A 72089-nucleotide genomic window follows, 5' to 3' on the forward strand; every position below is an offset into this window, starting at 1 on the left:
TCAATCTCTAAATCAAAACGAAGGGCTAGCTCAGTTTCAAAGGAAGAGGAACTAGACTCTCTTTTGATGGGGCACAGCAAGGTCACCTTACAAAAGAGCATGTAGAATGGAAGACACTTCTGCAGCCATCTTTGGAACATCTACTCTATATCAAAGAACCTTGGTTTTTTTTAGGTATGCTAAACACATGATCATGGTAATAATTCAGTAAGCCCACACTGTATTTAGAGATTTAAAACATATTTAGTTACTAAGTTGATACTATAATAAAGCAAGCTGACAAAAACTTCTCTGGGTTATAATTTGGAGACACATTTCTCCAATAAAATGCAAATTCATCAACAGAAGGTATATGCTTTGTGCGTAGCTCTAAGAATAATCATATGCCTAGAGACATGCATATATGCAAAATTTATCTAAAACTGAGAATCACAAGATTTTAGAACAGGAAGACATTGCAGAGGGAACATACTTCAGTTCCTCATTGACAGATGAATAAACCAGAGACTCAAGGGCATAAAGGCTGTACCGACATCACATCAGTAGTTGTAGAACGGAGATGGGGGACCTTGCTCAGATCCTCCGGTTTTTCCACCACAATACACTTCATCCCTGAATAATCAGGAGAGACATACAAACACAGAGATGTGGACACACGAAAGGACATATGGAGCTTATTTCTCTTAGATCCTAGAAATATTCTTACTTTATATGGTTACTTGTGAGGAACAAAGCAACCACCGGAGAATCTCGAGACTGCAGTTTTTCCCCCAGATTTATCATGAGATGGAATTTTTGTTTGCACGGTTCATGGTGGTTGGTTTGTTTGATTAGTAGTCATTGCATTTGCCAGTGCTAACCAGGAAATAAAACTACTTGTGATTTTGCAACTGAGGGAGTTGAATGTAGAGGCATGGTTAAATGGGCAGCCGGAGGGGTTGGAAGTTAACCTTCAAGGTTAGCAACAGCAGGAAGCCGCTGTCACCTCCAGGCTATCAGGACAAGGAGAGGAAACTGTTACTGGAGCCCAGGGGCCAGAATCACCTGGTAGATGCTGTAGTCACTGGGGTACTGTTTTATAGGAGCAAGAGCCAGAAGACATTGCCTCATGCTTGTTAGGATGACTACGATCAAGAACGCTAAGACACCAACAATGTTGGTGAGGATGTAGAGAAAAGGGAGGCTTTGTGCCCTGTTGGTGGGAATGTAAATTAGTGCAGCTACTGTGGAAGACAGTATGGAGACTCCTCAAAAAATTAAAATTACGATACCATATGATCTAACAATGCCACTTCTGGGTATTTCTCTGAAGAAAATGAAAACACAAACTTGAAAAGGTATATGCACCCCCATGTACATTGCAGCCAGTGTTTGCAGTAGCCAAGGCATGGAAACAACTAAGTGTTCATTGATGGATGAATGCATAAGAAAGTTGTGGTGTGTAGATATACAGTGGAATATTACTCAGCCATAAAAAAGAATGGAATCTTGCTTTTTGTGATAATATGGATGGACCTTAAAGGCATTATACTAAGTGAAAGACGTCAAATAATAAGACAAATACTGTATGATCTCACTTGTATGTGGAATCTAAAAAGCTTCCCAACCAAAAAAAAAAACAAAAATAAAAACTGAATGTATACAGAGAACAGACTGATGGTTGCCAGAGGCAGGGGTGGGGGTATGGGCGGAATGGGTGAAGGGGTCAAAAGGTACAAACTTTAAGTTATGAACTAAGTAAGTAATGAGGGATGTAATATACAGCATGGTGAGTGTAATTAATAATATCTTATTGCATATTTGCAAGTTGCTTAGAGAGTAGATCTTGAAAGTTCTCATTACAAGAAAACAAATGTATAACTATGTATGGTGATGGATGTTAATTAGATTTGTGATCCTTTCACAATATATAGAAATAGTGAATTGTTATGTTGTACACCGAAAACGAATACAGTATTGTTTGTCAGTTATACCTCTGCTAAAAGAGAGAGAGACACACATACAGAGGAGACGTAGACATCGCTTCTGCTAAAGAAGCCACTTGAGGGGAGAGAAAGAGGAGGAATACTCAGTCTCCCCCTTCTCCTGGGGTACCTGCCCTTGGCTGAGCCCGGCGGCAAGCCCGCTGACCTGGGAGCCTCGAAGCAGCCTGCAGACCTTGGCCCTCCTGAGAGAGAAAGCAGCGCAGGACAGGGGAGAATGACTCTGAGGGAGACTGGCCAGGACCGGCACAGCCGTTATTATATTTTAGCTGCATTGAAGACAATAATGAGTCGTTCTCATTAGCAGAAGTGGAAGTTTTTACTTGCTCTGGGAGTAGAACTTCCAGCTAAATGGGATAATACAGTTAAGATGAATCTCAGGGAAAAGTGTGAATTTTATCTGGAATGCATCTTCCCAAATTGAGACCTGGTAGACCAAGAAAGAACTCTGCCTCTCCGGCAAGCTGTCCTTTGTTCTTGCTCCTGGGCTTGAATGAATGGAACTGAATTTATGAAACTCCTTATTGAGAAATTACGGGACAACTAACCTGTTAACCAGTCACTTGTGTTTTTCTCTTAGTCCCTGTTCTTGGCACAAGGAGTTCCCTAAATCTCATTTTTGTAGAATAAAGAACTATTTATCCTTCACTTTAGGATGGTAAGATTTTATTGAACCTTAGATAAATTTTGATTGAAATATTAATCTTTCCAGAAAGTTACAGGATGCTGTGTGGACCCTTAAGTTGTCAATAACCTCAGTTTTCCTGTGCCCGCTGTCCTTTAATTACTCCACTGGTGCCTCAGATAGTATCGTCTGTAGGTGTTAAGGAGCAGAGCCTCCTCTTTCATCGAGGGCAGAATAAAGAGAATGTGGTTTAGTCAAACCATGTGGTGTGGCCAGTTGTAGAAATCAGTCCCCCTCCTTCTGGTGAGCCTGCAATCTCAGTGGTGTTAGCTGGACGCAGCCAGTCTAGTTCTGACCCATCTTTTCTGGCTGATGTTGTAGCATTATCCAGTCTCCTCATCTCCCTCCCAGTCTGGCCATTTCTAGGTCTCATTTCTGCAGCTCAGGCTACTAACCAGGGCGAGCATGCTTGCATTTCGCTCAGATTCCCTGAAGACCCTAGGAAATATGTGAAGGCATGCGCCCAGAGGGGTGCTCGGGCCCCATTCTGCTCTCTGTGTTCGGCATCCGCATGCTGTTTTCAAGGCAACATCTTGGAGCAGAATGTTTCCTAGAACAGCGCTGCGTTCTGCGCCACTCACACCTCTGCCGGGAGCTTCCTTCCCAGCAGGAGTGTGTGCACCGGGAGTGGGTTACAGACCTCAGACACACTGATCCTCTGAGTTTGTCCTTCCGCACAGTGTGCCTGACAGAGGCGCAGAGCACCTGGATCCTCTTCACTCCCTTTGGATCCATGGCGTTGCGCCGACACTGCCTCTGTGGAATGGTGTAGAGCGCTTCCGTAACCATCCCAGTCACACACTCTCTTTATAATCCCTCTCTGGGTGAGAATACAGCCAATGAGGAGAAATCTCAAGAGCAGCTCCTCTGTTATACACAATGGACCCCTATAAAACCACATTCTGATTTGAGCGGCTGAGCATTGCCCTGCTTTCACAGAGTTACATGCTCTTGTTCTTTGTGAACCAAGAAAACGTTGAGGTGGAATACAACACTCTGTCTTCTAGAAGAGTAAGTTATGAACTTGACTACAGAACAATACATCAGGAATTGTATGTGGATTTAACCATGTAAACTGGGGCAGGGAATGGAGGTAGGACTAGAGATATAAGCTGAAATTAATGAAAAGGCTAAATTATTCCATTTTAAGGGAATAGTTTTATGGCTTTCGGGTAACGATAATGACAAGCGGTGTGCGATGGCAGCCTGCGTTCAGAAATTGGTAAGGCTTGGGGCGCCGCGGGGCTCAGTCGGTTAAGCATCTGACTATTGATTTCAGCTCAGGTCATGATTCACAGTTCGTGAGTTCGAGCCCACCATCAGGCTGAAAGTGCAGAACCTGCTTGGGATTCTGTCTCTCCCGCACTCTCTGCCGCTCCCCCGCCAAATAAATAAATAAACATTAAAGAACAAAAAAGAAATAATAAAGGCTGGTGTTTTATCAACACCCAGCTTGAATATACAGCTGGCTTTTAAATTCTTTGAAGACAGTTCTCATTTTAACTGGAGTAAATGTGCCCATCTACAAACTTTCTTATTTTCTTGAATGTGTCCTTTCTTATTACCACATACACAGAGCAGAGGTGATTACTTGATTCTGAAGGATGATGTCCAGCATTTGTACTTTATGCACTGAAAGCCTTAATTTGATAGGGGCTGTACAGCTTATGCGACAATTACTGAATCTGTCTGATCCTTTCATTGTAATCATTTGGATGACAAACAGGGCCTATGTTATTTCTCGTTTTATGTTCTTTGTTGGTGCAGGTATCTTTCTTGAGGGCTGTAATTTAATAGCTGGAGCAATAGTCTTAGTTTGGAGAGGAAATATTTTGTAAATATAAACTTGAAAAGAATCTGCATTTTTCTGGGTTGTCAGAATCACTGGAAATGGTGAATTTTTGTAGTGCTCACTGTGTCCAAATAGTATAATACTATTTTTAAACTCCTTAGGAGAAATTTGTTTGCAATTTCTTTTTTAGTACTGGAAAGACCGGCAGTAATGGAAATTCATAGTAGCTTATGTAGATGAATTTATCGTAGCCTTCTACTTTCTTCTCGAATGGCCCAGTGCCAGTGTCAGCAGCTCATGCTGATAATGTTTCCAAATCAAACAGGTGGGTAAAACAATCATTGTTGTTAGAATGCTCTGAAGGCATGATTTCTTAGCTGGCCTCAGTGTGTATGTGTGGAACAGAGAGGGGGAAGTGATTCTTACAGGAATTCAGAGGCTGTCTTCTGTTATCAACATAATCTAACTTTAGGGCATTTTCATCACCCCCAAAAGAAACCTTATCAGTCATTTTCCATGTTACTCCCCACGCCTAGGCAATGACTGATCTGTTAGTCTCTATGTCAATAGATTTACCAATTCTGAATATTTCATATAATTGGAATCATTTAAGAAAATGTGGTATTTTGTGATTGGCTTTTTTTTTTAAATTAACATATTCTCTACACCAGCCTGAGGGTTTCTGGTTACAGCCCCTGGTCTAAATGTGCAGATGTTGGCTCACATGTGTAAAGGGACCTGCCTTTCCTTAAGTTTATGTTCCAGAGAGCTTTTCAAGTCATGATGTTGAATGGGGATATTCATATTTATATTTATTGTGAAGCTACGGTCTCAGATCATAGAGCTGAATTTGTCTGGGGCAAAACTATTTGACCTGCGTGGAAATCAAATCCCTGACCTTGGCCTCCTTGTCATCAGGATTTAACAAAACTGAGTGACTGTCATCTATAGAAGGGGATTTACATAATAGGACGAGATCACTGGGATTAAAAAAGTGAGCAATATAAGTAGTTATTGCCATCATTTTCAATAATTTTTTGTAATAGAAATGTCTTGGATACTTAGAATCCAAAATGCTTTCAAAATTTATCTAGATGTTCATAATAACTCAGCTCTGGTAATTATAATATTTATGCCTTGTGAGATACAATTAAGGAAAAAGCAGAGTGCTCCAGTCCTGAGCTAAGTACAATATTTATGGGAATTATTGGGTACATAAAACTGTACCCTTTCTGTGGCAGGTGCTGCTCAATTATATTTGAGCACTTCCCTGGGGGACCAAAGTCAATTATCAACACAGTTGTGTGGGAGAGAAATAGGTCAGTTGCAAATATTCTCTGCTAATTTCAGAAAGCTTGAGGGGTGATTTAGTTTGGGGACTATTTTTTTTTTTATTCTTTTGGTCTCCGTACTATAGGGAGACCTTCTGGTAGGGAAGGCTCAGTTTTTCATTTGGCATTGGTTGTCATAGTCATGTACTTTATTTAAAAATTTTTTTCTTAATGTTTATTTATTCTTGAGAGAGAGACAGGCAGAGTGTGAGTGGGGGAGGGGCAGAGAGAAAGGGAGACACAGAATCCAAAGCAGGCTCAGGCTCTGAGCTGTCAGCATACACCCTGATGCGGGGCTCAAACACATGAACAGTGAGATCATGACCTGAGCCAAAGTCGGTTGCTTAACCTACTAAACCACCCAGGTGCCCCCATATTCATTTACTTTAATTATAATATAAATATTGCTTTTGATCCTATAAAATGAAAATTAAGCCAAATAATATCTTTGCAAAAATGATGTCAAAAATACATTCTAAGAGTAATTGTACTTTATAGGGGTGTTCTTATTACTATTGCTATTTTTACACTAACCCAATAAAATGCTAATTTCATATTCCAAGTATTTTGTTTACTATTTCTACATAAGAAGAGTAAAAAGTACTAGTTTAAAAAAAAAAGGACATTGAGTTTTTAAAAAATTATGTTTATTTTTTTATTGTGGTAAAATATACATAACAGGAAATTGTACCATTTTAGCTAATCTTAAATGTATAATTCAGTGGCATTAAGTGCATTCACTAGTTTTATTTTTTTTAGTGGATGTGCGGGTTATTTAAAAAGTGTAAGCAGGCAAAACCTAAATATATCCAACTTATAAATGAGTTAAAAACACCCACCTGGAGAGGCCTCCCACCATGTCTGTGGCCTTGCTTTTTATTTTTTATTTATTTCTGAGAGAGAGAGGCAGCATGAGCAGGAGAGGGTCAGAGAGAGAGAGATACAGAATCTGAAGCAGGCTCCAGGCTCTGAGCTAGCTGTCAGCACAGAGCCCGACGTGGGGCTTGAACCCACGAACCATACGATCATGACCTGAACCAAAGTCAGGTGCTTAACTGACTGAGCCACCCAGGCGCCCCTCTGTGGCCTTGTTAAAAGCACAGGTGGCAAGGAAAACAGACTTCTAAGTGCTTTGCGAAGCTGTGGCTCCTGCAGTTGAGAAGAACCAGGAAGCAACCGCCCAGAACGGGAAGTGCCCTGGAAACTGACTGCTGGAATTGGGAAGCGAGGGCTGGACGGGGGCCTGTGCGGGGTGGTGTCTGTTTTCACACGACTGAATGCTTTTCTTCTTCCTTCCTGACTGAAGTCCAAGCAGCTTCACTATGATTTGGCTTAACGAGCAGCCTGTTTGAAAAATATACTTGTTCCCAGGAGTCTTAAGCGGCTCCAGTCATTCATACAGTACTGTAGTTTGACTTACTGTTTGCAGGCACACTCATTTTACCGTCCTTAAAAAGTCCACCACAACAAAGCAGACCCGATGTAGAGCCCAGTCTCCCTGAGTCCGATTGTCCTTTCTCACAGTCTCCTCCCCTTCCTTTCCCGTCCAAACTTGCCCCCTCTGGCCCTGCTATAAGCACACGCAGCCAGACCTGGACTCAGCTCCTGCTCTCTCACCTCCACCCACTCAGTCATGCCATTCCTTCTCCTTGAGGAAAGTCTCATCATTTCCACCTTATGATGATCTTGGCATCTGTCAACCCCCTCTAGAACCTTCTCTTCCATTAAACTCTGTTAATATGGCTCCAGATCTTCTCTGGTATTCTGTTTTGACTCTTCACCTATTAAATTCTTGTGTAACCTGGATGTCCGCATGCCCCACCAGCCTTCGGGTCTCCATCCGTGGACATTGTCACTTACCAATCTTGTGGGAAAGAGGAAGGAGGAGCAGGAGAGGTTGTATGGTAGCAACATTAATAATCCACATTTTACTTGTTCACCTTTCCTACCTGGAGGCAGACACAGAACCTTAACACCTGCCTCCTACTATCTTGTCCATTTTTCCTGTGGGTCTCATACAGGGTGCTCACAACTCTGTCCCTCGTGATGTCTGCTGCCACAGCCTCTGAGGAAGGCTTCTTGTGCTGCAGTTGCTCTGCCTCAGTCTGTGGGAACATTGCTTTCTGCCAACTAGGATGCTACTTCTTAGGCAAAACCTAGAAGGTAACAAATGGCACCATGCTCTTCAGGCTCCCAGGACAAGCTGTGTTCCAGACGTCCTCAACTCTGGGTCACACTCTGTCCCCTGGGCACTCAAGCAGCGCTTCCTGTGCCCTGCATGTCAGAGATTCCCTTGTAAAGCCAGCTTTGTATTTTTGGCCTGCATCTCTCTGTAGGGTCACACTGGGGAACAGGCATTATTCTGCCTCTTCCCTGGGAAGGGACGTAAGACTTGTTCTTATCAGCAACTCTCATGCATGTTGACTTGTACAAATTGATGTGGATACAGACAAACTTTGAGTCCCTTTAAAAAATTTTTTTAAATGTTTATTAATTTTTTGAGAGACCGACAGAAACATTGTGAGCGTTGGAGGGGCAGAGAGAGAGGGAGTCACAGAATCCCAAGCAGATTCAGGCTCTGAGCTGCCAGCACAGAGCCCGACATGGGCTTGAACTCATGAACTGCGAGATCATGACCTGAGCTGAAGTGGGATGCTTACTCAACTGAGCCACTCAGTGCACCCCACCCCGTTCTTTTTTTAATGTTTATTTATTTTTGAAGGAGAGAGAGAGAGCCAGAGAATGAGCTGGGGAGGAGAAGAGAGAGAGGAAGGCACAGAATCCAGAGCCTGACGCATGGCTTGAACTCACAAACTGTGAGATCATGACTGAACCAAAGTCGGACGCTCAAACAGCTAAGCCACCCAGGTGCCCCTGAATCCCTTTTTAGCTTCTGCTACATCATACTCATAATTTATGTAGTTTTCTTTTTTTTTTTTTTTGTTTTATGAATTTATATTTTGGAAGTGAGAAAAAAAAGGAAGAGGAAAGGGAAGATGATATTGGAGGCTGACTTACTTTGTGAGCTAGTGCAGGCTTGGGTGGGGTATCAGAATGGAAACCTTTGGATAGCAGGAGGTCTGGGCGCTTGAGGAGAAGGACAGTGACCGGTGGGAGATAGTTTCAGAAAGGGAAGTGAATGAGGATCCAACGTGGTCCATTTTACACTTTGTTCTGGAACTCTGTCTGTTAGGAATTTTCAGTTGCAAATAAGCAGGAACTCCGCACAAATCGGCTAAGGCAAAATAGAGACTTATTGGCTTATGCAGGTTAAAAGTCCAGGGGTAGGTCTGACTGGCTTCATGTTTGTGGTTTGTTCTAGAAGTTCATGACTTCATCATGGCTTCTGCTCCTTTTCTGTGCAGTTCATTCAACACTGCATGCTCTTCTGTGCTCACTCTGTGTGCTGGCCTGGGCCTCGGTTTTGCCCCTGTCATGGCGGTAGCGATAGACCACAGTGGTTCAGGATCCCCCATTTGTCCACCGCCCTGTTCAGAGGAGCAGATAGCCTTTCTTATGATAGCTCCAGCATAAGTTTTTTGTTTGGTTGTTTTTTCAGAAGTACTACTCTCCCCTGAAACACACCACACCCCATACACACATCCGCGTCCACACACACATTTCTTGAATCTTATTGGCCTGAAACAGTGCATGTACCAACATTGGGGTAGGGGAGTACCTGACATCAGTAGTCAGGGCATGAGATTGGGGTCACCCCATCATGGCTGAGAATGGGAAGACCAGTTCCCTATGGGTATTTTGGGGGCTAGTGGCAGATGGAGAGGAAAATGGGTGTTACAAAAGCAATTAGCCAGATGTTTACTCAAGGAAGGACTTCCATGTGAACCCAGGAAAAGAATCAGAATTCCTTCCTTCTCCTGCTCCTCCTTCCTCTTCTTACCTCATGTTTTAACCATGTCATGGATTAAATTGGAATTTTTTTAAATTGTAGAATACAAATAAGATGAAATTTACATCTTAACCATTTTTCAGTGTACAGTCGAGTGACTTTATGTATATCTGCATTGTTGTGTTACCTTTACCAACAATTATCCTAAGTGTAGCTTTGTAGACTCATCTCTGAGTCTGACTTTCTGTTGTAACATTCTTTCTCCCTCCCTGCCTCCCTCCCTCCCTTCTTCCCTCCTTTTTGAGAGAGAGAGAGAGGGTGCAAGTGAGCAAGGGCAGAGAAAGAGGCAGAGAGAGAATCCCATGAGGGGCAGAGAGAGGGAGAGAAGCGGGGCTCAAGCTTACCTGATGCGGGGCTTGCACTCACGAGCCCTGAGATCATTACCTGAGCCCAAGTCAGATGCTTAACTGACTGAGCCACCCAGGAGCCCTGTAACATTGTTTCTTAATGAAAAAAAAAATGCACGTGTTTCACGGGTGTCTGGGTGGCTCAGTTTGTTAAGTGGCCGACTTTGGCTCAGGTCATGATCTCATGGTTCATGGGTTCAAACCCTGCATTGAGGTCTGTGATGACAGCTCAGAACCTGGAGCCTGCTTCATATTCTGTGTCTCCCTGTCTCTCTGACCCTCTCTTGCTAATGCTCTCTCTCAAAAATAAATAAACCTTAAAAAAATAAAAATAAACTGGCACCAAGATTCAATAACTGACTAAACAATGAATTTCTGGGATACCATATATATATACAGGAATGCCTTCTGCATTAATATTTCTCAGGACCTCCGTTTTTCTGTCTGCAAAATGGGGGTTTAAGTGGCCAGGGCTAGTGACCTCTGAGGTTCCTTCAAGCACTAGTATTATAGAATTTTATGTCTGTGTCTGCAGGTGTGTGTAGTCAACTCCTGTCTTGGTAGAAGACACTGTATTCTGTTGATTTTGGGGCAATTCTATGTCACTTAGCTGCTGAGTTGAGCTCATAAAACATGGGGTTGTTCAATATCAAGTATTATTGAAAGTATTAGATGAGGATATCCTATTTAGATTGTAACAAAGAGAAAATGTGGAGATGCTTACAAGAAGAAAGATAATTTGGGATAGAGCTGGATTTTCTAACTCTTTCCCACATATGCATACACTCTATGGCCAGAATAGAGTGGCTTGTCAAGAATGAAGTATTTGTGTAATGTGGTAAGATGGCTCTCAGATGTGCATCTTGGAGGCTATTAAGAGGAAATCGGCGGAGAAGTAGTGTAGCTCCTGCTGCTATGATTATTACAGCCATCAGGAAGAGCAAGTAGCTAATGGGGCTTTCAGTCTACAATAAAAAAATAACAAAAGTTGCCATATTGAAACTTCGCTGAAGGTGAGTGGAACCGCAAGATTGATTTATATCATTTGAGAACACTGCATTAGGGCCTTTCGATATTGACTTCCCTGCGTATCCCTAGATTCTCAGAGGTCTGATGTTTAGCATTCATCTTTCATCGTGGGTTCCCATTTTCCAATAAATAAGGCAGGTATTTCTGTTTTTAAGTGACATTAACTATTTAATAAGTAGACTTTGGTAGATACTTTTGTAACAGACCTCATGTGTTCAAGTTGCCTGGGTGAGCTGGTGCACTGGACTGTTTCCTTTCTCATCCTTCATCCAGTCAGTGACACACGCTCCTTATTTATTATTTAAAGATATATTTATATCCTGCCTCCTTCTTGAAATGACTTTAGTTAGCTTGTATGATATCACCAGTGAATAAAATGAACTAAGGTGAAAATAAAGGTAAGAATGTGTGCTGAATACGCAGCCCTGGTCACTTGGTAGTTGAGAGCCACAAGTTTGACTTTGAACTTTCTAGGACCTACGTAAAGAGGAAGGCAAGATCACTTACAGGATTCACAATGTCCAAAGGTAAAAGTAAAGTTGTTGTTTAGGAAAAGCACACTGAGAGTAGAGAGAAAGTTCTCCAGTGTTTTCATATTGTCGACACTGTGTAAGTCAGTAAGTTAAACCCCAAAGTGACACTTTATCATAATTCTGGAGTTGTTGCCTATAAAACCCTTCAGGAGATAATGTTCCTTGTCATGCTGGGGTACAGTTCAATAAAAGCAATTATGTGGGAGCCATTGATATACAGTTCACAAGTGTCTGTGATTCTCAACCTTGGCTACCTGTTAAGATCACCAGGTAAGAATATAAAAAATCTCTGGGCCCAAGCTGCATTCCAGCTTAATTAAATCAGGGTTTCTGAGGATGGGACCTGGGCGTCAATGTTTTTTAAAACTCCCCAGGTGATGAATGCTGCTCTCTGGTCTCATGGAATCCAGGGGAAGATTTTAGAGCAGCTGTTTTCAACCAGGATGCATTAGGATAAGTTAGGGGATATTGCAGTGTAAAAACTTCCTTGAGCCAACAACTACAATAACAAAAGCTTGTTGTGCACGCACACACCATATATCTCCTGCGTTAGCTAGGGGGGTCCTTGCTGTTGTTCTCACTCCAATACAGCAGCTGTTCTCTGGAACATTTCTTTTTGCTGCAGAAGAGGGAATGAGAGACAGAGTGGGTCATACACTGGCTCTTGAAGCTCTGCCTGGACATATACTAAGATGCTGTAGCACTGAAACAAAAAGATATTTCTTGGTCACTTAACAGGCCAGCGGTAGTCAGGCAGGTCGGAGTGGTAGATGGCTCTATTCTGAGATCAGTGGTCCAAGGACCCAGGCTGGTGGACAGGCTCTGTCATTCTCAACATTTCGATTCCATCTTTGGGTCCAATGTGACTGGTACAGTCATCGCTATTTCCTCGGCAGCTCAAAGGGGAAAGAAGAGAATAAGCAGTTTCATTTTTAAGGGAATGACCTAGAAGCTAAACATATTCTTGTGCTCAAAACCTATTGGCCTGAACTTTGTCGTGAGGCTACATCTACCTTCAAAGGAGGCTGAGAAATGTGGTCTGTAGCTGAGTAGCCACGTGAAGGCTAAAAATCGTGACAGCACTATTTCTGGTAAGAAAGAGAGAATTGGTATTGGGGCCGCTTAGGCAGGCACTGCCCTGTCACAGTTGTGATTTGCAAAGTTGGGCCTTAAAACAAAAATTTCTTCAAATGAAATCGCAGATGTCGTCATTGGTAATTGGCAGACTTGGCGATGCTCTGATGGGGAGGGACGGTATGGGGACCTCCCTCCTGGTTTCCTCCTCATGCTCCCGGCAGCAGTTCTAGAGGCGTCTTGAAGGACCCATGAACGTCAGTGATGTAGATGAACTGATGGTTCACATATGGTGTAGACTGTCTTCCCCAAATATTGTTCTTCATGGAAGCAAATAGGGATGGCGCTGAAATGATGGGTCTGAAGAATCCTTGCAGTCAGCTCTGTCTCCAAAAGCCGTCTCAAATCCATCCACTTCTCGCCATCTGTCTTCTTTCACCAGCCTCGTTCTCGTGTGAGCCACCTCCTCTCCCTTCTGGCCTACTGAAAGAGCCTCCCTGCTTCCATTCACCACCGGATCCATTCTTTACACGACTGGTGGAATCGTCTTTCTAAAAGGGAAATCAGATCATGTCATTCTCCTGTTTAAAACCCTCCAAATGGCTTTAAATTGTGTTAAAGTGTAATCTAAATTCCTTCTTGTCTACAATGCTCTATAATGCTCGACGCCTGCCAGCCTCTCTTATTTCATCTGCCACTTTCCTGTTTACTACCCTGCACTGCCCCCCACCCTCAACCCCTCTCCCCAGCCCAGGCTTTCTTGGAGTTCTTTGAATAAGCCAAGGTCAATCCTGTCTGCGGGCCTTTGCATCTCTGTCCTCTTGTCTGGGAACGCTCCTTCCCCAGCTCTGCCCATGGCTGCTTCCTTCTTATTGTTCCCATCTCAGCCCCAGCATTACCTTCTTAGATCTCCTCTGGCTACCCGTCTAAGGCAGACCCCCCTCCCGTGCTTCCTTGCTATCATACAACCTCAGTTATGTAGCCTTCTTTTTACTTATTCATTCCCATCAATCCTTACTGGAACATAAGCGCCAAAAAGGCAGAGAACTGGTAGGCATCTGGTGTCTGGCACATTGTATGTGTTTAACAAATATTGACTGGTAAGTGGCTAGGATGACCATAGTTGTGAGATTCAGCACCTGCTTAAGAACCTGGGTGGAGCCCTAGTCTTTGTTGTCCGTTAAGTGAGAGATTGTGCTAAGGACATACTTGGTGTTTTCTTCTAAGAGTTGAGGTATTTAAGAAGAACATGTTTCTGAAAAGAAGGTTTAGAGGTGATCCACGGGCTTCTCAGAAAACTTCTCAGAAAGTTTTCTCAAAAACACACAAACGGCTCTTTGTGGACCCATCGATTCAAGCCCAAAGACATAGCTGCTATGTTTTGGCTTGGAAAAAAAATTAAAGCAGTTGTGGTCCCATGGCACCTCTAGCTCTTACACTCGCCTTTCTAATCCCCTTTCCCAAATGACGTTATGGTGAAATGTATGCTCCAAGCCCTGGATTGCATGATTTGATGTCAGGGATGTTATTTACAGTTTGGTGACGTGCAGTTGAGCATCGACTTTATCCTCTTACTTGTTTCACTTGGATGCCCCATCCTGGATTTCCTTCAGGACAGTTTCTGCCTAAACAGAATGCATCTAAGAAGCCTGTTGGTCAGCACCGACTGACTAGCACTTGGCCTCCGCTCCTCATCTCCTTGTGACTGATGCTTTGGTCTGCAGTCAGGGACTGGATACCTGAGTCCTGCACACCAGATCCTTTCATGCTAGACTTCCACGGGAGGCAGCAGCATGTGCTGGGCTCTGGAGTCTGAGCCGGCGTCAGGAAAGGCTGAGACAGGCGTCTGTGTGTATGACAGAGGTGGGTACGGCTCAGTGCGTGTCAAGCGACAAGCTGGTAGTTTGACCAGAGCCAAGGGCAGGCTGTGAATTGAGCCTGAGGTCAGACTTGGGGAAACCGGCAGAGCCGGCCGGAGGGAGTCAGTAATCACTGTGGGTGTCCTGTGCATCCGCTAAGCGCTCCACCTGGATCACTCTCCCCTCTACTGCTTTTTCTGGTGAACTCCTACTCCTTTTCTTCACGATTGCATAAATGTCACATCCTCTCTACAGTCTTCTCCAACACCCCCGGGCAGACTCACTTTCTTCCTCCCTTAGTACGTTTAGAGCACTTCTCACATTGTTTTGAAATGATATGTTTACAGGTCTCTTCCACTACCAGTAATCCCCCTCAAGGACTGGCTCTATCTTCCTTTTCCTCAGAGAGGCAGCCCAGCAGAGCTGTTAACAGGATCGGCTGTGGAATCAGGTGGACTGGAATGTGAGCCCAGGCTCCATCACCTTCTATTTGTACGACCTTGGCAAGTAATACCCTGAGGCTTATTTTCCTCACCCATAAAATGGGGACAGCAATATCTGCCTCATAGGGTGTCATGAGAATTCTGAAAAATGAGATAATATATGTATATCTTATATACAAATTATTTTATTTTAAACAACCACCTAGTGTAGCTATTCTGCTTTAGAAGCAGGGTAGTGACCATAATTTGTGTTAGTGCTGTTGCCTTCCTTTTTCAAAGACTGGTGGGGAAGACTGAAATTTCAGAGCCTCTGCTAGCTCCTTTGTGCTTTTATTTTTTTATTTTTTTAAATTTTTTTTAAATGTTTTATTTATTTCTAGGAGAGAGAGAGACAGCGTGAGCAGGGGAGGGTCAGAGAGAGGGGGAGTTACAGACTCTGAAACAGGCTCCAGGCTCTGAGCTGTCAGTCAGCACAGAGCCCGACGCGGGGCTCGAACCCACGAACCGCGAGATCGTGACCTAAGTGAAAGTCGGACGCTTAACCGACTAAGCCACCCAGGCGCCCCTCCTTTGTGCTTTTAAAGAGAGCATGTTGGGGGCGCCTGGGTGGCTCAGTCCGTTATGCATCTGACTTTGGCTCAGGTCATGATCTCGTGGTTCGTGAGTTTGAGCCCTGTGTCGGGCTCTGTGCTGGCAGCTCAGAGCCTGGAGCCTGCTTCGGATTCTGTGTTGTCTTTCTCTCTGCCCCTCCCCGCTTGCGCGCATGCATGTGCTCTCTCTCCCTTTCTCTCTCTCAAAAATAAACATTAAAAAATTTAAGAGAGCATCTTAGACAGATGATAGTTGTGTCAATGACATGACTGGTGGTGGTGACAGTGGTTGTGGTGATGGCAGAGGTGGTGGTATTTGTGGTCATGGTGGTGGTTTTGGCGATGGTGGGGGTGGGGGCAGGCAGTGATGTTGGTAATGGTGGTGGTGATGGTGAGGATGGTGTGTGGTGGTAGTTGTGGTGAAGCTGACGGTGGTAAGTGTTGGTAGCTCTGAAGGCTTTGGGAACAAGCTTGTTTCTGGCACTTACTCTATTTCTGGCACTTACTCTATTTCCTCACCTCTACCGCTCAGCCTGCTGCTGGGATTCATGGTCCCCAGCTCCTGGAGTGATGACCCCACAGCTTTGTTTTCTGTTGTCTTGCCATTCTTCCTCTGCTCGCCTACTTTATTCTAGCTTGGTCCACATGGCTTCCTCCAGGTTCCTTACCTGACTCAGTTCTTGACCCCATCTGTACACTGGCTTTGGGGTGGTTTCCTTGATCTAGTGTGCAATCCCATCCCACTTGCCTGCATACAGTCTTGTCTCTTTGGTCCCAGATCCCTGCTCTTCACCCTGGAGCCCGTGACATGTCCCAGTAGATGAGTCCTTTGAGTTGCTGATCAGATGAGAGATTTTAATGCGAGGAGACTACATTTCTTGTTGAAGAGGTTTTCCCAAGTTTTGGGAGCCCCCTCTTGAAGAATACAGCTGGTAATGGAGAATGGACTCTCTTTTAAACAATGACAGCAGACTGGCAAATACCCCCACAATCATCTCCTTTATTCTGTTTTCAAAATGTTATCTTTAATTATTTTCAGAGTTTTTATGATCCTGCACTCTGTTTCAGTCTCGTTAACATTGTTTAACCTGTTTGGTTTTTTTATTTGTATATTTAGCAATTCATTTGTTTACATTTCTGTATCAGCTTGTTCAAAATTCGTAATAATTCCATTCTTCTGCCAACTTAACGCCAGACTTGGTGATGGCACTAGAATCTGGGGGCGGTGGCTACATTCTTGTGGAAGCGTAGTAAAAACACAATCACCAGCTTACTATACCAGACAAACCGCACTGAGCCAAGGCAGCCACTTCAATGAGAGGACGCTTTCAAGTGGGTTGGACCTGGTGCGGGAGTGGGGGGTGAAGAGTGGGGCGGGTGGATTTTTTGGATCTTTGATAACAAGAAGGAAGGTCACTTTGTTAAGGAAATTATTATGCTGACGTTGTGACATTTGTGTTTCCTGATGGCTGAGTATCCTCAGTTCTCCTGGCCTTAGTCTTTCTTTGCCAAGGGCACAGAGTACGTATGTATAGATTTCTTCCAAAGACCAATAGCATTTCTGTGATATATTGCTCTGTGAGAGCATGTCCCTGTTATTTTGTAAAAACCCTTAAATGGGCACAAAATTCTGGTCTTGTAGAAAGAGCGCAGTATTGACAGTGAAAACCGAAGTTCAAGGTCTACCTTAGCCATTTACCAGATCTAGAATATGTCACTTATCTTCTTTAAGTTGTAGTTACCACTTACAGAAAATGGAAGTAATAACTGCCGTGCCTCATTGCAAGGTTTTTGTAAGCCTTGACTGAGACATTATCTGTGAGAAAGGTTTATAACATTCAGAGGTTTCTATTGCTATTTTTATACTTGACTTGTGATACTTATCTTAAGGCATGAATGTTCTTTAACTAGGAATTTTGCTGTTTAGGAAAACTAATTCACTTATCACAGATATTTATGAAAATAATTATACTTTCAAATTATTGTGCATACAGACATTTCCCTAAAATTTAGTATTCATTGAGCCCCTCTAGCCCTGTTGAATTTCTCAAGCTGTTTTGGAGCCGTGAAATAAAATCCAGCTCAGTGACAGACAGTCTCCAGATTTTTGCCACCAGTCTGTGCTCTCTTGGTCTGGAATATTGTTCTACTCTTGCCTGGTGTGCTCCTGTTCCCTTCTGAAGCCCCAGCTCAAAAGTCCCCTCTTTGGAATCTTTATTCAATTGCTCCTGGTAGAAGGACTCATTTTTTTTTTTTTAAGTAGTCTCCATGCCCAGCTCATAGCCCAGCATGAGGCTTGAACTCCCAACCCTGAGATCGGGACCTGAGCTGAGATCCAGAGGCAGACACTTAACTGACCAAGCCACCCAGGCACCCCAGAAGGAGTCATTTCTGTCCTTTAACAGTGTCTTGTTCTTATCACTAAACTGCCCCTCTCAGACTGTCAGCTGATTGTATTATACTTGCGTGTAAGCTGCAGGAAGGCAAGGATTTGTGTTGCTCTTGATCCCTGTGTGACTCCCAGTGCCTAGAATTGTGTTTGGTACACGGTGGGTGCTCAGTGAACCTTTACTGAGTGAATGAATGGGTGAATGAATGACAATAAGCCACCTCCTTCCATTTCTTACGGGCAAGAACTGGTTTATGATGTTTCTCGTGCCTTTGTCTCGGTCAGGGCTTCGTGCCTACTAGGGTTACAGGCTGTTGAATGAATACATTCCTGGGTTAGGCTCACATATATCTAAAAAACAGAAGAGAAAGGCAAAATATTATAAGGTTCTGAAGATACTATTATTGAACCTGCACACCATAATTGTTAAAAGTGCCTGATTTTATTTTATAAAAACCTGTGGTAAATATCTGGAGCAGTTTTAAAAATCAGATGAACCAAACCATAGGCTTTCCTGCACCAGTTTTTGATAAAAATGCTAATTTTTTTCCCTAAAAATGGTATAAACATTAGCATAGAACATGCCAAGATGCTTTATATCTTTAGTAAACTAATGTATAGATATTAATAGTTTCCTCTTAATAAGAATTATTGCAAATTCGTGGTTAGTAGCAAAATAATAATAGCCCACATTTTTGCAAATGGCCATTTGCCAGACATTCTGAAGCTCCCTCCTCCCTACTGTGTTTGAGGAAGTCTTTCTCATAGTAAGGCTTTTAAAATTCTACTTACAAAATTTTATATCCTCTTCAGCAGATGGGCTGACCGGCTTACAGTCTCCATGGTAACAAGGTTTCTGTGTTTTTTTTCCCCCCTTTTAAAATAGCCTAAAGTCACAGAAGGGAACTTAGATATTAATAGCATAAGAAATTTCAGCGTGAACAACAGTTATTAAATATGCAGCTTTTGATTACTTGTTTCTTGATCCAGAATCACTTATGATATATAGCAACTATGATTAAGCAGGTATGAATATAATTTTAATACTCATGAAGATTAGAATACGGCATTTGGTTTGCTGAAATGATTAACTGTTGGACAACCTGTTTAAATTAGCCTCTGCTTCCCAACTTCCTTTCTGCTAGCCAAATCAGATTACGTGCCCTGCCCCTTAGGAGTCAACAGCATAGTAATATGCATTAATTTTAACATCTACTTGGAAGTCAAAACCAAGGCCCTTTTGTTGCTGTGCCGTTTCTGTGGACAATCATTTTTGTGTTAAGCATATGTTTGTGTTAAATATAGAAAAAGCATGAATGATTTCTGGGGCATAGCCCATGATAGTTTGATTGGGTTCTGATATCTTTGAAGGAAGCGTTACAACCCCAAACCCAGCTAGTGCATAAATGATTCTCTGGGACTAGCATACTAGCAAATCCGGAAAATAATATTTCTTAAAAATGTTTTATTTATTTCTAGGAGAGAGAGAGAGAGAGAGAAAGCGTGAGCAGGGGAGGGTCAGAGAGAGAGGGAGTCACAGACTGAAACAGGCTCCAGGCTCTGAGCTGGCAGTCAGCACAGAGCCCGACGCGGGACTCGAACCCACGAACCGCGAGATCATGACCTAAGCAAAAGTCGGACGCTTAACCGACTAAGCCACCCAAGCACCCCAGGAAAATAATATTTTTTTAAAGAGGGCTGTATTCAGCTTGCTGAAGTTCTGGCTTTTTCCCAAGAAGTGCCCTGTTTCTGATAGAGCACAGTTGGGCCTTACACAGAAAAACTGATTCTTATTTTTGGGTCTACTTGTAAGTGTTTATATTTTGAAAAGTTGTGACATAGTCTTATTTGTTTAGTTATAAACATTAGCATAGATTGTTATTCTATTAGGATCTAAAATAAAGGATAAATTTTTCTCTAAAACAGGGGTGCCTGGGTGGCTCAGTCAGTTAAGTGTCCGACTCTTGACCTTTGGCTCAGGTCGTACCTCACGGTTCGTGGGTTTGAGTTCTATGTTTGGCTCTGTGCTGACAGCATGGAGCCTGCTTTAGATTCTCTCTCTCTCTCCCCCTCTCTCTAACCCTCCCCTGCTTGTGTGCTCTTTCTCTTTCTCAAAATAAATAAATATTAAAAAACTTTAAAACACTTTTTCCCTCTAAAACAGCAGAAATGTATTAAGCATATCTACAGTGCCTGGCCCTGTGGTGGGCTCTTCTAATTATATTATTGAAGCTGAAATCCTATTATGAGAATGTCTGAGAGTTTAAGTTCTAAATAAATCCTTTCCTCCCTATTTCCCACTGTCGTGTCTCTATATTCACTTTCTTTGCTGTCAGCTGATCAGGCTGAGCTGTAAAAGACCCAGAGTGGAGAGCATGTGTGAAAGTGGCATTGGATTCTACTGAAAAAGAAAAGAAGGGTGTTGCTTATATGCTTGTGATAGAGATTCAGTAGGAGGCTGATTCGGGGCTGGTATGTGCTGATGAGCCTCTGGCCATATATGGGACCAATTTCTTAGGAGGCTGAGGTCTTGATCCTTATTAAAGCACTTTCTCTCCCATAACCCCCCTTCCCTGTTCCCTCTCCCCCGCCCCCCCCATAAGTGATTGGGCCTTGTTTTGTCCAAAGTTCCTCTGAAAGCTTTTTTTTAAAGAGTATGTTCTTTTTTTTAAAGTTTGTTTATTTTGCGAGGCAGAACAGAGGTGGTGGGGAGAACAAGTTGGGGAGGGGCAGAGAGAGAGGGAGGGAGAGAATCCCAAGCAGTCTCTATGCTGTCAGTGCAGAGCCTGGTGTGGGTCTTGAACTTATGAACCATGAGATCATGACCTGAGCCGAAACCAAGAGTCAGACGTTTAACTGAGCCACCTGGTCACCCTGCTCTGAAAGTTTTTGTGCAGTTGGTTTATTTGGGAAGTGATTCCAGGGAGCAGGAATGGGAGAGTGAAAGCCATTATCAGAATGTTTTAACATGTTGACTATCACTAGGAATAACTAGTGATTGAGGACACGATGCCTCTGTAAGGAGCCTTGTGAAATACATGTCAGAACTGTCTACCCTGGACGACAAGAGGGGAAGCATTTCTTCACTGGCTTCTGCCCCTCCTGGATCACGGGTGGCCCTCCCAGGCGTGGGCTCTCTCATACTACCAGTTGCATGTGTGTGAGTGCCGAGTATCCTGCATCTCATTGCCAGAGAAGCCCAGGGCCAGGGAACCAAGGTCCATAGAAGCCCAGGCATGGTCAGATCACACCAGGGCGAAGCTGCTCGCAAGCCTGTGTAGAACTGATTGCTACAGCGGAGGTGGGAAGAAGGGGGCGCCTAGGGATGTGAAGTGGTCCCTAAAGGGCACAGGTCTGCATCCCAAAGATGCTGGTTCATTCCTTACTGCCTTAGTGAAGGGAGGATTCTTTTCTCTGTCTTCCCAGGAAACATAGGTGGTGGGTTCTTCGAGTCTCTAGAAATAAGTTCATGGGTTTCACCTGCCTGATTCTCCTGACCCGTTCCTCATTTTGGCTTCACCACCTTATTAACAGGAAGCCATCATCCTGTCTAAGCTTCGTGGAGCTCTTCCAGTTAAAATATTGATGTCGTGGTGTCCTTGCCAGGCCTTTGAAACAAGAGTCATAGGAGAGGGCCCCACGTCAATCAGTTATTCTTTATCCAGCCTTATATTTTGCAGTCTCTCTAAAACCCTTAGGATCCACTGCAGATTATCTTCTTTTGATTCCTTCTTTTGATTCTCAATATATATATATTGCTTTGATGAATAAGCAGTTTATTTCTATAACAGGAACTGTGTTTCCCTGCTTGGACTGTGACGAGAATTGACTCTAAGTTATTGGTTCAGAGACAATGAGATGATGTGGTGGCAGATCCCAAAGGGGACAAGCATGACCTTGTTGGGTGCCTACCTTAAGTGAGGACTTTACAGGTCTCTAGGAAAGGGGAGGTCGCTGTCCTCTAGCAGGAAGGAGTGAGCTGCTGTTAATGGTCTGGAGGATTCAGGGGTTTAAGATTCTTAGGCTCATCCACCCAGATGTCCAGATTCCAGATCATAGAGTCCCCTGGTTTCCTGTCAGGGCCCTGATTGGACAGGAGATGTACTTACATTGCATTCAGTCTCCTTTGCAGGCCTCCAGCGTTCTAGTTAGTTCCTGAGCCTGATTTTCAGTACTGTCTGCCCTGTGGCTGTGGGAGATTAAAATCAGCCTAAATGCTGTCACAGAAGCATTTTATGGTGTGCCTTGTGTTAATGGTTGACTGACTTGGACCTGTAATTTTAATTTTATCTCTTCAAGGCTTCCAAAGCAATTAACAAAAGCTAAACAACTCTGTGATTCTTAAAACTGTCCCCATATCATTCAAGTACCACAATTACTACCACTTAGTTCAGTGCTTCATATTCTATCTGTGCCTCATCCCAATCCACCACAGGTGCGAGTATCAGTAAATATGGTGCTACTGCATGCTGGGAATTATCATCACCCTGCTTACCACCAGCAGCGGGGGAGTGATCCCGTTTCATCATCTAGAAGGTCTGTTTTCCAGGTCCACTTCCTTATCAACTCTTGTAGCTCAGGTGCCCACGAAGGCAGAGCCTGAGATGAGAGCTTGCAGGCAGGTTTTATTTGGGATGTGGTCCCAATTGGGATGTAGGAAGGGAAAAGGGCAGTGGGGATGTAGTAAGGGGAAAGGGAGGCGGGGGAGCCAAAACATATATCGTCAAACTGACCACTGTTGAGGTCAATAGGTGCTTGATCCCTGGCCCTTTGAGGAGCCATATAAAATGCACTTCAGAATGAAATGAAGAAGCATGTATCCATTGGCTTCTGCCTCTGTTGCTCAGAAGTGGCCCAAAGACAATGACTTCCCTGCAGGTGTGTGGCATTGGGTTGCAAATGCATGACTATGGGGTAGATAACTATGTGCCCCTAAATCTTGGTTGATATTAGAAAGCTCTGAAGCAGGAGGCTGAGGATGTGTGGAGGAGGAGAGGGAGACAGGCTAGGTGTTGTCAGACTACACCTGCTTGAATCTGCCTGAATCTTGCATGGACCTGGTCACCTCAGCAGACACGGGAGTAAGATGCGGAGCTGAGACATTGAGAAGTGGTTAGTGAGGGTTAGTGAGTGGTTAGTGGTTAGTAACTAAATGGATACATTTATTAAGCTCATTAACGGCATCCATTTTTATCTTTAGTTTCTTTTTTTCTGCTGCAAATATGAATATATAACTTTTCTGATAACAAATAATGCTATTTAAAATATTATTTCTTCTTAAAAAAATAAATACTGTAGTCTTTACCTGAGAATATGTAGGACTGCCTGGGGGAGAGCACAAGTGATGAGAGTAGAGAAAAAATTATGTCATTAAATTGCTACATGCTATTACTTCCCAAGTATGGAACATTATACTTATAAACATTATAGTGAAGAGCCTGAAACTGCAGTGGGTGAAGTTCTTGAAGACCTGGTCAGAATAGCTTGTTACTAAGAACTCCTCTTTCTAGCACCCTTCCTTTCCCTCTGACTTTAAAGGAGTGCTCTGACTCAGGAGGATTATCTGTGTGTTTTTAACAGACCTAACCAAACCTTCCAAATAGACGTTACCAGCCAAGGAACTTGCCAGAAGTGTACCTCCATGGGAGAAGTATATAACCCTCTTAAAAGTGGCACCCATCCTGTGGATAAGAGATACAGGACAGATCTGCAAGTCAATGCAGTTGACCGCACGAGCAAGAGTATACGGGAGATGTTTGCTCCGGGCCAGGCACCTGGCACAGAAAGAAACATAAGAATCAGTACTTGCCTTTGAGAGCAGTCCCTCTGATTGCTCCTCATTTCATAGGAGCACTGCTGTGCAGGAGCTGACTGGGGACTGGAGAGTCGGACTTTTTGGTTTAATACAGAGTTTGTTGAATCCCCTATATGCTTATGGGGATCTTTTGGATTTCATGACTGTGTATATAGGTAGAATTTCTTCCATGTTATGGTTTTCTTTGCTTGAGTATATTTCCATGCCAGTGTTGCCATAACTATCAGAGCCAATTATGAAAAAGTTGGCTTTCTTTTTTATGTATATCTATTATTTGAAGAATATATGTTTGTACTCCTTTAAGTTTATTATGAACATTATGACACACATATAAAATAAACTTTAAAAGAATAAAAAAATAGAAATATAAATTCAAATTTTTCTTTCCTGCACCTCAGTGGATGTTTTTGCACACCATTTGGAATGCCTGAAGTCTTTGGGGACTCTTAACTCAGATGTCCATGGGTGCATTCATGTACTATACCAGGAGTAAGCCTTGAGAGGTGTTTGGATTCATTAGACATAACCAGACCCAAGCCAACCCCTGTGCATGGTTACATCTTAAATATTGTCTTCTTAACATTTCAGAACTCCTGCTGATTTCCAGGACCCTGCCATTCAGAAGACCATGACTGTATGGTGTGTTGGGAACTTCAGGGAATCTAGAACTGACAGGCAGCCCAAGTTCGTAGATAGGTTTGTCTGGCTAATCATTCAGAGAAAAATCATTTTGAATGAATGCCAAGATTTGAAAACTGGGAGGATTTTATACAAGAATCTGACTTTTCAACTTTTCTTTAAAAACTGCGAGAACTGGCAAAACTAGTTTATTCTTCTGGGGATGGCTGTCCGGAGATGTTTGTTCTCTTGGTCCTCACTAACTCCCGTCTCCCCACTTCCCATTGTCTAACCTAGCATGCTTCACCCAGTTATGCTGTGTGTCTTTCGTGGAATTTGTTTCTTTTTTCTTTTTATTGAAGTTTATTTATTTATTTTTGAGAGAGAGAGAGATTGAATGAGGGAGGAGGAGAGAGAAAGGGAGAGAGAGAATCCCAAGCAGGCTCTACACTGTCAGCACGGAGCCCAACAGGGGGTGTCAGTCTCACAAACTAGCAGATCAGGACCGGAGCCTTAATCAAGAGTCCGATGCTCAACCAACTGAGCCGCCGCCCCTAAGTTGTTTCTTTTGATCGAAATCTTGCGAATGGTCAATGTTAACAAAAGTTTCTTGAAATTATATGGTGAACAGAAAACCTATTCAAGCCTCATTCTCCTTGAGGAGAGCTGTTTGCTTGGTTTATGCACTTAGAGCCCCAGATTCTGATTTTGTGCCCCAGCTGGAGTTGGCTTGCTAAAGTGCGGTTTATTATTGTCTAGTGGTTACAGCACAGCCTCTGGAATGAGATTGCCTGAGTTCATATTTTGGCTCTACCGTTTCCTAACTGTGACCTCAGGCACATTGCTGAACCACTCCCTGCCTCAGTTTCTTCATCTGCAAAATGGGGATAATAAGAAATGGACACATGTAAAATAACTGACTAATAATATTGCTTAGTATATAGTAAGTATTGGTTGGCTGTTATCTTTCCTTTAATGATCATGAGGAGGTTTGCAACTTGTTTGACAATGTCTCAACTGGTTGAGAATAATTAAACCACAATGTGCAATGATCTATATACACAGTTTACTAAACAGTTAATCTATATATGTGCAATAAATCCCCAATAGCATTCTGGTGTGTCTGATATTAAATCCAGTCCCTTAGTATGAAGCAGTTACGGCATTGTCTCTGCTCTGGTCCATCTGGAACGCTTCTCAACCGATCTGCTGATCCTCTCCCGACTGGCTGCCTGGCCCACACCCTAATGCAGATCTAAGTCCAAAGGGGCACTTCCTTGTCCCAAAGCGGATATGACAATTTCAGAGAAGTGCCAGCCTTTCTGTCTAAAATTGTTCACAGTTCACACCTCACGTCCTGCCTTCTGCTCTGTTTCCTTCGTAATTTGTCATTGCACAGGTCTGAGCAAAGCGAGACTTGAAGGAAGTTCTGTCTCCTCCCCTGTGTCCTCTGCCAAATGCCTGCAGTCTGTCTTGCTATGCTGCTTCAAGTTCAGTGCTCCCTGAAGAGCCTCCTTCAATGTTCAATGATGAGGAGATGATTGATGCTATAGCATTTCCAGTCTGGCTCAGAATCAAGGGGTCTTCTTTTTTTTAAATTTTTAAAAATTTTTTATTTTCATATGTTTATTTCTGAGAGAGAGGAAGAGAGAGAGCGTGTGCACAAGTGGGGGAGGGGCAAAGAAGAGAGGGAGACACGGAATCCAAAGCAGGCTCCAGGCTTTGAGCTGTCAGCACAGAGCCCAATGTGGGCTCAGAACCACAAAATGCAAGATCATGACCTGAGCCAAAGTCGGACGCTTAACCGACTGAGCCACCCAGGTGCCAGTAGGCGTCTTCTGTTTAAATTTAATGTCCATTCCTGGGGTGCCTGGGTGGCTCATTCTTTTGAGATCCCAACTCTTGATTGCAGCTCAGGTCATGATCTTTGGATTTGTGAGTTCGAGCCCCGCATTGGGCTCTGCACTGACAGCTCAGAGCCTGGAGCCTGCTTCAGATTCTGTGTCTCCTTCTCTCTCTGTCCCTCCCCACTCATGCTCTTTATGCCCATTCTGGATGTGTACCACCTTTGCTTGCTTTAGGAATGCATGTATCTGTCAGAAATGCCATTTTTCTGAGTATTTCTTTGCTGTGATTTAAAGCAAACTCCCTGCTAGAAGTGACACGTACATAAAGGGACTGAATCAAAACTAAAATAAAATGACTTGAAAGAGTGGCCAGTGAAGCATCTGGTTAATGCTGATCACAACTCCGCAGTGATTTCAAGACCTCTGGCTGGGCCGTGGGGACTCGGTACGCCCTTCCCCGCATCTTGGCTTAACTCTTAAATTTCTTTGTTTTCTTCTTTCTACTTGTCTTGATGCATTTGGAGTTCCATATAATGGCCTGTGCTTATTTGTAGGATCAGTGAAAAGAATAGTTAACTAAAACTGTCAGAAATTTTCCCAAATAAGACAACATGGAAAATGAATTTAGTCCTTGGTATTTGCTGAGAAAGAATTACAGTACTCAGGATGGCAGAATATCTGCAAAACATTCTCAATCATTACTTCTGTGATCATCATTTGAGATGACCAGCTGCATCTGGAACCATTCATAACGTTTCTCTTTCCTGCTTTGGGAGGCAGAAACCATAACCTCTACATCTGGCTCTTTTTATTTACTTGGTGTATGACTTGAACAAATCATTTAATGCTTTTAGTACTTAATAAGCTCTTTCTACTGCACAAACTTTGGGGGACTCAAATGAGTCCACTTATTTAAAGTTGCTTTTAAAACTCAAGTGTGGGGGTGCCTGGGTGGCTGAGTCGGTTTAAGCGTCCAACTTCTGCTCAAGTCATCATCTCACGGTTTGTGAGTTTGATCCCCGCGTCGGGCTCTGTGCTGACAGCTAGCTCAGAGCCTGGAGCCTGTTTCAGATTCTGTATCTCCCTCTCTCTGCTCCTCTCTCAGAGCTTGTGCCCTGTCTCTCTCTCTCACAAAAATAAAATAAACATTAAAAAATTAAAAAAAAATAAAAGTCAAGTGTGATAGATTATGTTAGGTGCTTTTACATTTCAGAATATTAATTTAGCAAATATTCGACTAGCAGTCCATGTTTGCTAAGTTAGGATAACACTAATTGGGTCTTTTCTCTGTTTTTAAACAGTTATAAATATTTTGATTAAAAAGAAGTATATGTAGGGCACCTGGGTGGCTCAGTCAGTTGAGCATCCCAGTCTTAATTCCAGCTCAGGTCATGATCCCCGGGTTGTGGGACTGAGCCCTGCGTTGGGCTCTGTGCTGAGCATGGAGCCTGCTTAAGAGTCTGTCTCTCCCTTTGCCCCTCCCCCACTCATGCACGTTCTCTCTCAAAATAAAAATAAATAATAAATAAATAAAAAGAAAGACATGCTCATTACAAAACATTTGAGAAATATAAAAAAATTACAAAGATCACCAATAATGTGATAACTGCTGGCATTAACATTTTGGGGTATATCCTTCCATGTTTTTCTGTACATATGTATATGTAAATACAGGCAAATGCATTTTTTACCAACATTTACATAATGCTTTGTTACTTATTCTTTTAAACAAGACTATATTGTAGACATCTTTGTGAGTTAATAAATAAGATCTAGTTCATATCTTTTAACCCATTGTGTGGATGTGCTGTGATTTACTCAACTGGCCCCTGTTGCTGTATATTTTGTTTTCTAATTTTTCACTTTAAAAAATAATGCTGATGTTTTATTCTTTGCTGAATTCCTACACTTAAAATTCCTGAGCCATTGTTTTCTAAGTTGAAAATCTAACCTATTCCCCAGTGAGTTATAGAATATCTGGTAATGTAGAACATATGCTTAAACATTTTTTTTTTTAAGTTTATTTATCTACTTTGGGAGAGGGAGAGAGGCAGGGAGATGCAGAGAGAGAATCCTAAGCAGGCTCCACACTGTCCACGCAGAGCCTGATTCAGGGCTCCAACTCACAAATCACAAGACCATGACCTGAGCTGAAATCAGGAGTTGGATGCTTAACCATCTGAGCCACCCCAGAGTCCCAGAATATATGCTTTTTAAGAGAGCGTTTGATTAATACATTTGAGCCTCATAGCATGCCCTAGCATTAGACTTATCAGAGCAATAGTTTTTCTTGAACCAATTTAAAGAGTTACAGTTATTTGAAATATCTGAGAATCTTATTATAGTGTAATTTTACTTGTAGCCAAGCACCGTGGTTCTCTTGATTTAATAATGCATTAATAATTAATTGCAAACGTAGATCTTTTAGTGTAGTGTTATGTAACGAATACACATTCAGCAAACATTCACTGAGTCCTGCTGTTTAATCAACTTTGTACAGTGCGTGGGGGATAGAAAGGTGAATAAAAGTCACTTTTCTTGCAAAACTGAGTCTGGGTGGGGGAGAAAGACATGCAACCAAGTAATTATAATATATCATCATAAACTGTATTATATTTATTATATTATACTATGCCCATAGAAAAATAAGAGGTCCTTTCTTCACTGCCTGCCCTAGGCAGAGATTAAGGGGAAGAATGGTGCTTTTTCAGTGTGCCTTGTTGGGACCTGTCAGAGTCAGATAGTTTCAAAATCAATTTCTCTCTCTCTGTCTCTGTCTCTCGATGTATGTGTGTATGTTTGTGTAAATATATATGGTAATTGTTTTGCATGAGGTAGAAGATGTCATGGAGAAAGAGGGAGAGAGGCTGAATAACACAGAAGAGTGGCTAAAGAATTCTTACAAACTAAATGTCTAATATTCAGCTTTATGTGTTTAAGATTTCTGTGATGTAAAGCCTCTCTGTCTCTAAACCATGAGTGAAGTCTTCTGTACTCACAGAAGTCCCAAGTGAATGAGGCTGTTTATTTGTTAGGTTTTTGTGTTAGTTATCTATTGAATAAACAACATTTATTATCTCTTATTTTCTGTGGGTGAGGGAGTCTGGGCATGGCTTAGCTGAGACCTTGGCTTTACCTGCATCTCAGGCTGCAGTCAGGGGCTCAGCCAGGGTAGGGTGCCTTGCGAAGAGCTTGTGGGTGAGGATCTGCTTCTGAGCTCACAGACACGAATGGGGACAGGTTCAGTTCCTTAAGGTCTGTTGGATGGAGGGTCTCAGTGCTTTTGTGGATATTGACTGGAGACTACCCCTGTTCCTTGCCACATGGGCCTCTTCAGTCAGGGAAAGGGGGTCTATTATATTAGCAAGACCAAATTAAAGTCTTTTGTCATCTGATCACAAAGTGACATCCCTCAGTGTTGCTCTGTTCTACTGACTTGAAGCCAGTTACTGATGGATAGTGAACTGTACAAGACAGGAATACCAGGGGGCAGGGATCATTAGTTTTCAGTGTAAGTCAGCATAAGGAGTTGAGGTCATATTTGTAGAAGCAAGAAATAGTCACAAGATAGGGGTCTTGGGGATAGGAAATCAGAAGTGACAGTATCTGCAAGGATGGAACACCACTCTCCCCTCTTCCTCTTGGAATTTCAGAAATCTTGGATGGGTATTGAATTTTCCACAGAATGTGGAATTGAGGTGCAAGCCAGGGGTAATTAGAGCCTAAAGGGCAGGGCAATTCCAGCTGCATCTGGGTTATCATAGTACCGGAACTATGAAGACGATGCTGAGGCTGTCACAAAGGGCAGTATCTAGTAGTTACCTCCTGAAGTTGGGAAGACTTCACCAGGGATGCAGCACTGTCTGGGGCTTCACTCATGAGTGGGATTCTGCTCTGTGGAGAAGAAGGAAAGTACATTCGAGAGCAAATGAAACTTACAGGGCTCCAGTGGCTTTGGTAAGCAGAGAAATTCGGTAAGGTGTGCGTGTGGGAAATGATTGTCACAGATGAGCTGGAGAGGCATTTGAGAACCTGAAATTTCTGACTTCTGAAAAATTTTGATTTCTGAAAAATCTTGCACATATTGATGAGCCAACAGATACCATCAGATTCTCAAATAAGGCTCCTCTCTGGCTGTGGTCTGGTGGGTCAGGAAAGGGGTGGCGGTGAGAGTGAGTAATTACATAAGGGTAGGAGGCTTCAATTGCTTCTAACTTGCCATGTGCTTTGACTTCTCTTTGTCACACTTGCCCAGTTTCTGTTTCCTCCCTCTTTCCTAGTCAGTTGGAGAATTTCAGAGGCTAGAGTTTCTCTGCGAAAATTATGTCTTTGTAACAACTTCTTAATTGTCTTCTTATCTCAGAATGGCAGGGACAGGAGGTGGGAGGGTGGGGATTACCTTCCTTCCTATCCTTCACAGCTATTTTAAGTAGTAATTAAGGATTCTGGAAGCCTAAAAGCCCTACACAGATGTATGAGTGTTCAATAATAATCATAGTCCTAATCAGAGAAGCAGCAGGACTCAGTGGGGTATGAAAACCCATTCACGTCTCACATGACCTATGGGCTCTGCATATAGGAGGGAGCTGGGCCAACATGAGGCCCTGCTGCTATAATGGGGAAAAAAAATCAATGCTTGAGACTGAGCAACACAAGCTGAGAAAGCTTGTTTTGCAAGGAAGTTGACCGTAAGATGTGACAGCAAAGCACAAGTAACCAAAGAAAAAACAGGTAATTCAGACTTCATCAAAGTTAAGAACTTTTGGGGCGCCTGGGTGGCTCAGCCGGTTGGGCGTCTGACTCTTGATTTCAACTCAGGTTATGAGCTCACAGTTCGTGGATTGGAGCCCTGGGTCGGGCTCTGCACTGACAGTAGGGAGCCGGCCTGGGATTCTCTCTCTCTCCCTCTCCCTCTGCCTCTCCTCTGCTCTCGCGGGTGTGTGTACATATGTGCGTGCTCTCTCTCTCTCTCAAAATAAATAGATAAACTTAAAAAAATTAACAATTTTTGTGCTTCAAAGAACATTATCAAGAAAGTCAGAAGACAACACACAGAATGGGAACAAATATTTGTAAATTATGTATCTGATAAGGAGCTCGTATCTGGAATATATAAAGAACACTTACAACTCAATAATAAAAAGATAAATAACCCAGTTAAAAATATGCAAAGTATCTGAATGTATATTTCTCCAAAATACCGGTGGCCAATAATCATATGAATCAGTATCATTAATTATGAGGGAAATATAAATCAAACCTATAATGAGACTACTGCTTTACAGCCACCAGAATGGCTATAATTTAAAAAGATGTAATTTTTGGCAAGAATGTGGACAATCATGCAATGTAGAAAATTCTGGTAGGAATGTGAAATGGTCCACCATCTCAGAAAAAAAGTTAAATCTAGAATTACCTTATAACCTAACAATTCCATTCCTAGGAGTTTACCTAAGATAAATAAAAGCGTATATCCACACAAAAATCCATGCAAGAATGTTTACTGCAGACTTATTCATAATAGCCAAAATGTGGAAACAATCCAAATGTCCATCTGAAAAGAGGCAGGGAGAGCCCATATAATGCAATATTATTCAGACTACGAAGAAATGAAGTACTTCTACATGCTACAATATAGATGAACCTTGAGAACATTATGCTAAGTGAAGGAAGCCAGGAAGACTCCTCCCTTCCCCCTACGTATTGTATGATTCCATTTATATGAAAAGTCCAGAAGAGGTAAATCTACAGAGATGGAAAGATTGGTAGCTCAGGGATAGGAGTGCTTGGCTGCTAAAGGGAATGGGGTTTCTTTTTGGGGTGATGGAAATACTCTCCAGTGTGGTGATGGTTACATAACTCTGTGGATATACTAAACCCATTGTATTGTACATTTTCAGTGGGTGACTTACAGGGTGCCTGGGTGGCTCAGTTGGTTGAGTGTCTGACTTGGGCTCAGGTCATGATCTCTCAGTCTGTGAGTTCAAGCCCCACATTGGGCTCTGTGCTGGCGCCCACTTCAGATTCTGTGTCTCCCTTTTCCCTTGCACCTCCCCTGCTCACACTCTGTCTCTCTCAAAAATAAAGAAAAACATTAAAAAATTTTTAAAAAATGGGTGACTTGAATGGTTTGTGGACTAGATCTCAATAAAGCTTTTACTAAGAAAGAAAGAAAAGAAAGAGAGAGAGAAAGAAAGAAGGAAAGAAAGAGGAAAGAAAGAGAAAGAAAGAAGAAAGAAAAGAAAGAGGAAAGAAAGAGACAGAGAGAGAAAGAAAGAGAAAGAAAAAAAAGAAGAAAGAAAGGAAGAAAGGAAGGAAGGAAGAAAGGAAGAAAGAAAGGAAGGAAGAAAGAAAGAAGAAGGAAGGAAGGAAGGAAAGAAGGAAGGAAGGAAGGAAGAGGAAGGAAGGAAGGAAGGAAAGAAAAGGAGGTGATAGTAAAAAGCCAGAGGGAGAGCTGGGGTCCTGAGTAGGGACAGGCGTGGTCAAGGGGAGGGATTTTATTAGGTACATTTCTTCAGCAGTCACCTGTTTTTACATCATGTAATTTTGTGGGCTTTTTTAGAAAACGTGGATGCGCCTGTGCTTTTCTTTCCTCGCTCTAATAGTCCTGGCCCCATTTGCTTGTTGAAAAAGCAGTGAGCATTGGTGGAACGTTAACGGCCTGAACGATACTAACTTCCCATCTGGCTGTTCCTCTCCAGGAAGTCTCTTCTTATTTGATTGTGGCTGATTAGAGGTTTTGTTCACATTCCGTTTGTACTGATTTGTTCATTTAGAGTGAATCTAGTGTGTGACTTGCCCTCCTCCCACGGTCAGGCATTACAGAAAGCTGTCCTTCAGATTCAGAGGCGGTGTTCTCTTCATAAATAGCGAGTGATGGTATTTCTGATCAGCCTGTGGGGGATAAGGATTAGGAGGGGGAAGGTTGCAACTGGGTGTGGGAGAGCCCTGAATCTTTCTTTCCTGGTGTCTGAATGACAGGCAGCAGGCTCAACACAGTGCATCACTTTGGAAAGTCAGTTTCCTGGCTCGGCTGTGACGAACTATTTCACCAAGGAATCTGTGGCCCTCATCCAACTTGCCACGTCCTGGAGTGGGACCAGCTCGGTCAAGATATGTCCATGCAGCATAGGCAGGCTCCTACTTGGGTTCCACAGGCCGAATTAAGACATTTGGGTACTTCCTCTCTATACTATGGCCTGGTCATTTCAGACACGGTTGCCTTGCAATCACGTTGACACCTTTGGCCTTCACCAGGAGTTCCTCCCTTGAGGTTAACGATGGTCATTTGTAAACACAGTCATAACTCAGGTCCTGTAAAGGAAATACAATGAAGCAGGCACGTAGCATGTGGAAGCTTCATCCTTCAGGACACAATTTGACTTTCTTTCTGTAGGTCTGAATCTTTTGAGGAGATGGAATCTAGGACTGTGGCGGGTAACCTACTTCCTCATGATGAAGAAGGTCAGGGAGAGAGAGGGGGAAAGAGGGAAAGAGGGAGGGGAAGGAAAGGAAGGAGGAAGGGAAAGAGATAGAGAGAAAGCAAGAGAGCCACAGAGAAAGAACTGTTGTAAAAAGCCGACAGAAATGAAGGGGTCTGAGTATAAAGCCGGGGGAAAGAAAGAGAACTAGGCTTGTAAAATAAGAAGGAAAGGAAATGCAGTGGGGGTATCAGGGTATGAACAGAACCCGTTAGGATGGGTAAACACGTAGAGAGTGCTGAAAAATATAAAAAGCTACCTTTTATTAGTTCTTCCTTCTTTATGTCCTTAAAACGGCATTTGATGATTGCGGGCCTTCAGCCTCCCGGACTTCCCTTAAAAACCTCGCTCACGCCCTCCTGTGTGTATCTTATGCAGTCACCTGACACTATTCTGTTGTTTTCTTCATTACTCTGCCTCTGTCTTCTCCCTACCACATTCCTGTACCCTTGCCCACACGCTGGGCCCGTAAAATCATGGTCTAGGTCTCAAAGATTTGGCTTTTTCATTTTACAGCTGAGGAAAAAGAAGTCCAGAAAAGTTAAATGTCTTATCCTGGGTCAGACAGTGAGTGGGGTGCAAGCTGCACTAGAATGCAGAGCAACCCCATGGGCACCTAGGGGATCAGGTGTGCCCACCTCTCTGGGTGGAGGGCTGTCTTCCTGCTGCTTCCCAGAGAGACCTCCGTGGCTAAGGGGAGGGGGGGAGAGAAGGCCAGTCAATGAAATGCTAGCGCTATCAGCCTTCTTCATAGCTGGGAGACAGGGGTTATTTCTCGGTACTTCTTATTCTCTTCTTTCCTTTAGCCTGAGTTTGAGTGAAGGCCGGTTGATTTCCATTGGACAAATACTCACCGTTTCTAATTTGGATCCAGCTAGGCTGCTTGCTGATGAATCCTTCTGGACCTAACACATGGTCTCTGGAGTGGTGGGGGGCGAGGGGAGGTTTCTGATGTTGGGGCGGAGGGAGGCAGCAGGATGGAATCTCATTTTATCCCAGTGGTTCTCAGCTGGTGTGATTTTGCCCCCATGAGGGATTGAACAACACTTGGAGACGGTTTTGGTTGTCACGTCTAGAGGGTGCTACTGGCATCTAGCAGGTAGACGTCAGGGATGCCACTAAGCATCCTACAATGCACACATGGCCTCCCATGACAGAATTACTTATCCCACCCCCAATATTAAGAGTGCTGAGGTTGAGAAATGCCACTTGACCTAATCTCTTCTTAACAGAAGCTCGATACCTGTGGCCCAGGATAGGCAGACACTTTTTCCTAACTGGGTGGAATCACCTGGGGACAGTTTAGTCCAGATATCCAGGGGCTCAGGCAAGCTGCCTGAGATGGTAAGCTGACTAGCATTTCTGGGTTAATTAATTTAATTAAAAAAGTCAAGGTTTGATGAAAAGCAGGCAGAACTCTCATCTCCTTTTGAGATGCCTACAGTATTTTAACTGCTCCCACCAGAGACCTCTGCTCAGGGTGACATCTTAAAAAGGCAGAAATAAGGGCTCCCTTAGATGTAGGGCTCTGATGGCCAAAGCGTGGCCCTGAGTAGGTTTCACAGACCATCAAGAAAGGAAGTGAGGCAAGACTGAAATGTGAGAGACAGATTTTTTAAAAGGGCAAAATAGACTGTCCTGTTTGCTGCAATCAAGTTGAGACCAGCTATAACTGTAAGGAAGAAATTCTGGAGGGAAGATAGTCATCTTAGTGATTGTTCTATAGAATTGTTCTAGGCCAAAGGTGGTGGGTTTTTTTTTTTTTTTTTTTTTAATATAACTGAACCTCTTTTTACCTCGTTGAGCCACAGACTGCACTGTGTTCCCAACATTCCTTCTTTCTCCAGGAAGGAGTTGTCATTTCTGCCTGTGGTCACACCTGAGAAAATGGTGCTCCACGTTCTGGGACGTTCTCGTCCCTGCCAGATGGATGGGCAGGCCAAAGGAAAAAAAAAAAAAAAAAAATATATATATATATATATATATATATATATATACTGTTATGTAGTCCGTTTCCAGGTTGAAAGTTGCCGTTTCCTTCTTGATAACTCATTTCTTTTTCCATTTTATTACAAAAACTAACTTTGGGAATCTGGGTGGCTCAGTCAGCTAAGTGATGACTCTTGGTTTCGACCCAGGTCATGATCTTTCAGCTCCGGTTCATGAGTTTGAGCCCTGCTTCAGGTTCTGCACTGATGATACAGAGCCTACTTGGAATTCTCTCTCCCTCTGTCTCTCTCTCTGCCCCTCTCTGCTCATGCTCTCTGTCTCTCAAAGTAAAGAAATAAACTAAAAAAAAGCTAACTTAAGTTGATCCTAATTACATATGATTTGATTTACTTTTTCTCTATCATAATCGAAGTGTCATTAAAGAAAATTTCCCATCATTTCATTGATTCACAGTTACTCTGAAGAACAAGATAGGTTGATTTCTAATTTGCCTACATTCTAGTTAGATTTAGCTGTACTTTCTACGCCTTCTATTCCAATCTCCATTCCAAAAGAGAAAAATAAAATCCTTCCAAATGTTCATTACTTCCCCCCCCCCCCCCGTTATTAGCAAATCTGCAAGTATTCGGTGAATCCCTGCTAGCTGCAAGTCACTGTGGTTAGACTGTGGATCTTCAGTTATTAAGGCGCCGTCCTGACTCTCTTGGAATCAGAAGGGAGAATTCCCAGGATGGAGGTGGAGGGGGCGTTCCAGGATGTGCCCCAGTGGCGTGTGTGAGGGAGAGGGAAAGAGGTTACCTGTAAATCTGTGAGCAATACATTGGATCTTCTTTCCCAATCCTGATCTTTTTTTTATTGTAGTGAAATTTATGATTTTAACTGTTTTTTTCTTTAAATTTTTAAAAATCTTTTATTTATTTCTGAGAAAGAGAGAGAGACAGCGTGAGCAGGGAAGGGTCAGAGAGAGAAGGAGACACAGAATCTGAAGCAGGCTCCAGGCTCTGAGCTGGCTGTCAGCACAGAGCCCAACCTGTGAGATCATGACCTGAGCCGAAGTCGGACGCTTAACTGATGGAGCCACCCGGGCGCCCCGTGATTTTAACTGTTTTTAGGTGCACAAGAGAGTGGAGGCAAGCACACTCATGCTGTCGTGTGCAACCATGACCGCCATCCATCTCCAGAACTCTTGCGTCATCCCCAACGGAAACTCTGTGCCCATTAATCAGTGACTTCCTCAACCCCCTCCCTTCACCCCTGCTAACCACTGTTTACTCTCTGTGAATTGACTATTCTAGGTTCCTCATACGTGTGGAATTATACAATATTTGCCCTTTTATGTCTGGTTTATTTCACTTAGCAGGATGTTTCCAAGGTTCCTCCTTATTTTAACATGTATTATAATTTCATTTCTTTTTAAGGCTGAGTGATTTTCTATCGTATGTATATACCACATTTTGTTTATCCATTCATCTTCAGATGGACATTTGGGTTTCTACCTTTCGGCTGTTGAGAATAATGCTCCTATGAACATGAGTATATTCCCAGTCCTTTCCTTTTAAAGCATATTAAATGAAACCTCATCTGCTCTGTTACATCACTGAAAAGAAATTGGCAAATAATACCTCTCCAATATCCATCTATATCCATATGTTTATCTAGTTATATGTTCTGGGAATAGTTACACGACGGGAAATGATTTTTCTGGCCTGAAGTCCTGAGCTGGAATAATACCATTTCATATACTTGCTTCATATGCTCCCTTCTCTCCACCTTATCCCTCTCTCTCTCTCTCCACTACCATCCCTTCCCCATCTCTTCTTTCTCTTAATTCAGTTCGGGTTAGCAAACTTGTATTACTGAGAACTTTTTAGATGCAAGGTATTCTGGAGGTTTTGAAGAATAGAACTCCCCTCGGGTGGTTCCTAGTCTTTTGTTGGAGACAAGACCCATGATACCCATGGTGTGAGTCAGGCCCCGAGCCTGCTGAGGTGGCCAGCTTTCCAAGGGCCGGCAGAGGCGAAGGCAAATGTGTTCCAGCCAGAGAAAGTGACCTTAGTGATGACGTGGGACGGGAAGTGTTGGGCATGTTTTATTTGAAGCTGATTTCATTTGTATGTGGCCTTTAAATGTTTTCCATTGTTAGGGTGTGCTTGGTAAGTCCTCTACCTGGGAGCAATAGTGATTTCTAAACTCTAGTAGATTTAAAAAAATTTTTTTAAATGTTTTTTATTTATTTTTGAGAGCAGGGGAGGGTCAGAGAGAGAGATACAGAATCTGAAACAGGCTCCAGGCTCTGAGCTAGCTGTCAGCACAGAGCCTGATGTGGGGCTCAAACCCATGAACTGTGAGATCATGACCTGAGCCAAAGTTGGATGCTTAACCAACTGAGACACCCAGGCGCCCCTAAACTCTAGTGGATTTTGTTTCTCCTCAATAATTTTGCTTTAAAAGGAGTGCAATTTTGTTTGATGTCATCTTAAACAGATATTCTCCATGGTTTAAAGAGAGGAGCACATTTTGTTTTTAGCATATTTTACTAAGTAAGCAGTAATTTATTTTGATCTTTTCCATATAATTCTTTTTTTTTTCTTTAAATTAAATAAGTCTGATTGAGGGACGCCTGGGTGATTCAGTCAGTTAAGCGTCTGGCTCTTGATTTTGGCTCATGTCATGACCTCATAGTTGGTGAGATCGGGCCCCGCTGGGGACTCCACACTCATTCATGGCCTGGACCCTGCTTGGGATTCTCTCTGTCTCTTCCTCTGTCTCTGCCCTTCCCCTTCCCCCTCAAAAATAAGTAAACAGACTTAAAAACCAAGTCTGATTGAAACAAATGTTTGCAAAGCCTGGAAAAGGAGAAGCCTTCTCCTTTTGTTTTAATAGTTGAAGAATGAAATTTCTGTTGATTTGCTTAATAAAAGAAACAGATGAATTCTAGATATTTTTTCACAAATAAGTAACAAACCCAAGTGTGTGTATGTATCTTTATGAATATAAGTATAGTCTGTATGAATACATGTACATGCCATACGTATATATGTACACACACACTTTTAATTCTACACGTGACGGTGTAAAAAAATTAACCACACTTTTTAGCCAGAAGGGACAACCTAAGACATAAAATACTATTTTTCTTACTCTTAATCATTTTCTAGTGATTATCTGCTATTAACAGATGGCCAGCAATATGGGCAATAAATAATGTAGTAAATTTAGCTGGTGTTTCTGGTCAATGGTTCTACCAGTCTAGCTCCTTGGACCTCAGCCTGATCTGGAGAGTAAGTCTCTGGTCTGTAGGACTCCCTCAGGAACTCCGAGAGGTGCAGGCCTTTTTCTAAGCAAAGGAGTTGGAGAGATACAGTCCAGTTCCTGGAAAGCCACAGGCATATGAACAGGGCCTGGAGAGGAGCAGATGGAGGAGAGGAAACAGAGTAAGACAGCCTTCCTGGGGTTGGAAGGCACCAGGAACAGATGCTGGGGAGTCCTTGCTGGTGACCACAGATGAAGTAGTAAGGGGACCCCAAAAGCATTGTAGCCTCACCACCCTCATAACGAGTAGTTTGGGAACCTGTGGGACCTTGTCCCTTTTTTTTTTTTTTTTTTGATTTTTCTTTTTTTTTTTTACAAATAGTTTATTATCAAGTTGGTTTCCATATAACACCCTGTGCTCATCCCCACAAGTGCCCCTCTCCGTGCCCTTCCCCCCCTCCCCACATCCATCAGTCCTCAGTTTTTGTCAGCATTCAAGAGTCTCTCATAGTTTGCCTCACTCCCTTTCCCCCACCATTTCCACCCTTCTTCTCCCCCAAGATCCTCAATTAAGTTCCTCCTAATCCTCCTATACGTGCAAACATATGGTATTTGTCCTTCTCTGCCTGACTTATTTCACTCAGCATAACCCCCTCAAGGTCCATCCATGTGGCTACACATGGCCAGATTTCATTGTTTCTCATTGCCATGTAGTATTCCATGGTATAGATGAACCACTTCTTCTTGATCCATTCATCAGTTGATGGACACTCAGGCTCTTTCCATGTTTTGGCTGTTGTTGAGAGTGCTGCTATGAACTGGAGCTTGTCCCTTACAGAGTCATTGATCTGGCCTTGGCTCTTGGGGAGATAGAGTACTGGTTCTGAAGCAGGAGCTGGTCTATTCCAGCCCTGCATTGGAGTGAGGTTTGGCTACAGGAGTGGTGCACTGAGCAGACTATGTAGTTTACTCAATTCATTCATGCTAATATTCATTCAGCTAATATTTATTGAGCACCTGTTATGTGCCAGGCATTATTTCAAGTGCTGGCAATGATGGAGTGAGTAAGACAAAGCTTTGTATGGACGTTAAGTTCTCATAAATTTTTAAAACTTAATGTACATATATATTGTAAGATGATTACCACGGTGAGATTGGTTAACACACTCATCACCTCAGAGAATTATAGATATTCTGACAAATGTTTGTGTAATACTTAAGATTTAGTCTTAGCAACTTCTTTTCTTTTTAAAAAAATTCTTAACGTTTATTTTATTTTTGAGACAGAAAGAGACAGAGCTTGAGCGGGGGAGGGGCAGAGAGAGAGGGAATCACAGAATCCAAAGCAGGCTCCAGGCTCTGAACTGTCAGCACAGAGCCTGATGTGGGGCTCGAACTTACGGACCGCGAGATCATGACCCGAGCTGAAGTTGGCCACCCAACTGACTGAGCCACCCAGGAGCGTTGTCTCTTAGCAACTTCTAAGATACACCACGGTATTGTTAATTATAGTCACCATGCTGAATATTAGATCCCCAGGATGTATTTCATTTTCCTGATGGAATTAATAGGAGAATTCATGCTAACATTTGGCCTTCTGGTTTATAGAATATTCCTTCAGTAACACTGCACAAAAGACTATCTCTTTTAATCACTTGCACGATATCTCCCTTTTTGATGGTTTTGGAGGAGCAAAGAGAAGTCATACCCAGAGCTATTTCCTGGTTCAGTCTTTTTCAGAAAATCAGAGGATTACTGGGAAGTGTTTCCAGGGATATGATCTCTCAGCCTCTTGGCCATGGCCAGAGTTGCCCAGATTCTTCTTTCTTCCTGCACAGTCTCCATGGCCGTCTCCTATGCAAAACCTAGCTTCCATGATTTTAGTAAAGTCTCTCTTAACCAGCAATAGCATCCCTCCCGCCCCACTCCGGCCAACTGCCTACTTTTATGTTTCTCTCACTGTCACTTTAATGCTTTCTTTTTTCTTTTTTACTGGGTTTAATTGCTCGTGGCAAATTTAAGTAGAAATTTATAGTCCCCATTACAGATTGCCCTTTACCTTATTCCAGAAATGTTTCCCTTGAATACTCAGTTTTTGCAGCTAAAATACAACAATGTCTTATAAATTCATGGTTTATTAAACAGATTATTTTTTTATTATTTTATTTTATAAACAGAATCTTGATTCTTGAGCCTGAGAACATAGACCTATCTGTGCACAGAGGATTCTGCAGTGAAAAATTCCAAAGGGGGAAACAAAATACTTTGGGACTAGCTAATGTCTTTCTTAGAGTTTCAGAATCATTGAATGCTGAGAGTTTGTTGAAAAACCAGAGGGCTTTCTCTCAGTTGAAATCCATTTAGTGCTTCCTTCATGGACTTCACAGATTTTGCTCCGGCTGGTCAGGGTTTCCCCCCTTGAAGGCTGAGGTTGGTGGCTGAAGTCACTAATTCATGGCCTTGGGTATTTAGGACTTTGCTGGGATGACCATGACGGGGATTTGATCATAATGCAGTTTTGTTTATGTGGACATTTTCTCACTAGGAAATTGTCTTGCAAATACCAGTTTGCTTCACAGTAAATATCAACTAGAAGTTAGATGGTTATTACCATCATTTGGCAATGGCAACATGCACATTTGGGTGTGAAAAAAGGGCCGGATTCCTAGGTAAGGTATAAACATTTTCTAATCATCAGAAACTTATTCTGAATTTAATTAGCTAGAGGAAATATCAGTGAAATAGGAGACCTTGGACTGACATGGCATCATGTACTTTGGTTCAAATCTTATCTGAGCTGGACTTGATTTTAGGGATTTATAAATTTGAAGGTTCTAGATGCTACTGAATTCTTTTTAAAATGTAGGAGTTAAATACCACGAAATAGGAAACCATGAACTTTCTGATACAGTAGATATATAAAATTCTACTTTTTTAACAGTATATGGGTTAGACCTCTTGATATTTTTGAGACTTAAAAAAATCTTGCAGCTAATTTATTCAGAATAACCCATAAATGAGACATAACCATTTAGCTGCAGTGAAAACAGGGGACGGGGAGAGACATAACTTATTAGCCAGGATGATTTTTGTTGAAATAGAATGTGGAGTTAGAATTCATTCATTAATAAAGTATATTCATTTCCCTAATACAATTAAGGGGCTTTAATCTTTGTCAACGATTTATGCCCAGAGTGTGCACAAGACTATCTTCATTTTATTCTTCATTCTTTACTTTAAGTTCTTTTGAAAAATTGATGTTAATTTATATATGCTCCGGTTCAGTGTTCACTTCATGTCTACAGCTATGTTTCTGAGGGCTCGTTTCGTTTTCTCAGAGGTGTCCTCGGCTTGTCCAGTGTCATAAAGGAATTTCTGTATTTCTGTGAGCAACACTGGCCCCACGATGCTCCCTTGTTCTGCTTGCTTGCCATGGGCAGAATTATCAGTCAGATGTTTCCATTAAGAAACAGAAGCATAAAACAAGGCTGTTCTATGCAAAGAGCAAACAGTAACTTTGGGAAGGTAAGACAGAACCTATGTAAAAACAACTAAGAATATTCTAGGTCTCCATATGCTCTTTGGCAAGTGGATAGAGTAGGAAAATTATAGGTTTTCTCTAAAATGTTGGTTGAGAAAAGATTGGGGTTCAACATTGGAGGATAATCTGAGTTTTAAATAGGTAGAGGAATCAGAAAGCAATGTTTCTTTGTTTAAAAATTTTTAAAAATTATTTATTTATTTTTGAGAGAGAGAGAGAGAGAGAGTAAGCAGAGCATGAATGGGGGAGGGGCAAAAAGAGAGGGAGGCACAGAATCTGAAGCAGGCTTCCAGGCTCTGAGTTGTCAGCACAGAGCCCGACACGGGGCTTGAACTCACGGACCGTGAGATCATGACCTGAGCCAAAGTTGGATGCTTAACCAGTTGTGCCACCCAGGCGCCCCTGTTGATTTTTTTTTTAATGCAAGGAAATGTTAGCTTATAGAGCTAGATCTTTCACACACACACACACAAAATGCTGCTTAATTACCCCGTATAAAGTAAACAAGGGACATCAATTCTGGATTGGTGTATCACCTTCCCTCTGTACCCGTCTAGAGTGCTTGACAAGGGGCTGGCAAGGAGTCATCTCTGGGGAACTGTCGTCATGTTTTGGGGTGGGGACATTGAGGCCTGGCGAGAGAGTGGGAGTTACTTTTCTTCACTGAAAGGGACCTGGGCAGAGGGGCAGAGGCCTGGGTTCCTGTCCCTGTCTACCATGAGCATGCTCTGTGACCTCTGCCACAGTATCTCTCAGCACCTCTGTGCCCGTCTGGAGGGCACCCCCTTCCACCTTTCTCCTCATGTCACGTTCTGTGAGTCTTTGGAAACAACTGAGCTTGTGGCCTTTCCTGCATTGATTGCCCCTGATCTTTTATGGAGAGAGCTTCAAGGAGAAAGGGAGGCCTCAGCCTCTGCTGTTCATTTGTTGAAGGAGACCCCGGGCTAAGGTAAAGGGCGAGGCTGAGATAGCCTTCCCTCTCCCTTGTCTCCAGCCGCTCCCTCGCCCTTATCCAGGTAAGTCAGATTCGGGTCCAGAGGTGGAAGTCCCAAGTGCTCTTCCTCTCTGCGGAGCACACTGGTTACCCGCAATCCCGCGGCACGCCAGCTCCTGGCCAGCCATTAGCCAAACCCCTGTTGTCCGTAGTAGAAGCCAAACGGGGAATATGCAATCCGAATTTGGCACATGAGGTCAAAGGCAGACAGCAGAACTTGGGAAAGGGCTGGGGAGCACTGTTCCACTGTTCCCAGCATGCGCACACGCTGGGGTGAGAATTAGCAAACCCCGGAATTACAAGCTTCCCAACGTTGGCCTTACATGGCTCTTTCTTCTGTGTTCCCATCACAGGCGAGCATCCTCAGTGCTTCAGAGATCTTAGGAGCATTGCCACCAGCAGGGTTTATGAAAGCAACCAGTGCTCCCACCTTCCGCCCCCAAACACAGCCTGGTAGATCGCAGTGGGTTCCTGACATGCATTTCTTTGGGGGGAACCCCTCTGACCTGCCCGTTTCCCCTGCCAGCACGAGCAGTGAACAGATAGATTCCCTGGGCTCTGCAGTTTGTCACAGCCTCTTTTTTGCGGGGGGTGGGGGTGTGGGGTCCCCTTTTTTATCCAGCTGCTGAAGCCAGGCTCCATCTTCCCTGCGGGACAAGGTGCTGCCAGCTCCCTGCTGTAGCACTTGGCAGACATCTCCGAGGATAGGGTGGGGAGGGCGGGGGGCACGCGGCGGTCCTGCAGGGCTGCGGATGTCTTGGCTGCAAGATGGCCTCCCTGGCTGACTGTCAACCAATTGAGAGAAGAAAAATCTCCCTGGCGCAGCATCTCCCCCCTTCAGGTCTTGAGGGAGAGCTACGGCTGCCCTGCAGCGTTTCTCTCTCGTCCCCCTGTCTCTAGGAAAGAAGGAACGTCGTCCTAAATGCTGTGCCCTCACTTAGGAGCGCTTAGGTGCTTTTGGTCAAAACGAGGACTGCGAAAAATGTAGCTTCATGAGGGGTGAGAAGGTCACATGGAGTTGTTTATGGAATGCTTCAAAATGTGTGAGCCTCTCCTTTTTTATTTATTTTTTTTTTGCTTTGAAATACCTAAATCAAGAAGTCAGAGGCCTCAGCATTTGCAGAACTAGGATTTGTGTGGACTCAAGAACAGCACGATTCCTTGTAATGTCTGCAGATGTATTTCTTCAGCAAAGATGGAGGTTTGGGCCCAAGCAGGATTTATTTTTCTTGGAATGATACATTTTGTAAATCAGTGGGATAGAGAGTGCCATACAAGCACCTTCTCTGGTTCATTCTCAAAAGAGAGAGCCTTATTACATTACTAGATAGATATATGGTAAATACAGTATCTATCTTAGCTCTTCAGAGGGGGGGTGATGTGGGTATTATTGTTATTTATGTCCAAACCAGGATTCTCAGACATGACTCATTGAGAAGGTAACAGAATGGGAGCTCAGGGAAGAAGACCCTAAGTAAGCATTTGTACCCCAAGAATATACTTGGGTCCGTAGGTATGTAGGATGGTGTACGAGCGCCATCTTGTGGCGAAGGCCATCATAAATATTTTGAGATGGAAACACTCAAAAAGGAAATCCACCCGAATGTAAACTGGTACAGCCCCTCTGGAAAACAGTGTGGAGGTTCCTCAGGAAACTAACAATAGAACTCCCTTATGACCCAGCAATAGCACTGCTAGGAATTTACCCAAGGGATACAGAAATGCTGATGCATAGGAGCACATGGACCCCAATGTTCATAGCAGCACTCTCCACAATAGCTAAAACATGGAAAGAGCCTAAGTGTCCATCAACAGATGAATGGATCAAGAAGATGTGGTTTATCTATACCATGGAATACTACATGGCAATGAGAAACAATGAAATCTGGCCATGTGTAGCAACATGGATGGACCTTGAGGGTGTTATGCTGAGCGAAATAAGTCAGGCAGAGAAGGACAAATATCATATGTTTGCACGTATAGGAGGATTAGGAGGAACTTGACGGAGGAACAAGGGGGAGAAGAAGGGCGGAAATGGTGGGGGAAAGGGAGAGAGGCAAACCATGAGAGACTCTTGAATGCTGACAAAAACTGAGGACTGATGGATGTGGGGGGGAGGGGGGGATGGGCATGGAGGAGGGCACTTTGGGGATGAGCACTGAGTGTTATGTAGAAACTAATTTGACAATAAACTATTTGTAAAAAAAAAAAATAATAATAAAAAAAAAAAAAAAAAAGGAAATCCACCCAGGTTTTTTGCCTTTTTGAAGCTACAGTTCACAGTCGCTGCTTTTTTTTAGCATCTAAAGCAGTTCTTGACGTACTCAGTTAATAGTTGTCAAATTCAGTTTTTTGAAGGGATTTCTTGTTTTGGCATAAGATACTTATCTATGAAGGCATAGCCAAGACTATGTTTCACATTGTGCCCTTCAGCCATGGTCCATCCATAGGCCACAGTAAGCTAGAAACTCTAACTATACTCTGAGTGGTCTAAAGTATTTTGAGGATATCACTTCCCGTGTTCTGGAAACTCTGCTTCTAGAAGTTGACGGTCTCCTTGAAGTCTACCCATCATATTAAAAATTAATTTCTTTTTTAAAAACTGTTTTAAAAAGTATTTTTATTAAAAAAATTTTTTAAATGCTTATTCATTCCAGAGAGAGAGAGGGAGAGAGAGGGAGAGTGTGACTGGGGGAGGGATAGAGAGAGAGGGAGACACAGAATCTGAAAAGCAGGCTCCAGGCTCTATGCTGACAGCATGATGTGCTGATGCCAGGCTTGATCACATGAACCCGTGAGATCATGACTTGAGCCAGAGTTGGATGTTTAACCAACTGAGCCACCCAGGTGCCCCCAGAATATTTGTTTATTTTCAGAGATAGAATGTGAGCAGGGGAAGGGCAGAGAGAGGGGGAGAGAGAGAATCCCAAGCAGGTTCCCCACTGTCAGCACAGAGCCTGAAAGGCTGGATCTCACAGACCGTGAGATCACGATGCGGGCCAAAATGTAGAGTTGGTCGCCTAACTGACTGAGCCACTCAGGTGCCCCTATCCTTCATCACATTTAACACCTTTATTTTCATTGATATGATGGTGTTTAAAATTTTTCTGGAGAATTTGATTTACTCTTGAAGTTTTAAAATTAGAAATTCTTGAGGGAACAAGCTTGAGGGCAATCTATCTTTGTTTTTAAAAATTGAGACATAACTAACATACAACATTATGGTAATTTCAGGTCTAACGTAATTTGATATTTGTGTATATTGCAAAATGATCAACACAGTAAGTCTAGTTAACACTTGTCATCACACATAGTTACATAGTTGTTTTTCATGATGAAAACTTTTAAGATTCATTCTCTTAGCAACTTCCAAATATTCAGTACACTATTATTAACTATGTTCACTGTGCTGTACATTACACCCTATTGCTTATTTATTTTATAACTGGAAGTTTGTACTTTTTGACCCTTTCCCCCATTTCCCCATCATCTACCCCCTGCCTCTGGCAACTGCCAATCTATTCTCTGTATCCATGAGCTTGGTTTTTTAACCTTTATTTTTATTTTTTAATAGATTCCACATGTCAGTGAGAGCATATGGCATTTGTCTCTGTCTGACTTATTTCACTTAACATAATGCCCTCAAGATCCATCTATGTTATTGCAGATGGCAAGATTTCATTCTTTTTTTATGGCTGAATAATATTCCATTATACATACATATAAAAACATGTTAACATATATTAGAATATATGCCCTTAAGTGTCTATATATATGTACACACACTCATATATATAGGTATACGTACATGTATATATACCTATATATATGACAACATTTCTTTATTCATTCACCCATTGGTGGGTGCTTAAGTGGTTTCTGTATTTTGGCTATTGCGAATAATCCTGCAACGAACCTGAGGGTGTACATATCTTTTCCAGTTAGTGTTTTCCTTTTCTTCAGATAAATATCCAGAAGTGGACTTGCTGAATGATATGGTAGTTGTAATTTTAATTTTCTCAGGAACCTCCCCATACTGGAAATTTTTATTGATTAAGCTGAGGCAAAGGAATCTTATCTAACAAGGGCAGTCTTTTTTTTTTTTTTCTTTTTAACAAGGACAGTCTTAGCCCATATTAGGCTCATTCCAATATTCTAGTAGTTTTGAAAGTCTTAAGTAAATTTTGGAACAAAGAAGGGAATAAACACAAAATCAAAGAGTCCATTTAAGAACGTTCTTGCTTCCCATTAGGCCTTTGAATGTTGCTTGTAGTATGGCGGAGACAATGTTGGACATTTATCTTTCACTGGAAATGGGACTTCTTCCTACCCAGAGGTCTGGCATTTTGGAGGGCATCGGATTATAAAGTAGACCAGTCAATTTGTGATTAGGTCAGGACATTGGAAATTTGTTCATTTAACAGGGGCCACCTGTCAGGAACTGCGAGCACTTTGCCAGCACATTCCCAGGACCCTCAGCCACCCAAGTGGTTCCTTTGGTCAGCTTCTCTGTCTCAGCACAGAAAGTCAAAGCCAGCTAGTCCCATTTCAGGAGCACCACACAGTACTTAGTAAACAGTAAGAAGACTTGAGGAACTCTTTCCCCCATATCCTTTTTCTCTTACCTTGGAGGTTAGCTGTGTTTGGAAGGGTATTGTGAGGGCTCTACTGGAGAAAGCAGCAAACTCTATATATGATGCCATCCCCTGGTCTTTCAAAGCAGGACACCTAGAGCGGGAGTTGGGGTGGGGTGGGGAGAGTCTCCTCCTTCTCCTTCATATGCAAAGCAGTAAGTAAAAATTGGCATTTATGTGATGCTTTTCGTGACCGGAGGCTTTTCTGTAGGGAAGCTGCCTGCAGTGTCCCCGTTTTCTTGGTAACAGGGCTTAAAATAAAGAGGGAAGGCCAGCGCAGGTGGTGAGGTCAGCTTGCTCCTCGTGCACGATAACGTGTTGTCTTGCTCCTCATTCCCCTGCAGGGTGGCCTTGGCCCTTCATTGGCATCACCCTTTGCTGGAGCCCCACGTGACTGCCCTCACAGAGGCTTCAGGAGCGTTCTGGTCCGTTGAGGGTTTCCATGCGAACCCCAGTCTCCACTTCCACGTTCCCTGCAGAGCTCTGCTGGCTGGCATGGGTGTATTAAGACCTACTTTTTGCACGACCTAACTTCTGTTGGGATTTTAATTTGAAGTGAAACTTAAATGCACTGACCCTGTGCATTCTGATTATTTAACAGCCCTGTTGGGAGACAGGTGATGACGAGAATGTCATTCTGAGTCCATGTTGCTCCTAAGCCTGACAGGTTTTATTTGGAAGAGCTGCTGCTTAGTGAGGAAGAAACACTCATTTATTTCTTGCCTAAGGAGCTGCTGAACTTAATTTTTCTTCCAGGTGTTAGGAAACAGGAATTATAAATAGTGTGTGACCCAGACACACTGTGCAATAAAAAGTTCTTGCTTCTATCATGTTGCTGATTACCTGCACCTTGTGAATAAGGGAGAGAAAGTTCTGTTACCTAAACACAGGAGGAGTGAGTAATTCTATTTAGGGAAATTAGAGTTCTTGCAAAAGGGCAAAAGCTTGTGCTTTTCATTTTTCTCCTTATTTCATGTGACTTTTGCCTTGAAGCCCTCCTCCCCGCTTCCTCCCACCCCCACCAGCTAAGTGTTGTGTCAGATCATTTAGAACTTTCTAAATAGGGGAGAAAAAAACTTCTCCCAAGTTTGGCTCCTCTGTCCTTTGAGATTATACCGTCTGTGGAGGAGAATTTATAAAAAGATGGGAGGTTTGGGTTCCTGTTACTTTTGGAAATGGTATTTACCCGGATCACACTGAATCTGCCTCTCGCCCTAAATGGAAGATGCCGATAGGGAGCAATGTTCACGTGCTGGAGAGGCAGCTGGGGACTGCGCGGCGACCTCAGGGGACCTCAGGAGACCTCAGCCCGGAGGGAGACCGCGGCTGCCCCTCCAGGATGCATAGTTCTTTCTCCTCCATTCTCCTCGGTCGGTATTTGACCAGCCGTGTGGGCCCCTTTCTGGCCCTCAGACATGCCCGGCTCACCCCCTGCCTGGCACGGGGCCCTCCACGTCTTTGCCTGGCTCCCTCCTCCCCACGCGGGCCTGGAGCAAAGAGAGGGGCCCTTTCGGCACCAACATCGTCAATCGGGTCTCTGTTTTCTGTCTTCCTAGCATTTTCAGTTCCAAAAATGCTCTCAGATGCCTGGTAAAAGCACAGACTGTGGTGTCCGCCCCCTCGGGGGTAGCTCCGTGCTGCCGCTGGACCTCTTCTGTTTCCCCCTCCACGCCTAGCTGCTGCTCTCCACCTGGTTCTGGGCCCATCCCCGGGTTTCTCACCTCCGGCTTCCCCCTCTGCTTGCGGTGGGGCCGGCCAGTCAGGGAGGCCGGGGGTGGGCTGAGGCCAGCGCAGAGCCTGCCTTTCTCCCGGGCTTGGCACCTGGGCCCTTCTAGGAAAGGCCACACCCCTGGCTGAGAGGCACTGTCCATCGCGCCACCCCCTCCGGCTCCTGCACCTGCTCCCTGACCTCACCCCTTCGCACCAGCAGGGCACATAGAGCCAGACCTGTTCCCCTCTGTGCCCTGAGGTTCTACACTACCTTGTTGGTTGCCTTGAATGCTTCTACCTACGTGAAAAGAATCTTCGTTAAACTCGTTTGAAATGACTCAGTTTGAGAATTTATTTCCTGAAGAGGGATATAACTTACTAACTATATGAACACGATGTAGTTAATTAACCTGTCTGACTCGTCTGACATCTGTCTGTAAAGTGCACATAATGATAGAACCTCCTTCACTGAATTGTTGCAGGATTACATGAATTGATACATGCAAATGCTTCCTAGGATGCCCTCACACATGGCAAATACTGCACCATTTGCTATTTTAATTGTTGTTATAATTGTTATCTTGTGTTTGTTGACCCATGTATTCCCTCCTTTGTCCTTGCTGGAGTGCATGCGGGCAGAGGCTGTATCTTCTCGCTACCTTCCTAGGTTCTAGAACAAAGCCTGCTCCACAGAGGCACTCACTTACCTTCTGCTTATGTTTGCCTGCTCTCTCTCTCTCTCTCTCTCTCTCTGTCTCTCTCTCTGTATATGTATATTTTTAAACTGGCTGTCAGATAATGAGAAAACTGTATTCCATAATAAAGTTTAAGTCAACATTTATGGCCTGCGTCAAGTTTTATTATTATAAAAATTAAAAATCAGTGGGGTGCCTGGGTCACTCAGTCGGTTAAGCTTCTGACTCTTGATTTTGTCTCAAATCATGATCGCACAGGTTTGTGGGTTCTAGCCCAGCGTCGGGCTCCATTCTGACAGTTTGGAGCCTGCTTGGGATTCCATCTCTCTCCATCTCTTTCTGACTCTCTGCCGCTTCTGCTCTTGCTCTCTCTTTCTCTAAATAAATATTAAAAAAAAATTAAAAATCAGTTACTGATTATAAATGAATTTTAATTGAATCCATAATATTTAGAAAAGGGAGAATAACTGAAAAACTCTTTTTAAAACATTTTTTAATGTTTATTTTTTAAAGAGAGAGACAGAGCATGAGCAGGGGAGGGGAAGAGAGAGAGGGAGGAGACACAAGATCTGAAGCAAGCTTCAGTTGACAGCTCAGAACCTGACATGGGGCTTGAACTCACAGACCGTGAAATCATGACCTGAGCTGAAGTTGGACGCTTAACCAACTGAGCCACCCAGGCGCCCTAAAAGACTCTTTAAATAAACACTGGCTTTATCAACTTTATGAATTTTAAATTCGCTATTTTTTAATTTAGTAAAAAATGTTTCCCAAATTACTTAAGTTTTCCAAAGTCTTAACCAAACTTTTTATTTAGGCAGACTCTGCCCATCAACTTGGAAAAAATAAATAAAGCTAAAAACATGTTTTTAGGGGAACATTTCTCTTTGGGGTTGGACATCAGCCTATCAGTGAGGAAATAAAACAAGGTTACTTATAACACGAGGAGCATAGTTTCTTGGGAGGTGGGTGGATATAAGTGAATATTTTTTTGCTAATGAATATTCTTCTTTTTAACTGAAATTAATCAGTTTAAAAGTACAACTTACAGCCTAATAAATGCATCATGCAGTGTAGACTTCCATGCCTTTCTTCCTTTCAAATTAGCTGGATTACATATTTTCAGAGGAGGGACGTCTGGCTGGCTCAGTCGGAACAGCATGTGGCTCTTGATCTTGAGGTTGTGTATTCAAGCCCCTTCTTGCGTGAAGAGATTACTTAAAATTTTTTTTAATGCTTATTTATTCATTTTTTTTTTTTAGAGACAGGTAGAGACGGAGTGTGAGCAGTAGAGGGCCAGAGAGAGAGAGACACAGAGTATGAAGCAGGGTCCAGGTTCTGAGCTGCCAGCACAGAGCCCGATGTGAGGCTCGAACTCACAGACTATGAGAAGATTACTTTAAAATAAATAAATAAATAAATAAATGATAAATAAATAAGTAATAAAAGTAAGCAAAGTTTCAGAGAATGATTTGTGTCATTTGAGTGTATGTTGGTAACACTTAATGGCAGTGGCATTTGGACTATTTAGTAAGTGCATTGAATCAGTCCTTAAAAATTTGGGGGGGGGTGGTCAAAAGCCCTCTTGGTATTCAGTGGGAGAATTAAGGCTTTCTGCAGCTGCAGTTTTGGTCTAGAGCATTTATTGAACTGTAGACTATACATGAGGAGGGGGAAGGAGAGTTAAGAGGACCGGACATAAAAGAAATAGCCATGCACTCCTTCCTCCACGTATTTGACGGTCTTGCCAGAGATGTGCAAAAGGAAAAGGCTTGGGGACATTTAGAGATGAAATGAATGTATATAAATTAAGTCTGTATATACAAGGGGACTATATACCTGGGGCGCTTGGGTGACTCAGTCGGCTAAGCATCAGACTTTGGCTCAGGTCATGATCTCACAGTTCGTGGGTTCGAGCCCCGCGTCGGGCTCTGTGCTGACTGCCAGCTCAGAGCCTGGAGCCTGCTTCCGATTCTGTGTCTCCCTCTCTCTCTGACCCTCCCCTGCTCACGCTGCCTCTCTCTCTCTCAGAAATAAATAAAACATTAAAAAACTTTTTAAAAAATAAATAAACAAAGAGTACCTTATATTAATTTTTCTGGCGAGCTTATGCTACCAAACATGTAGCCTGTGTGAGCAACCCTGGTAGTTACTCCTGCAGTAGTCGGTGCTGTGTCTCACGAGAGCACAGAAACTCCGGGACTGAACTGGTGACAACAAATGGACAAATGTCTAGACGAGGTCTAAGCTAATTGTGGCCACACAGTGGTCTCTTCAGCAGGATTCCCGTGTGACAGAAGGGCAGACCGGCCCCTGAAGCTCGCTGTGATGGCCTGTAGAGAAGGCGGGTAGTGCACCAGCTCTCGAGTCGGACTTCTGTGTTCCAGTCTTGGTGCCGTCAGCTGGCGGAGTGTCTTGGCCAATTCTGCGCCTCCTGTTTTCTCATCTGTAGAGGGGATAATAGTGGCCCTTCCTCATAGTGTTGGGGGGATTCAATGAACCAGAGAGTTCAGTGCTCTAACTGTTATTACTTGACCTGCTTATTAAAATCTTTCAGCAGAAATACCAAAAACTTTTGAAGGTGGAAAGATAGAAGGTACATTGACATTTTAGACAAGACCGAATGCATTAAGTGAAAAAACACTTAGATTTTTTAAATTACCTATTATGAAAAATTAAGTTTTATTAAAGCATTTCAGTAGTGTATGATTAGACCGTGATTTTTATTTGCCGTTCTTAAGCCATTTGTAATTCGTTACAGCTTTTTAAAAAAAATTTATTTTCAAGAAAGAGCACAAGTTGGGGAGGGGCAGAGAGAGAGGGGGAGACACAGAATCCAAAGCAGGCTCCAGGCTCTGAGCTAGCTGTCAGCACAGAGCCCGATGTGGGGCTCGAACCCACGAACCGTGAGATCATGACCTGAGCCGAGTCAGATGCTTAACTGACTTGAGCCACCCAGGCGCCCCTCATTGCAGTATTCTTAATATCAGGACCCAATGAGTTAGATGTGCCATCTTCAGTAGTTGATGGATTAAATTAGTTGCAAGTTTAGCAAGTCAGTCGTTGATTTCTGTGGGGTGCACAATATGTTTGGGCTCAGTGTGCTTTAAGGGAAAGAAGGTTAAACTGAGTATCAGGAGATCTGACTTCCCCCCCTTGCTGGCTGTGCAGTCTGGGCTGGTCTTTTCCCTCCCTCTGCTCATTCCTTAAATGTGGAACAAAGATACAGGACTTGTGGAAAGAGGATCCCTTCCAGCTCTCACTGTGTTTGGATCTATATTCCGAAGCCATCTGCTGGGCAGTTTTAACAGAATGACTGGAAAATCAGACTTGGTCGTGGGCCTCCTGTTCCATTTTTCTTGTTCCTTCTTTGCCTCATTTTTTGCACCTTGAGAGATGCAGATTCTTGAATCATTGAGGCCGTGCTGCACTCCACTCTTTCCAGATTGTGAAGTGAAGGAGCTGGACCTTCCCTAATTGAGTCTTAGATAAACCAGGGCTCAGGGTGCAAAGCCTTAAGCCCCTGGCTTTGCAAGACTATCCTAACAGGGTTTACCTTTTAGACAGCAGGATGCTGATAGAAAGGGCAGATTTTGAATAATGGATGGACACAACCATTAAAAAAAAAAAAAGGATGGCTATGGAGCATTCTTTTCTTTCCCGATGATCTTGTGAACTGCATATCACATGTAACACAGGGCTGCAGTTTAAATCACGATTCACCCTCAGACTTTTATCCTGTCCTTACTTCATTATCATGATACCTTAGACTCATTACTCGCTTGGATTTAATAGTTTGTGAAGTGTCCTTTGGTGGGGTACCAAGCATCTTGGGGACTTGGGGGTCCAGGATATGGAAGCAATATTAGTCACTTGAATCGAGACAGTTCCAAAGCCGTTCAGGATGGTTGCTCCTTTCTTTAGGTCCTTTTTTCCTTCTGGTAGGGGTGTTTCTCAATACATTGTTATTTCATCATCTTTAAAAATGTAGTTTTTAAGTTATTTATTTTTATAAAACCAAAATGGGAGGTATCACCATCCCAGACTTTAGCCTCTACTACAAAGCTGTCATCATCAACACAGTATGGTATTGGCACAAAAACAGACACATAGACCAATGGAACAGAATTGAGAACTCAGAAGTGGACCCAAAAGTATACAGCCAACTGATCTTTGACAAAGCAGGAAAGAATATCCAATGGAAAAAAGACAGCCTTTTTAACAGATGGTGTTGGGAGAACTGGACAGCAACATGCAGAAGAATGAAACTAGATCATTTTCTCACACCATGCACAAAAATCAACTCAAAATGGATAAAGGACCTGAACGTGAGACAGGAAACTATCAACACCCTAGAGGAGAAAGCAGGAAACAACCTCCTTGACCTCCACCGCAGCAACTTCTTACTTGACACATCCCCAAAAGCAAGGGAATCAAGAGCAAAAATAAACTGTTGGGACCTCATCAAGATTAAAAGCTTCTGCACAGCCAAGGAAACAACCCAGAAAATTAATAGGCAACCAACGGAATGGGAAAAGATAGTTGCAAATGACATATCAGATAAAGGGTTAATATCCAGAATCTATAAGGAACTCACCAAACTACACGCCCGAAAAACAAACAACCCAGTGAAGAAATGGGCAGAAGACATGAACAGACACTTCTCCAAAGAGGACATCCAGATGGCCAACAGACACATGAAACGATGCTCAGCATCCCTCCTCATCAGGGAAATACAAATCAAAACCACACTGAGATACCACCTCACGCCAGTCAGAGTGGCTAAAATGAGCAAATCAGAGAACTCTAGATGCTGGCGAGGATGTGGAGAAACGGGCACCCTCCTACACTGTTGGTGGGAATGTAAACTGGTACAGCCCCTCTGGAAAACAGTGTGGAGGTTCCTCAGGAAACTAACAATAGAACTCCCCTATGACCCAGCAATAGCACTGCTAGGAATTTACCCAAGGGATACAGAAATGCTGAGGCATAGGAGCACATGTACCCCAATGTTCATAGCAGCACTCTCCACAATAGCTAAAACATGGAAAGAGCCTAAGTGTCCATCAACAGATGAATGGATCAAGAAGATGTGGTTTATCTATACCATGGAATACTACATGGCAATGAGAAACAATGAAATCTGGCCATGTGTAGCAACATGGATGGACCTTGAGGGTGTTATGCTGCACGAAATAAGTCAGGCAGAGAAGGACAAATATCATATGTTTGCACGTATAGGAGGATTAGGAGGAACTTGATGGAGGAACAAGGGGGAGAAGAAGGGGGGAAATGTTGGGAAAAAGGGAGAGAGGCAAACCATGAGAGACTCTTGAATGCTGACAAAAACTGAGGCCTGATGGATGTGGGCGGGAGGAGGGATGGGCATGGAGGAGGACACTTGTGGGGATGAGCACTGAGTGTTATGTGGAAACTAATTTGACAATAAACTATTTGTAAAAAAAAAAAAGTTATTTATTTTTAAGAGGTGAGGTGGGAGGGAGGGGGCTTATGAGTGGTGGAGGGGCATAGAGAGAGAGGGAGAAAGAGAACCCCAAGCAGGCTCTGCACTGGCAGCACAGAGCCAGACATGGGGCTTGATACCACGAAATGTGAGGTCATGACCTGAGCCGAAACCAAGAGTTGAGTGCTTAACTGACTGAGCCACCCATGCACCCCCAATCTTATTTTGTTTTAAATAAGCTCTGTGCCCAACATGGGACTTGAACTCAAGACCCTGAGATGAAGAATTGCATGTTCTACAGACTAAGCCAGCCAAGCATCCCTGTTTCTCCATCTTTAAATGTCTTGTTACCCATGGTGATATCTTTCTGCCCCAAAGGCCCTTTCCCAGGGACTGTTACACTTTGTCTTCCCTCATCACTCCCTTGTTGGACCCAGACCCGAGGCCGCAACAGCACATGAGCCATCTTCTCTGGGCTTTGTTCAACATCAGCCTCAATCATACAAGTTACCTCTGAAAGAAAATGAAGCATCTTCAACTTGAACTTGGGTTTCAAGAGTCTCTTCCCTTTTCTGTGATTTCCTTTTTACCATTATGACATGTGCCTTTGTTTCCATGTGACCAACACAGTCCACCTTCACGGCCTTAAGCTATTTCTCCTGGATGGACTGCCCTCTCACAAAGACTTGGATTTTTCTCCTCAGAGTTGTTCAATGCCATGCTCTCTGACCAGCCAGCTTCCCTGGCTTCCTGTCCCTAGCACTTGGTATGTTTTTATGTATTTATTCTTTCCTTGGTGATGCTCATTTGTGTGAATTCCCTGTTGCTTATTAGATTTTAAGCACCAAAAGCAGGGATCTACTTTCTTTTCAAGTGACTCCCCCAAAGCACCCTGCACATGAAGTATTTTTGACCAACAGATTGCTCATTTGGTCTCGGTCTTGGTCGGATGCCAAAAAGAACAAATTAAAATCATACTCTGCTTTCACAAAAAGACAAATATAAATGTGGGGCACCTGGGTGACTCACTCAATTAAGCGTCCAACTTTGGCTCAGGTCATGATCTCATGGTTTGTGAGTCTGAGCCCTGCGTTGGGCTCTGTGGACAGTTCAGAGCCTGGAGCCTGCTATGGATTCTGTATCTCACTCTTTTTCTCTGTCCCTCCCCTGCTTGCACTCCCTCTCTCTCTCTCTCAAAAATAAACAAAAACATTTAAAAAAATTTTAAAAAGTCAAATATAAATGATATGGGTTATATGTATTGCATCATGATGATGAAATGATTGCATTGTTATCTGGAAATTATATGGGTTAAATATTCAGAGGGCAGTGAAAGTGCCCCTGGGTGGCTTTAATTTTATAATGCATGTTTTTCCAGTTGTGCTGTTTGATCATCTGAAGGTTACAGTAACAGTTAATATATCAGTAACCATTTGGTTCAGCAGCCTCCATGAGAATCTCTGATATTCCCAGGCTTAAATTATTTCTTTACATTTAAAGGGGCTTATGGGCTGCACCCTCACTGCTCTTCTCAGATGACCTATTCCTTGTGGTGGCACTGGGAGGGGGGCAGGGAGGATCCCAAATTTGCTTCTGACTGTCAAGACTGATAATGCCACACTGATGATATGTGAAGAGGGTGCAGAGATATTTATTACTCACAAATGGCAATGCTCTGGGGTGAACAGAGCAGGCTCCCAGGTAGCTCTGAAAATGACTTAAGCCCGCAGAGGAGGGAAGTTGGCTTTGGCTTTGACTTTGATGGTGGTTAGGGGTTTGGGTTTAGGTGAGGGTGTGTACTTTGAGCTTCCCAGCTGAGCCACAGGAGACAGGACATGACTTTTCTACCAGCTTTACCTGAGGTGGGTCGTGAGGGAAATAGGGAGACATGGGGCTTGCAAGTTGTCAGCACCCAAACCCCAAAAATGGAGGCTGTTTCCCCCACTAGATTATAAGGGCCTTGTTGGATTTGCTCACCACCCAACTCCCAGGGATAAGAACTGCACTAAGCAGTGGGTGGCTCAAAATGGGTATCTGTTGAAGGCATGCTGTGGGGTGGACAGATCCCACCACCAGTGACTGGCTGCACCCTTGACCCTTCTCTGTAGCATCCTTCTTTATGCCTTCTCGTCTGTGGCTCCCAACTCACTAAGTGAACTCTCCTTTCCCACCTCAACTTCATCTGCATGGATATTGTTGTCACAGTGGTGTGTGTTCCCCTAATGATCTAGAGAAGTGATTAATCTTGGGGATTAGCAGTTAGCCTCAGTGTCTCCTAGTGGTTAAGAGTCTACACTTTGGGATGAGATATATTTGGGCTTATCTTTGGGCTGCTTAATAATTGTGTAGCTTTGACAATTATATAACTCAGCAATTCGCTGTGATTGACTTCTCATATGTAACATAGACACCATAATAGAATCTAGTTCTTATACTGGGTTTGAGGCTTAAATGAGTTAATCTGTGGAAACTCATTATGGTGCCTGGCATATGGAAAATACTTGGTGAATATTGATGACTGTCATAATCGTTTTTCTTCTCATTCATCCATTCAACCCCTAGTTATTGAGAGGTTACTTACTGTAAGACAGGCAGCATCCTAGGTGCTGGGGACCAGTAGGGAGTAAGCAAAATGGACCCAAATCTCTGCCCGTGGAGTATACCATGGAGTATACCATGGAGTATAAATTCCAGTAGGAAAGACTGAAAGTAAAAAGGCATTAGGAAAAACATTCTGTGTTAGAGTGTGGTAAATATGATGAAGAGAAATAAACTAACATCAGAAAAGTGTTGCAATGGTAAAATAGGGCTGGCAGGAAAAGACTTCAATAAGAAGATGATATTTAAGTAAAGACCCAAAGTAAATGAGAGAAGGAGGCAAGTGGTTAAGTGGGAAAAGAGAGGTTGTAGCAAGTGCCAAGGTGCCAAGGCAGAATTGTGCCTGGTGTGTCTGAGGAGCAAAAAGGGCAAGTAGCTTATGTGATCTGAGAGGTCACAAGGAACCAACTCTTATTGGACTTGACTTTTGCTCCAATTGAGAAGGGAAGCTATTAGGAAGTTGGGAGCAGAGAAGTTACATGTTCTCTCTTACATTTATTTATTTTTAAGTTTATTTAGTTTATTTTCGAGAGAGAGTTTGTGAGCGAGCTGGAGGGAGAGAGAGAGAGAGGGAGAGAGAATCCCAAGCAGGCTCTGTGCTGCTAGCACAGAGCTCAACTCAGCACGGAGCTCGATTCCATGACTGTGAGATCATGATCTGAAATCAAGAGTCACGTGCTCAACCGACTGAGCCACCAAGGTGCCCCTCTTTTATGGTTTTAACAAGCTTTCTCAGGCTGCTGATTTGAAATAGATTTAAGGGAGGAAAGAGGGTGGAAGCAGAGACCCCATTCAGGAGGCGGTAGCACATCTCCGGCAGGAGATGATGATGGCTTGGACTGGGGAGGTAGAGGTGGTGAGAAGTGGTCATAGTCCGGATTTATTTTGAAAGTAGAGTCAGTAGAATTTGCTGATGGATTAAATGTGGGGAGTGGGGGAAAAAGAAGTAGTCTTGCTTTTGATGACTTTGAAGGTTTTTGGCCTGAGCAAGTAGGATGGGGTTGCCTTTTTTTTGGTCAGAAAATTTTAATAAATTTTTTTTTTCACAAATAGTTTATTGTCAGGTTGGTTTCCATATAACACCCAGTGCTCATCCCCACAAGTGCCCTCCTCCATGCCCATCTCCCCTCTCCCCCCAACACCCATCAGTCCTAAGTTTGTTCTCAGCATTCAAGAGTCTCTCATGGTTTGCCTCTCTCCCTTTTTCCCAACATTTCCCCCCTTCTTCTCCCCCATGGTCCTCCGTTAAGTTCCTCCTAATCCTCCTATATGTGCAAACATATGATATTTGTCCTTCTCTGCCTGACTTATTTCGCGCAGCATAACACCCTCAAGGTCCATCCGTGTTGCTACACATGGCCAGATGTCATTGTTTCTCATTGCCATGTAGTATTCCATGGTATAGATAAACCACATCTTCTTGATCCATTCATCTGCTGATGGATACTTAGGCTCTTTCCATGTTTTAGCTATTGTGGAAAGTGCTGCTATGAACATTGGGGTGCATGTGCTCCTATGCCTCAGCATTTCTGTATCCCTTGGGTAAATTCCTAGCAGTGCTATTGCTGGGTCATAGGGGAGTTCTTTTGTTAATTTCCTAAGGAACCTCCACACTGTTTTCCAGAGGGGCTGTACCAGTTTACATTCCCACCAATGTAGGAGGTGGGAGGGTGCCCGTTTCTCCACATCCTCGCCAGCATCTAGAGTTCTCTGATTTGCTCATCTTAGCCACTCTGACTGGCGTGAGGTGGTATCTCAGCGTGGTTTTGATTTGTATTTCCCTGATGAGGAGGGATGCTGAGCATCGTTTCATGTGTCTGTTGGCCATCTGGATGTCCTCTTTGGAGAAGTGTCTGTTCATACCTTCTGCCCATTTCTTTACTGGGTTGTTTGTTTTTTGGGTGTGGAGTTTGGTGAGTTCCTTATAGATTTTGGATATTAGGGGTTGCCCTTTTTTTTGAAGATCAGGAGAGGAGCAGGTTTGGTGGGGGAAGGCAGTAGATCAGGAACTTTGTTTTGGACATGGTAAGTGTGGGATGCCTCTTAAAAACTCAAGTTGGTTATGTGAGTCTGGAGTTCATGGGGAAGGTTAGGGGTAGATATATACAGGTTGAAGGCATCAAATGTGGCACCCTCCTTAGCTACCAGTTGGCCCACCTTGATGTCTGCCACTAGGCAGGTCACTGCGAACTCAAATTCACCTCAAGTGCCTGTCTTTTCACTTTCTGTTGCTTGGCCTTCTCTGAAGCTCACGACAGCCCAAAAGTGCAAGGGAGCTAATGCCTCCAAGGAGACCCTCCATCACTGGGAAGCGAAGTAAGGAGTTCAATACTTTCGCATCCTGGGGAGGGTGGGTTCTGTACACTTTTCAGGAGGCCTGGCAGAATCCAGCCCACAGTAGTGACTCTGAAAATGCTAATTTACATTGGCTTTTCCTCACCCTTTGCCTTACTCTGCCCACTCCCTGACCCAGATTAATGGGGTTGTGTTCCAGATAAATTCCCTGCACCCAGGTCCTTGGATCAGGCTCTGCTTTCAGAGGAACCCAAACTAAGACATCGGTTTGTAAAAAGTATTTAAAAGTATTTAAAGCCATGAGACTGGATGATGAGAGCTTCCAGACTGCGAGTGTGGACAGAAAGAGAAGAGGTCTGGGAGCTGAGCCTTGGTGCGTTCCAGCCTGCAGAGCAGTGATCCTCAGTCCTGGAGGAACATCAGAATCGCCCAGGGCAATCTAACACTCTGCTCCCCCCGCCTCCGCCCCCTGTGCCTGGGGCCCTCCCCTGATGAATTAAATCAGGATCAACATCACTAGGCATGGGCTCTGGCATCCATTTGTATCCTTTGAAAGCTTCCTGGGTGATTCTACTAGACAGCTAAGGTTGAGAGCCACTGGTTTAGAGGTTGGGGAGAGGAAGGTCCAGCACAGGAGACTAAGGAGTGTCAGTAAAGTGGAGAAGATGCCTCAAAGCCAATGGAGGAAAGGGTTCCAGGGAAGAAGGAATGGTAATTGTGTCATGCTGTCAATGAGTCAAGTTAGGTGAGCCTGAGATTCACCCATGGATTTGGTCACATGGCGGCCATTGGTGATTTCAGTAAGACCAGTGTAGGTAGAGTGGTGGGCAGGAAAGCCTTCCTGGAATGGGTTCAAGAGGGAATGGGAATTTGTTATGGGAGCTCTAGGAAACAGACTACAACTCCCATATCTTGTATGCAGGTTCATGCCAAATTAAAGCAGCCCCATAAAAATAAGGCGACTAATGATGCAGGAATGTCATGAATAAAGTTTTGGGCCACCCCTTTAGCCAGCTAAGAATCATGATGAGCCAGAGAGGGAGAGACGGATGGACGGACGGAGGATGGAGGGAAGGAGGAAAAGGAAAAAAGAGAGAGAGACAACAAGAAGATAAGAAATTAGCTTTAGTTAATGTCAGCAACTCTTTCAAGGACTGTGGCAGTAAAAGGGAGTAGAGAAATGGGGAGCTAATTGCAGGAAGAAATGAGCCAAGAGAGGGTTTTTATGATCATGTGTTGATATGTTGATGCTGCCAGGGATAAGCCAGTGGAAAGGGAAAGTTGACAGTGCAGGAGAGAGGGGGGAGACGGGCCGGGGCCCAGTCTTTGAGTCTGACCCAGTGTGTGACTGGAGGGGCTGGTGTCAGGAGCTTGGGTGGTGCGCTCACAACGGGAAGAAAAGCAGAGCACTTGGCTCTGTTGCGGTGAAGGGTGGATGTGGAGGTTCGCTTCTGAGAGCTCCCAGGAGTCTAGGCTGGGCACTCGTGTAGAGGCGCACGGCAGCCCGCTGCGTCAGCACCTGCAGCTTCTGGCCTCACCTCTTCCTCTTTCCTAAGAGGGAGATAGAGGGAGCGACACTTTCGGCTATCCACGCATGCACGTATGCTTTTCTACAATGCTCTAGGCACAGCCCCAGTCACATTAAAACTGTAAACAACAAGTGTCCATAAGAAAAAATGCACCGTTTCATGGTATAACAAGTATTACTAGTGAGGCGACATGGACCATTTTCTGAAATCGTATTAAAAACCACACGGGGGCACAATTTCTTTAAAACTGCAGTGTATTTCATTTTGATGATTGAAACAGTGGCTTCTTGCAGCTCAATTTCCTGAGGTTTATTTTCCTATTAAATAAGACGCTCTTGTGTTGCAATAACAAAATACTTTCTGCACCTCATAGAGCATTTGAAATGTTCTAGAGACCCAGAGTTTTAATTTAATCTGGCCCTTGAGCAATCATTCTTTTACTTTTACAGCCACTTCCCTTGTCCTGAAGGCTCACTGCATATTTCTCTCATTTCTGCTTTTTTATATGTTTACAATCCAGGCTGAGGGCTGGCGACTAGACAGTTTGTGCTTATATCTAGAATAAGGTAGATTGAAGTAGACATTTTGGGAGAATTTGGAGAGGTGCTTGTCTTTCTTGGTTTCCACCCCACTTTTCCAGCCTCTCAGCTCTGAAGCTTACACTGTTGCACTTTCTATTGTGCAAAAGAGACAAAATTTTTTAAATGTTTTTTTTTGTAAATTTTTTTATTTCTGAGAGAGACAGCATGAGCAGGGGAGGGTCAGAGAGAGAGAGAGGGAGACACGGAATCCGAAGCAGGCTCCAGGCTCTGAGCTAGCTGTCAGCACAGAGCCCAGCGCAGGGCTTGAACCTATTAACTGTGAGATCATGACCTGAGCTGAAGTTGGACGCTTAACCGACTGAGCCACCCAGGCGCCCCAGAAGAGACAAGTTTTTTGAACCATTTCCTGTTTTCAGTCAAGTCATCATACCCCACTTATACAAATGAAAGTCAAGATTTTGGAGATGGGGTAAGACGGAGAGAACAGTAAAATTCAGCAGTTGCTTACCGGTCTGGCAGTTACAGAAGCTAATGGTTGCAAATAAATTAGCCAAAATGACAAACTGGTTGAAAGTTAATACCAGGTTTTGGATTTCTAAACGAGTGCTGCCAAGCACATTGTTACAGTGACAGGTCACTAAGTGTGCAGCACCCTTCAGCTGTGTAATGATACGCTTGTGGGGAAAGATACAATGGTGCCTGTCATAGTCGGTATGCTAAATTAATCAGCAGTGATTGAGGGACTGTTTCTCACCTCTTTATTTCACAGTTCAAAGTTAAAGTAGCATATAATCTTTTAATGCCAATTTAAGACTGTCCAATAAGAAAATTGTAATGTCCCTTATGTAAATACTTGATGGACGCTACCAAAATATAAAAGAAATAGACAAGCAAGAAAGTAGAAGTTGCTGGGGCACCTAGGTGGCTCAGTCAGTTAAGTGTCCAACTTCGGCTCAGGTCATGATCTCACTGTTAGTGAGTTCGAGCCCTGTGTTGGGCACTGTGCTGACAACTCAGAGCCTGAAGTCTGATTTGGGTTCTGCATGTTATCTCTCTCTCTCTCTCTTGCTCTCTGCCCTCCACCACTCAATGCTCTGTCTATCTCTCTCTCTCAAAAATAAATAAATCTTTTTAAAAAATTAAAAAAAAAAGTAAGTAGAAGTAGCCAGCATAAGCTATGTAATTACAAAACCAGGGTCTAAAAATTTTCACTTGTAGCCATTTTGTGTTTTTCTCAGTTTCCTTGAACTGGTAAACAGTTGGTTCTTAAGCGAGACATGTTAGGGTAATCCTGACATTTTATGTACCCCTCTATGATCTATTTGTTGTGCTTCCTCATCTTCAATATCAATTGTCACCATGGCAAATAGGTGTGTGTGTCTCTGGGGCAGTTGTACTTAACCTGTGCTTTTAGGACTTCTCTTTTTCACTTTGTAATAACAGAAATGCTTTTAATTCATTGAGTTGGGGGCTCCTGGGTGGCTCAGTTGGTTGAGCATCCGATCCTTGGTTTCAGTGTGGGTCATGATCTAATGGTTTGTGAATTCAAGCCATTTGTAGGCTCTGTGCTGATATTGCAGAACCTGCTTGGGATTCTCTCCCCCTTCTCTCTGCCCCTCCCCTGCTCATGCTTGTGTTCTTTCTCTCTCAAAATTAAATAAATAAACTTCAAAATATTAATTCGTTGAGTTGTACACTTATATTGTTTTTCAAAACAGATAACCAACTTCTTTGGTCAGGGAAAGCCCCTTTGAAGTTAATGCCAGGAGTTAATATTAAATGCCAGTACTATTTTCATCTCATGCCCACAGTGGCCTTTATCCAGAGTCCATTGTCTTTTCATTTTCTGTCCAAACTTATTTCAGTTTTGTTTTTCTTGGACCTCCTCAACTTTTCCAAGTGCAAATACTGTCAAGGAGTAGAAACTCAAGCAACCTCAGAGCAGCCCTAAACTCCTCTGCCCATGTGACCTGGGTCCTAATGATCACAGTCATGAGGCCTGTGCCTGATTCAGTAGATGAGCAGTGGAAACAGCACCGCAGGGGATGCGATGCTGTGGATCCCCGTAGAGACCTCCACTCTCTATGATTCTTTGGCTTTGTGTTATTCCATTAAGGGGAAATCACACCAAATGCTGAATTCCATGACTCTGTAGAGGTTGCAGATTACTAAAATAACGTTCATGCTGTCATGTCACAAGTCAAACATTTTTTATATTGATATCAATTATATTTTCATATATTTATTTCAATTATATTTTTAATTGCTGAATCATTGCTATGGGTGTTTAATTGTTTGAATTGTTCTTTTTCCCCCCAAATTTTTATTTAAATTCTAGTTAGTTAACACCCAGTGCAATATTGGTTTCAGGAGTAGAATTAGTGATTCATCACTCATATGACACTCAGTGCTCGTCATAAGTGCCCTCTTTAGTTCCCATTAGCCCATCCCCCACCCACCTCCCTCTGTCAACCCTCAGTTGGTTTTCTATCTTTAGTAGACTCTCATGGTTAGTTTCCCTCTCCCCTTCACCAATATGTTCATCTCTTTTGTGTCTTAAATTCCACATTTGAGTGAAATAATTGTATTTCAATTATTATAAAATTATTATAAAACAAATTATATGTGTCTTTCTCTGCCTTATTTCATTTGACAGAATACACTCTAGCTCCATCCACATTGTTGCAAAGTGCAAGATTTCATTCCTTTTGATGGCTGAGTAGTATTCCACTGTGTGTGCGTGCGTGTGTGTGTGTGTGTGTGTGTGTGTGTGTGTGTATTCGTTAGTCGATGGGCAGGAAATCAAGCATATTAACAGAATAGAGATTTGTGACATGCTGGAAACTCTTTGGAAAGGAATGTTGCACTTCTTGTCCAATGTAATAAAATGAAGAGGTTTTAGAAAAACTGTAGCAATAGGTGTAATTCTTGATTACTATTCATGTTTTTATATTGTCTTTGGACTGAATTAATTGCTTTTTGCAAAGCACTCAAGCACTTTGCTTTTGTATGATTTGAGCCATTGATTGTGCTCTTTGTACAATAGTTACTGCTGAACCCTTTCTACCGCTTCTCCATAATGGCTGTGGGCTTTGCAGTTCGTCTCTACTGTTCACTCAGAGTGTACTGAGTGGTGAAGACTAACCTAATTGGGTTCATTAGTAGGAGTTAAAATGAGTGAGGTGGTTTGAGTGGTGTATATTGGGATGCAGACGTGGTTGGAGGGGAGAGAGGGATGCAAGTCCTAAGTCGATTTCCAAAGAGCAGTGCCGAGGGGCCATTTGCCTCCCTTGAGTTTTCTGTGGCGGGCTCGCGCACACTCCTCACAGTTGTGAGGGATCTTGTCTGTAATTGTGATTTGTTGCGGAACATTGCCTGCTGGATCAAATGACGTGTTTGAAGATAAGGAGCTTATGCCTCTTGAATTTACACACCTTTAACTTTCCAGAAAAATCTTTTCTGGAAGAAAACAAAATGTGAAAAGCCAGTGCTTGGTAAGGTAAAAGAATAAGCTATATTCTTTCTTTCTTGCTTGCTTTCTTGCTTTCTTTCAAGTTTATTTATTTTGAGACGGGTGGGGGTGGAGGGGCAAGGGAGAGAGACGGAGAGTGAGAATACCAAGCAGGCTCCATGCTGTCAGAGTACAGCTGGATGTGGGGCTTGAACCCACAAACCGTGAGATCATGACCTGAGCTGAAATCAAAAGCTGGATGCTTAACTGACTGAGTCACCCACGAGCCCCAGTATCCTTTCTTTAAAAGGTGAGAATTGAAGAAAGAAAGAGTAAAAAAGGAAATCAGGTTACTTTCAACTTTGTAGTTTTCTTACTTTCGAGATTCAGTGTAAAATTCCATGTGCTTTGTCTCTAATTCTGTAAAGCCTTTAAAAAGAATGATATTTTTACACTTGATAAACATCACTGATTCATAAACAAATGGATGAGAAGGGAAAAGAGGCACTGTTTTAATATTTAGAAAGGGTGTCAAATATTCACCTGTTTTGACAACATTCTCAAAAGAAAAACATTTTCATATTAAGAGAATTTTTTTCCTTGCTTTATCTGATAGCCTACTGACATTTCTAGGTGAATCAGATGTTCAGGGAGGTTGGGTTGAACCAATTAATACCCCTGTGTTCATTAATGCAAACTTTGGCTGTCTGAATATTTCTCGTTACTTAAAGCTTTGACCCTTCAAGTACCAATGTAAATTTTATTTTGTTTGAAGTCATTCTAAAATGGACTGTGTATTTTTTCCACTTAACTTAAAGGAAGATACAGAACATAATTTGAAAACAGTATTATTTTAATGTCTCAGAGACGTTTTATGCATTTTGAGGGCAAGCCACAGATGTAGGTGGCAGATGAAATCTATGCATTTATATAAAACACATTTTGGGTGCCCCAGTTTGGCCGTTTTACTCCCTTCAATATTGTTTTAGACAAGGAAATGTCCTGTGTCTTCTTTTCCCAAATCATTTTACTTTCCCCAAAGTGCTTTGGGAGACGAAGACAACATGGTCTGTTGATATCATCACCCAAGTAATCATGACTCATTGGTCACTTGAAAATGTTCTTCCAAACAAGACCATTTTCCTCTTTGAAACGGTTCTTGTTCAACCAGAAGCTTTGTATATTATATGAGATGTATATATGATATCAAAACATTGTTACTCTGTGTGAGAGACATCATGGTGGCTAAGACTTGTGTCACTGGGTGTTGCTAAGATATTTCATTGGCCAGAGTTCATCTTTTTCTTGATTCTTTTTCATGTCATGTCCAAATGTTTTATCTTTTCAGTTTAACTGATCATCTTAATTTCCCATCTTCTGCTTATGTGATGTTTGGGATCACATTTGTATAACGGCCTCTCTAATGCCTGTGTTATTATTGCTGTTTGTTTAGGCCTATTGTACAAGCTTCCATTGTCTCCAGTATAATGTATGTATCATGGTTTAACCTTTCTCTTTACTATTACACATGAAAGAAAGCACTCTGCCTTCTCCTTGCTTTTGGAATCAGGAGGAATATCCATCAGAGGCAACCAGAATACTTATGTCATTGGAGGGTTATAGTCACAAGGGCAATTTCTGGGGCCATTCCTAGTCTCTATTCCTATTAACTTTTCAAAGCAATAGGAATATAGCTTGCTCTCTCTGCTCCTGAGTCCTGACCAGTTCTTACCTGGGAACCCCAAATAGGAGACACCCTAGGAGGGTAAGAAGAATGCTACCACCGTCTTGATTTTGCCAAAATCCAAATGAACATAGAAATACCTGGTCAGCTGTCACGGCCCTGAGATCTCACATGGACACTGCTGGGTATGTCTGAGTCTGAAAATGCTTTTCCTTTCCCAAAAGGGTAGGACTCATAATAAATAGGACCAGCACTTTTAAGCTCTAGAGACTTTGAATTGAGGATGGAGACGAATCAGTACCTTAGGCTGCAGGATTAAGAATCTTGAGTTGGAGACAAATAAAAGCACAGTGATTTTTCCCTGAAATTTTTAGGACCTCATCAATTGCTTGGACTTTCTTTATCTTCTCACTTCCAATCCCACCTGCTTTTTGGGCTAAAGTTCCTCTTGGCCCTTTGGCCAGCCACATGTCCTGCTGACTTGGACCACATTTCCATGGCAGGGGCCTCCTGCCCGTTTCACAGCAGCTGTGTGAGTTGTTTGACATTTCCAGAATTATAAAAGAACAGAGGGAGAAAACTGACTTTATTAAGGAGTACTTCCATTGTTGGTCCTTTGCATAAGTACATATACACATGTGCATGCATATACATGTATATATTTGGTGGTCATCTAACTATATTTAGTCCACTTGTAATTTTAACCTTTTTAAACTATTATTATCAGTATTATTTTGCTGGGGAGATACCGTCTTCTTTATTATCAGAAAAGCTTTTCATTCACTTACCTGTTTATTCATTCTTCCTTCCAATCACTCACCTTTTTATCCATCTGTCTATCCATCCCTCCATCGTTCCATCCCCACCTATCCACCCACCAATCCATCCATCTCTCTCTCTACCCATTTTCATTTATCTATCTGTCCTTCTGTCCAGCTGTTCGTCTGATCATCCATCCATCCATCCATCCATCCACACATTAAACATGTACTGAGGAACTATATTGTGCCATTGCTGCTAAATATAGGGAACTCAGAATCATAGTTTTCCTTCATTTTATTATCTCTCTTGTCTGTCTGTGTTACACACATGTACATCTAACTTTTTGAATCAGTTCTAATTAGTCATCAGGAGTAGAAGTAGAGTAGAAAAGATCCTTGTATGTAAAATCATATTCCTAAGGCACAGAGGTAACCAGAAATGATCTGAAATCACTTCTGTCATCCAGTTTTACTAAGGTAAAAGGAGTCTGGTTCAAAATTACCATCGGGTAAGTGTCCTGAAAAGCCTGCACTTTAATAAAAAATACTCCCAAATGCCAGGACTAACACAACACCAGTCCTTGTTCAACATAAAAGTCTGGTCTGGTCATTGTACCATTGCCAGCACAACATGCATTTTACAAGAAGCACAGTACAAAACACATTAGGGTATGTGTATCCTCCCCACCCTCCGTCCCAGGTCCTAATCAACAGCCAGCCCTTTCCCTCTTGACTTCATCCACTTCCACCAATAAATTGCTTAGCATTTCTCTAGCCCAGAGAGAGAATGGTCACACACCAGCCTTTAAGTACCCCAATTTTTAGTTGCAATTGTTTTAATGGCAAGTTATCTCAGATATTTGATATCATCATCCTTAGAAAGTACTATGCAGAATATAATAAAGCATTAACTCCCCCTCCTTTTTGTTTTTGGATAACTTGACATTGGGAATATTATTTTTTACCATGTTCTGAGAAACGACCCTTCCTCTAGATGTGTGTAGGTGTGTGGAAGGCTAATTGTCTCGACACTGATGCTCCCAGGCCTTGGTGCTTCTTTGAATGTATTTTTAATTTTTCCCCCTGCCTGTTCCTTCATTTCTTCCTTTCTACCTGCCTTCATTCATTACTGTCAGTGTTTCTGCCCTATTTTCCCTTTTATTTTTGCTTTTAATCTTCTGTGATCTCAAAAACCAGGTAACCATACTTCTTAGAACTTTCTGTAAAAATAGGATGAATAGACTGTGATCAAAGGCTTGAGGAGAATTCTAAAGAATAAAATACAAGAGATTTATTGTTTCAAGACTTTTATTTTCAGCTTTTTCTATTCACAGAGGATTTTTTAAAAGGCTATCTTTTTTTAAGTTTCATTAATTACTTAATTCATTAATTTAATTTTTAAATGTTTATTTATTTTTGAGAGAGAGAGCACAAGCCAGGGAATGGCAGAGAGATTGAGGGAGACACAGAATTCAAAGCAGGCTCCAGGCTCTGAGCTGTCAGTGCAGAGCTCGATGTGGGGCTCCAACCCACGAATTGTGAGATCATGACCTGAACTGAAGTTGGACTCTTAACCAACTGAGCCACCCAGGAGCCCCAAAAGGCTATTTTTTTCTCAGCTTTCTACTGGGTAGGTAAAGTTGCCTTATCTATCCACAAGTGTTTATCAGCTGAATTTGGGGAGGCCAGTATTTTTCAAAGTGTGGCCTGCAGAGTACTTCCCTCAGAATCACTTAGGGGTGCTGTTAACATGCAGGTGCGTCCCACCCCTGACATGTTGAATCAAGAGTTTCTGGGTAGAGGGCCCAAGAATATGCATTTTCATTAAGTGGCCCAACTATTTGTACGTCCTAGAGCTTAGAGCTGTTGGAACAGGTGCTATGCCTGTGTTCTTAACCCGAGCTGAGCTTGTCTTCCATTTGTAGTTGCAAATTTCCAAGAAGCTTGTATAAGCATAAAAGCCTATGATTAAAAGTGCAGACTCTGGAGCCATTATCCCTGAGTTCAAATCCCAGTTCTGCCTCTAACTGCTATATAATATTGGGCAACCTGTGTAAGTGGATTGTGCTTCCAGTTCCCTACCTTTAAAATGGAGATGATAGGGGCGCCTGGGTGGCTTAGTCGGTTAAGCATCTGACTTTCGCTCAGGTCATGATCTCGCAGTTCGTGGGTTCAAGCCCCGCGTCGGGCTCTGTGCTGACAGCTCAGAGCCTGGAGCCTGTTTCAGAGTCTGTCACTCTCTCTCTGACCCTCCCCTGCTCACGCTGTCTCTCTCTCCTAGAAATAAATAAAAAAAAAATTTTAAAAAAATGAAGATGATAATGGTACTTACCTTATAAGGTTGTTTTATTAAAATAAGAACAGGATTAAAAACAGAAAACACACAATATATGTTAGCTATTATTGCTACATATTTTTGTATAGTGGTTATATCACAGCTTTTGTGGTTTTTCTAAAGCACGTGATTGCTGCTACACCTAAAAATATTCTCCCCAATCACCCCCATGCCTGAATACACATACAAAGACATGTCTGGTATCATGAATGGCATGTTATGACCTTGCTTCAAATGGCACAACTGTAGGTCATGGTCATGTTGAGCTACTCCTGTCTCTTTGCAAGAAAAATATATATAAGTTTGAAGGAGTATCATTGTCATGAGTCTTAATTTTTATAAATGTTTTAGCCTCAAATTTTGAGACTCATCTAAGGAATCACAGTAGAGTCATGGCTCGGTTTCAAGTTGAGACCATGAGCAAGGGTTCTTCTATGTGCACCAAATTATGCAGTAATTATGATGGAGTCCCATCCAGAATTCTACTGGTTTCCATGGCAACCTGAATTCAAAATAGGATCTTCGAAGCCTCTTCAGAGTGGAAAAAGCAAGTTTCATTCCTTCTGTAGTTATGGAATAGATAGTCTGTGCAAAACATTTTCTAAATGGAACTTTTGTCTTTTTCCTCATTCTTGCCATTAGTAATTTTAATGTTGTTGTAGTACTACATTCCTAAATTCTTCCTGCATCTCTGAATGAGAATCTCAATGCTCCCAAAAGTGCTCATTTCGCTATGAATAGCTAATGTTTTCCTCTGTTGCTCATAACAGATGCACTATGTATTTTTGACTTTTCTGACTAATACTACAGTAATTAGTAAGAGGAAAGAGCCACTGTTACAGAGTTCCCGGGTTAGCAAGTCAAGCTATATTTAGTGGTAACTTAAAGAAAAAGCTTTGGAGTAAACGCCTAATTTTTGTAAAAGACGT

Source organism: Hyaena hyaena, unplaced genomic scaffold, assembly GCF_003009895.1.
Source record: "Hyaena hyaena isolate Hyena2069 unplaced genomic scaffold, ASM300989v1 scaffold_817, whole genome shotgun sequence".
NCBI classification, from domain to species: Eukaryota; Metazoa; Chordata; class Mammalia; order Carnivora; family Hyaenidae; genus Hyaena; species Hyaena hyaena.